This window comes from Heloderma suspectum, chromosome 2 (assembly GCF_057233095.1).
Source record: "Heloderma suspectum isolate Gila_16-S chromosome 2, 16-S_ref, whole genome shotgun sequence".
NCBI lineage: Eukaryota > Metazoa > Chordata > Lepidosauria > Squamata > Helodermatidae > Heloderma > Heloderma suspectum.
The window spans coordinates 398,917,285-398,989,373 of NC_139459.1; the positions used below are offsets into that span (position 1 = coordinate 398,917,285).

General features: G+C 47.3%; 1 protein-coding gene across 2 annotated transcripts; it reads left to right on the forward strand.

The window, feature by feature from the left end:
* The first annotated feature begins 25,623 nt into the window (after nucleotides 1-25,623).
* Nucleotides 25,624-29,836, forward strand: LOC146356607 (vomeronasal type-2 receptor 26-like). Of its 2 annotated transcripts, none has more exons than XM_084832639.1 (2): nucleotides 25,624-25,651; nucleotides 28,397-29,836. In XM_084832639.1, exon 2 carries the CDS (start codon nucleotides 28,811-28,813, stop codon nucleotides 29,813-29,815), a length of 1,005 nt encoding a protein of 334 aa, XP_084688765.1. In that variant the 5' UTR covers nucleotides 25,624-25,651; nucleotides 28,397-28,810; the 3' UTR covers nucleotides 29,816-29,836. The 2 variants fall into 2 exon arrangements, with proteins under 2 accessions (XP_084688765.1, XP_084688766.1); XM_084832640.1 differs by having other exon boundaries at nucleotides 25,630-25,651; nucleotides 28,911-29,836.
* Nucleotides 29,837-72,089: the final 42,253 nt, after the last annotated feature.

Sequence of the window (72,089 nt, forward strand, 5' to 3'; positions counted from 1 at the left end):
ACCCAATATATCCAAATTTTCAATTTTGTTTTTCAATATCTTGATTACAGTATATATGAGATAAGAGTAATCTTTTTATAGATAACTTTGGATCATGCATAAGAAACGTTTCATGTAGAAGTAAGTGTGAAACTGTATATACGTTAATAAGTGCTGTCTGGAGGGATCTTATTGACTGATGTATATAATACAAAGTGAGTGTTTGTACCATGTGTTCAGTGCCCGGAACAGATTAGGGATTCGGCTGGTGTACTGCCCACCCCGCTGCCCATCAGAAACCCTGCCTGAGCTGACGGAGGTGGTCCCGAACTTGGTGTTGTGGACCAGAAGGATGATGGTCCTGGGGGATCTCAACTTCTATGCCAAGGCCATGGTATCTGGGGCGGCTCAGGACTTCATGGCCACCATGACAACCATGGGACTGTCCCAACATGTTATCAGCCCAACGTATGTAAAAGGACACATGCTAGAACTGGTTTTCTCAACTGGGTGGGAGGATGGTGATCTGAAAGTGGAGGAATTAACATCTGTTCCCTTGTCATGGTCAGATCACTTCCTGCTGAGGTTTAGACTCTTGGCAGCCTTTCCCCTCTGTAAGAGTGGAGGACCTATTAAAATGGTCCACCCCTAAAGGCTGATGGATTCTGATGGATTCTAGAGGGCCCTGGAGGATTTTCCTGCTACTTGTGTGCTTGACCCTTGCCCTTCATGGCTTATTGCATCAAACAAGGAGGGGATGTCTGGCTAGGTCCAGCAGGTTGTAAATTCCTCCTTGATAGAGGGAGTGGTGCTGGCCTCTTGAAAAGAGGTAGTAATCAGACCACTCCTGAAAAGCCGGGCCTGGACCTGGAGGATGTTAACAATTACAGTCCAGTGGCCAACATCCCCTTCCTGGGCACGTTGCTTGAACGGGTGGCTGCAGGACAGCTCCAGGTACTCTTCAATGAAGCAGATTATCTAGATCTATTTCAGGCTTGGTTTTGGAATGGAATCTGCCTGGGTCGCCCTACGGAATGACCTCTGCCTAGGGATGTCAGAGATTTCCACCACGGATCCCAGGGAGGCCGAATTCCAGTGAATTTGGCCCTGTGGAATCTGTGGCAGAATGAAGCAACCCCCCCTGCCACGCCGCAAAATGGGCCCGGAACGGAGCCTACCTTGTGTCGGCTGTCCGGTGCTACGTGAAAGGTGGCTGCATCTGCGGCCGCCATTCGCATTTCATCGAATGGCTGTGATAGGCTACGTAGGTATTTACATAGCCTATCAAGGCTAATGCAGGGATGCCATTTGCATCTCTGAGGAGGCTGTGAATGTGATAGGCTACGTAAATATATATGTAGCCTATCACGGCAATAGGATGTTAAGGAGCCACACTGTGTATCTCTTTAACATCTACATTAAAAGCTGGGGGAGGTTATACGGAGGGCTGGGCTGAGATGCCATCAATATGCAGATGACACCCAGCTCGGCCTCTCATCAAACCCAGGTCAGGCCGTGGCTGTCCTGACTCAGTGCCTGGGCATAGTAACAGACTGGTTGAGGGCCAATAAACTGAAACTCAATACAGACAAGACAGAGGTACAGTTAGTGGGTGGTTCGTCTGCCTGGCTAGGTGATGTTCAACCTGTTCTGCAGGGGGTTGCACTCCCACTGAAGGGTCATGTTCGCAGCTTGGGGGGGCTGTTGGATGCAGAATGGTCACTTGAGGCTAGGGGTGGACGAAAGTCACTTACCTGTCCTCGAAGCTTTTCGCGGAGGGGGGGAGGCGCTTCGTTGCTCCCCCCACGAAGTTCAGGCTTCCTGCCTCGCCCGGCCGAAATTCAGGCCGGGGAGGAGGCGCCTCGCCTCGCCCGGCCGCGAACTAAACAGTTAAAAAAAAAAAACATGCCCGTGATAGGCTACGTGACGATTAACGTAGCCTATCATGGCTAGATCTGCAAAGTCAGCCGTGATAGGCTACGTAAATCGTCACGTAGCCTATCACGGGTGACTTTAAAAAAAGCGCGTACGCAAATGGCGGCCCCCATAGGGAGCCGCCATTCGCGTTCCTTATTTGGTCGCTGTAGTCTACGTAAATCTTTACGTAGACTACGGCGAAAATAAGGGCAACGCAAATAGCGTTGCCCTTATTTTCGCCGTAGTCTACGTAAAGATTTACGTAGACTACAGCGACCAAATAAGGAACGCGAATGGCGGCTCCCTATGGGGGCCGCCATTATCTGTACGTGGTTTTTTTTTTTTTTAAGTCACCCGTGATAGGCTACGTGACGATTTACGTAGCCTATCACGGCTGACTTTGCAGATCTAGCCGTGATAGGCTATGTTAATTGTCACGTACCCTATCACGGGGGTGTTTTTTTTCTTTGCTTTTATTGGAATGGCGGCGGCGGCAGCCGGTCGAAAGATCGGCTGCCGCCCCTGACGAAGACCCGACGAACCGCCGGCCGGACCCACCGCTGGGAGGGACATTCTGCAAAGGTAAGTCCCGTCCCCAGCGGGGTGCGGGGTGCGGGGGGGTGCGGAGAATTTCTCTCCGAAACTTGTTCGGGGGGCCGAACACGTTGGCGCTTGGCCCCCCGAAGTTTCGGGGAGAAATTCTCCGCCATCCCTACTTGAGGCACAGTTCAACTCAGTGGCCTGGAGCACTTTTTATCATCTTAGGCCAGTATACCAACTACACCCTTAACTGGACAGAGAGAGCCTAGCTACAGCTATCCATGCTCTGATAACCCCTCATCTGGATTACTCCAATGAGTTATACGTGGGGCTGCCTTTGAAAACGGTCTGGAAACTTCAGCTAGTCTGAAATAGGGCAGCAAGATTGTTAACAGGGACTGGCCAATGAGCTCATATTATGCCAGTACTTTTCCAGCTGCACTGGCTGCCAGACCATTTCTGGACCCAATTCAAAGTGCTTGTATTAACATTCAAAGCCCTTAACGGCTTGGGGCCAGGCTATCTGAAGGATCGCCTCCTCCCATGTGTGCCTGCCCAGACCTTCAGATCATCCTCAGCAGCCCTTCTCCATGAGACCCTGCCAAAGGACATGAGGCAGGTGGTTACTAGGGAGAGGGCCTTTTCTCCTGTGGCACCCTGGTTGTGGAATGAGCACCCTAGTGAGGTTCGCCTGCCACCTATTCTGTATTCCTTCTGGCACCAGGTGCAGACCTTTTCATTGTCCTAGTATTTTAGCATTTTTGTCGCCTTTTAGCTTTGGAGTTTTCAATCTGCATTTTAAATCTCTGCATTGCTGCTAGATTTCTTCTGCTTTTACTCCATTTGTATTGTTATATTGTAGTTCTAATGCGTTTAGATTTTATATTGTTTTACCCAGCATTTTTTGGTTTTAATTTTTGTGAACTGCCCAGAGAGCTCCGGCTATTGGGTGGTATAGAAATGACATCAATCAATCAATCAATCAATCAATTTATTGTCTAGCAAGTCAGAATAGGATTGAAGCCTTTATTTGGAATGCTCACCATACATTATGAATTGCAAGAGGGGTTCCAATGATCCCCCCAGTTGTACAACAGCATGAATGGACTAAAGCAAGGCTAGGGAGCTAATTTCCGGTGGGGGCCTTGACAACTTCCCACCCACCTATGTACACTCTGAATAGCATCGGGGAGGGGAAATAGCCCTGATGTAATTTGGTTCACAGTTCATGCTCTGAGAGGATCCACAAGGTACATTGGCCGGAACCCAGCTTCAGAGTGTCCAGTGCTTCTGCCTAGAGGAGAAAATGACAAGAGTAGGGATGTACGAAAGTCACGTACCTTTTCTCAGCTTGAATTCGTGGGGGGGTGAGGCGCTGCATCGCTCCCCCCGGAATCCTCCCAGGGCCGTCTGCAGCCGGACTTCCGGCTGCGGATGGGCTACTGCACATGCAAATGGCGGCCGCTGTAGCGGCTTCCATTTGCATCCTGCGAAGCTGCCATGATAGGCAAAAAAACAAAAAAAAACAGCATACGCAAATGGCGGTGGCTACAGCAGCCACTATTTGCATTCCCTTTTTTTCGCTGTTTTAGCCTACGTAAATATTTATGTAAGCTATTACAGCGAAAAAAAGGGGAACGCAAATAGCGTAGTGGGTCATACGGCTATGATGAAGAAGCACAGGGAGGCCGCCATTCACAAGTCAGTGCGGACGGCAGCAGGTAAGTGCTCCGTTTAGCGCCTTTTGTGTGGGGGGGCTTCGTTTGGCCACGGATTTCGGGAGGCTGAATGCACTGGCATTTGGCCTCACCAAGATCCGTGGCGGAATACTCTGACATCCCCAGGCAAGAGGTGAAACCATATCACTGTATGGTTTTATGCACAAAGTTCCCCAGAAGGGCATGCATGCCAGGCCAGCTCCGTTGAACTGTGACACACATTTTTCCTGAAGGGGATTTGCGGAAAATCTACACCTGAAGGACTTCACAGGCTGAATCCTGTGGTCAGCTGTTCTCCTTGTCTTTGCAGTGGAAGAGGGCCAAAGCATGGCTCAAATTTTGACACGCTGCAAGCCTGTTCCGATGTATTTCTGGCCAGGGCCATTCCGACGCAAAAGGGCGATACTAAAGGCTTGTTCCCCCCTGCAGACTGACACATACACATTGATATATTTACTTAAAAAATAAATGTATACGAGTTTGAATTTGGTTGTTTTTAACGTCCTCTATATTGCTTTGAGGCCTTTTGATATGGAGCAGTATATACACAATTTCATTTCCCCCCCCAAAAAAAGGTGTTATTCAAACCAATTAGAATATTTTAACTTGACACACATACGGTGTAACTAAGGTTGCTTAATTTCTTGGCATGAGCCTATTCCAAGCAGGGTCAGCCCTGGTTAGTACTTGGATGGGAGACCGCCTGGGAATCAGGCTTCCTGCACTGAGCAGGGGGTTGGACTCGATGGTCTCGTAGGCCCCTTCCGACCCTATGATTCTATGATTCTATGACTACGAGTCAGAGCATTGATTCAGCTCGCCCAGGACTGCTGACACTGCCTGGCAGCAGCTTCCAGGTTTTCAGGCTGGAGTTCTTCCTGCCTTACCTGGAGATGCTGGGGATGAAACCTGGGACCTTCCTTCTGCATGCACATAGTGTGCTCTACCATTTTGAGGAAGTCTGGATGGAGTTCATTTTTCCCTCCCAGACCAAATTATATCTATAATTCCAAGTTGGGGATTAGTTGGTCATCCCTTTTTGACTCCCTCCCCATTGACCGATTCTCATGAAAGACACTTCATTGGAAAACTCTTGACAGGCAGATTCCACCAATAATAATGGTTTCCACTATAATTCTAAGTTGTGAGTCCATTCTTCATAAACTTTTTTTTTTTTTTAGAATTAAGCTGTCCCCTATATCCATGTACTGTAAAGTTTTATTTTTAATATAAAAACGTCAAGTACAATTAAACAAATATAACTAACTGCACATTGGAGCAAAATCAAATATGATCACACCAAAGTGTTTATCCACCTGTATAAACAGAGGTGCAGGCCAAAGTGCCATGACAAGCCAGTAATATAAGGCCTGTAAACAAATCATGAAGGAATTTAGAGAGACTGAAGAATCTTTTGTGTCGGAGATGTTTGCTGTTCACTGAAATCTTGCTAAGTGGATTCTTGCAGCTATGAACATAACTCACCATCACCACTAGATCTCTGGGGATCCATTCTTTCCGATCACCCAGGAGTATAATTGTTGGGGTTAATTGTAGTCATCATAGCCTGCAATTTCTCAACTGCCTTGTGTTATCTTCCTCCAACATTCCTTAGCTAGATTACAAGACCACCAATCTGGGGAAAATTCTGCCTCCAGCACAGATCTGTTACTAGTGGAAATATCCTAGACATTCTGGCCTGTATAATACCACATGACTATCATTTTCGGAAGGTTTTCTTTAGTAAAGGTTTTCTTTAGTCACATCAAATACATGCCTACGAATATTTGAACACACCTTCTTCCATTGTTCCTCTGAAATTGTTATGTTAAACTCTCTTTACAACCTTTGTCTAATTGCCTCTGTTCCAGTATATGTTTATATACCCACAGAGAGAGAGAGAGAGAGAGAGAGAGAGAGAGAGAGAGAGAGAAATTAAAGGGGCCGGGGAGTACTCCTTTAGTTAAGGTGACAAACATAACCCAAACAGGAGCCTCAGGCCTAGCCAAAGCTCCTGCCCACAGCTCCACCACGCCACTCTGCGAGGGCTGCTTCTTAATGCAGCCAGGTTTCGAGCTGCCTCCAAAAGCACTCTTGTGAAAGTCCGTGTCCTAAATGGAGAAGCCTTTTGCTTCCGAGGATTAACCAGCCCACCTGTGGCAAGCTCCTTTGCCCCAGGCTCTAAAGCACATGTTTGCACATGCACTTAGCTCACAGCATATATAGAGCTAACCACCCTACACTTTCACTTAGCACACGCAGATTATAATCCGCCTAATAAGCAATGTTCCTTTGAATGAAAGTCTATTCTGAGTGAAAAAAGTAGGGATGTCAGAGAATTTCTCCAGTGCATTCGGCCCCCCAAAATTGGTGGAGAAACGGTCTGTCACCCCTCCCGCCCCCCCAGGATGGGACTTACCATGTCTGAATGTTCCTGGTGGTGACGGCTCTGGCGGCGGTTTGGCGGCAGTGCGGCGGCGGTGCAGCAGCGGCGGCGGCTGGTCTTCCGAACAGTTGCCGCCACCGCCATTTCCAAGTTAAAAAAAAACAAAAACGTGATTGGCTACATAAAGATTTACGTAGCCTACCATGGCTAGATTTTTAAAAAACACCATGATAGGCTACATTAATGTTTACGTAGCCTATCACGGCTGAGAGAAAAAAAGAAAAAACTACACCGCGCGTACACAAATGTACACCGCCATTTGTGTTCCTTATTTTGGCACATGTAGTCTACATAAACATTTACGTAGACTACGGCAAAAATAAGGGGAACGCAAATAGCGTTTTGTTTTGTTTTCCCACTCAGCCATGATAGGCTACGTAAACATTTACATAACCTATCACAGCTGACTGCAGGGACGCAAACGGCGGTGGCTATGGCCGCTGCCATTTGCGTCCCGGCAGGACAGGATTCGCGGTGCCTCCCCCCCCGGCCAGATGGAGATGGGGTGCCTCCCCCCCCCGGCCAGAATTTCAGGGGGAGGGATGGAGCGTCTCCCCCCCACCGCAAATCAACTTTTGGGTTCAGGTAAGTGACTTTCGTACATCCCTAGTGAAAGGCAGAGAATACTTCTGCATCGCTTTTTCAGGAGGACCCATGCAGGGACATGGGAGAGATGTGTAAACATGGAGGAATCCTCTTGATGTTTTTAACCAGGGTCGCATTCCACCTTATCGCTGCTTCTCAGGGAAGGTGTTGGGGGGATGGCACCTCGTCTGCTGACCTTCCGCTCATTCTGTGCTCGTACGTGCCATGGTGCTTTGCCAGAGATTACTCCAACATGCTCAAAACATCCTTTTGTGAGCCAGAATATCAGAGGATGTTTACACATTTGTGTCCAGCTAGACAGCCATGATAGGCTAAGTAAGAATTTATGTAGCCTATCACGTCTAATGTAAAAAAAAGAACAAACACGCAGAGTACGCAAATGGCGGCGGCTACGGTGGCCGCCATTTGAGTGGCCTATTTTTCGCTGACTTATCTTACATCAGTATTCTGCAGGGGGGTGGGGGCAGTAGGCCATTCGGCCATGGATTCCGGGGGGCCGGATTCTTTAGACTCATTGGACTCCGTGGCGGAATTCTCCGTCATCCCTATTCAAATCTGTTTTATTTCCTCCAGAGTAAGCCTCTCTTTGGATCAGGACCATGATGCTCCTGTATGCAGGTTTATCCACACTTTTTTGTCCTGAAGACATTTTTTTTTTCAGTTTTAGGGGAGACTTTTCCCCCCTTTATTTAAATACACCTCCCAGCAGTGAGTGTTGAATTTCAGGACCAAAATGGAAGGTTGGGAAGCTTGACCCTCCCCTCCCCAGAGCGCCATCATCCTGATCCAAATTGGGACTATGCATGCTTACTTGAGAATACATAAACCATAGCTGACCTATGCATGATTACTTTCTCAGAAGTAAAGCTAAGGATGTCGGAGAATTCCACCACAACCCCAATGAGGCCGAATTCTAAAGAATCTGGCCTTCAGAGTCCGTGGAGGAATGGCACAACTCATCTCCGCAACCCTCCAGAATCCTCCTCCGCCAGATCCTCCTCGCAGCAATCACATGGAGCTGCCGGCCAGCTCTGTAGCGCCAGCAATAAGGCCGCCATTGCCATGTCATATTGCTGGCTGAAGGGCTCACTCTGGATGCAAATGGTATCCAGGGATGTACAAAAGTCACTTACCTTTTTGAAGGGTGACATTCGTGGTGGGGGGGAGGGGCTCCGTCCCTCCTCCCAAAATTCTCTCTGGCTGGAAACGCTACATGGAGATTTTGCGGAGCCATATCCAGGGATGTACAAAAGTCACTTACCTTTTCGAAGGGTGACATTCGTGGTGGGGGGGAGGGGCTCTGTCCCTCCTCCCAAAATTATCTCTGGCTGGAAACGCTACATGGAGATTTTGCGGAGCCACCAGCCAGGGCCGCCCGCAGCCAGACCTCTGGCCTCTGGGCAGCCTGCAGGGACACAAATGGCGGCTGCCGTAGCCACCACCATTTGTGTCCCTGTATTTTGCCGTGATAGGCTACGTAAATATTTACGTAGCCTATCATGGCAAAAAAAAAACAGCGGATGCAAATGGTGGCAGCTATGGCGGCCACCATTTGCATTCCCTTTTTTTTTGCTGTTTTAAGTCAGACTCAGAATCCAGTTGCGACTTTCATTTGAAATCCAGAAACAACTCGAGAATGTTCCTTGTCATTATAATTGAGTGCATGTCTCAAGTCCCAGTTCCTTAGATGATGACTGGAGCACTTAGGTTGGTGAAGGCTGCATTCATCACTCTTTCCTGCCCCGTCTTTCTGTGCCATTTCTATCTGAAAAGCAACAACGTCCAGTCCCAAACAGGAGAGGCCATTTAGAAAGCCAAGAGCAGTGCCTGTGCTCATAGGGATGCCATGGGGACGGACTCCCTTCTCTCTCTCTCTCCCCCCCCACCAACTATTCCTTCAGAAAGCTGGAAGGGGGAGAGGCTGATGTCCCATGGGTGGAAAACAGGAAGCATGCAAATAAGTTAGAGAGGAAGCAATATAGCTCAGTGGGCAGAGCGACTTCATGATGATCGCCTACTGATGGCCACAGGTCAAGTCGCAGACACTGAAGAGACCAGAGGGGAGGCCACCATAGTCTGAATCCTCAGTGGTGCCACACAGGAATTTCTGCAAGGTGTGTATTCTTGAATCGATCAGAAACAGTGACCACGGTGGACTCAAATGTAGTTTATATTTAACTGGAAAAGAACAATAATTCATTCCACTAACGATTTATAATATACTTCGTTATTTTGCATTATTCAATGGACCAGAAAACCACTGAATATTTATACTGTTTCGGAAGCGTTTCTGTTTCCTATAATATCAGTTTTCATAGTATCTCTCTCACAAACAACACACACACACATGTGTGTGTGTGTATGTGTGTGTGTAAATAATTAAAAACAGTGGCCTATATCGCTTATGAGGAAGACTATTTTTAGTCAAAACAGTAACACATTGGGGTTCCATTGATTAACACTGATCAGTTTGTTGGGATGTACATTCAGTGGAAATACTCATTCCTCTGTAATGTGGGGTGCATAATCAATTGTGCCTGATTATTAGTGTGTGTGTGTGTGTGTGTGTGTGTAAATCATTGCAAATTGACTTCTTTCAGACTGTATATTGTTCAAGTCCAGTTCTGTATTTGAACAATATTCAACCAGTCCTTGCACATTTTAGTCGAGCTGTAATTGGGGATACTCTCTTTTATGTTTGGGGGTGGGAAATGGCCAACGCAGTCAAATTGGACTTCCAAACAGGAGTTGGTCAAAAGGAAGCTGAAAGCCAAAGGCAAGGCAGTTGAAATATGTAAATATGTCCAGACCCCAAACTCTAAACTACAGTCACCGAAGCTCAGCTGGAGTCATGCAGCAGGACAGGAAAGGCAGCACCAAGTCCAAGATGTATCCAGGATGGATTATTGCCATGCGATCCAAGTGGGGCAGCCTTTGAGGTTGTGCAAAAGAGCAACACTGTCTCAGCTGGTGTGGGGAGCAGTGTGTCACCAACATGTAGCAGCTCTGCTGAAAGAGTTGCACTGGCTGCCTATAAACTACCAGGCCAAGGGGGAGGGGTTGGTGCCCATGTACAAAGGCCTAAACACTTTAGGACCAGGTCATCTGAGGGACTGCCTCATCCATCACACTTCTGCCTAGTTCCTGGAGTAGAGAACGCTTTTTGCTGGTCCTGCTAGGGATGTGCAAGTCCTCCTGTGTCTGGTCTGGGGGATGCACATGGTGGGGAAATCCAGCCCTCACGTGCTTCTGGATATCATCCAAACGTTCCCTTTAAAAATGGCAAGACACATAAATTGTGTAAGCAGTTTGCAAATCTTGGGCAAATTACAGACATAATTAGCATATTTTCTGCAAATTGCGCCCGTGAAGTGCTTAATTCTGTGAAAATAGTTTGGTTTATGCATAACTAAGCACTTTGCGACTGCAACGTGTGTAAAATATGCTATGTACTGCTGTAATTTGCCAAGATACCCGAAGGCTTACATAGCTTATGTATCTTACCATTTTTAAAAGGACAATTGTAAATGAAATCCACAAGCAGAACACAACCCGCCCGCTAGCACCGGAAGGGAAAGTCAGTCCGCCGTGGATTTTGGAGGTCAGATGTTTAGGAATCCAAACTCATTTCAATCCATTGAAATCCAGCATCCCCCAAGTTCTGCACATTCCCTGAATTCTTTGAGTGGCCACTCGGAAAGGGCCTTTAAAGGCCTTTGGCAATTGGGAGATATAGAAATGTAATAGATAAGTAAATATAATCAAACTGTGTAGTTGCCCCTAACCTCTGGCATAGTCTGCCACTGCAAATAAGTCATACACCAGCATACCATTGTGAGAGTTAGAAGCATGCTAAATACTTTCTTTTTCACCCAAGCGTTCTCTGCTTAATTTTGTTGATTGAGCATGTTCCGGGTGACACTTTTAGATATGTATCTGTGAAAATTGACAGTTGATCCACTAGGTCTAAAGTGTATTCATTATCTGCACACATGCGCGCACACACACACACGGAAAATGATTTACGGGCTTGAATCCAGGACAGTTATTTTCCCTCCCACTGGAAACAATTGAGGTGAAAATGTGATTAAAAAGGAGAGAAATGAGAGAAGATTAAAAAAGAAAAAGACACACAGAGAGGAAAAGCCCCCTGCTCCACCACCATTCAGGCCTGGCTGAAATGAACGATGAAGGAAGGGAGTATGACATGATCGTTCCTCCAACATGGATGACCCCCCGTCCTAAGGACCTGAGCTTGCTCTGTCCATTAAATATTTTGGCAGCATCATAGCCTGTCCTGTCTCTAGCACTCAAGGGCTCGTTATTCTGCCTCCTGAAGATGGCAGTCGTAACCACCAAGGATGCCATGAGCTGAACCTCCAGAGACCTTTACTGAGCTACCAAACAAGGGAGGGGCACAATAAACAGCAACAGCTTTTGCTTGGCCACATTTCCTTGCTACACAGAGCCCCCTGCCTGTCCAAGTAAACAAAGTGTGCCACAGAGTAGAAACTATCTGAGACAGCAGATGGCGGCTTCAAGAATAACTACATCTAATAAAATATCACCTTGATCCAAACACTTGCATCGGTGAGTTCTCCCAAACATGTTTTTCTCCAGCCGTGTACCTGTGCATGGAAGTGAGCAGATGTTGCAAAAGTGATCAGACTTCTTCCCCTTATAATTATTAAAACCATAGTGATTTCTTCTTCTTCTTGCCAAAACTCATGGGATTTTGCCCAACACCAAAAGAAAATCACTTCTGGCTCCACTGACATAAACATGAGATTGACCAGCGACATGAGGTGACGTTTTCCATGCAGGCATGAAGGAGCAGGCCCATAAATGCCTCCTGCTCCAGTGAGGGCTTGGAGGAGGTTTAGGGCAGGTGAGGAGGACAGCGGTGCTGTGAGAGTTGCTTGCCCCCCTCCCCTGAAGATGTGAGCCTTGGCTGGCAGGACTCCCATCTCTGTGAGGAAAGTCACTGCAGACTCAGTTTTGCAAGGGGGCCTTGGTTTCGTCTAACCTTTCTTAAAAGTGGTTGAGAGGAGCAAGGCGGACGCTGTGCCAGGCAGCCCAAGCATGATTCTGCTACTGCTGCTCCTTCTGCTGCCCCAGGCAACCTGTCGGAGGCTCAAGGCCAAATGCCCTTTGACCCTGGAAAGGGATGAGCGTGACTCACTGAATCATCACAGGCCAGGAGACCACTTCATTAGCGCGGTCGTCTCTGCAGCACACGCTCAGTTTCTGCCGTACACTTTCTACAGGCCTCCCTTGAACAAACTTGCTGCGTAAGTCATTCTGCTTCTGAGGGAGTTACTGCAGCCCCACCAGCTACTGCTTTCATGAGCTCCAACCATCCCTAACTACCGTTTGCTGCCCCCGTTATCTGAAATCTGTGAAATCGCTCTCCTATGTTGCCATCAGCAGGATGTCAGTGTTCAATGCACAGCCTGCTGGTTCATGTTGAAAAGTGTATTACAATATTATAGGACGATTTGAGCGAGGGCTTTGATGACTATTAGCCCAGTGCACAGGCTCCCATCCAGGAGTTGAAATGGAAGCAGGCCAGGCTCTTTCTGAACTTGAAAGTATGTTGTTCCGTAACTGCCTATTAAGAGTGCAAAGGTTAGTCTGGAAACCACATCCTATCAGGCACCTATGAGGCTGAAAGAACTGTGTAAGTTCCGCCAGGAGAAGGGAAAATGAAGGGGAGACATGACAACGGTCTTCACAGATCTGAAAGGGAGTCATGCAGAAGATGGAGCGGACTTGCTCCGGAGGGATGGCTGGAGCTTATAAAACCCAAGAACTTAGTGCAGTACAGAACTCTCTAAGCAGAAAATTCGAAGGAGGGACAGAGGAAATTCATAGAGGAAGAGATGCAAGAGTCTGAAACTCAAACAAGGTTATGACAGCTCTCTCTCTCTCTCCCTCTCTCTCATTTTCTGACACACACAGACAAACACAGACATAGACACAAACAGGAAATATATGTTTCATCATTTAACTTATGGGCTGGCTGTTCTGTTTTACCCCACTGCATCCAGACACCCACACCTTCGTTGAAGCAGCAAATCAAACCAGAGCAACCAGTCTCCTTAGAACAGCCCTCCACAACCAGGTGCCTTTCAGATGCTTCGCACGTCAAGTCCCATCAGCCCCAGGTAGCATGGCCAATGGTGATGAATGCTGGGAGCTGTAGTTCAAAACACCTCGAGGGCACCTGTTTGGGGAAGTCAGCCTTAGAGCAATGCCCCATCATTTAAACAACTTCCCCAACCCATTTTCCTGTCGTTCTTCCTCCTTCCATTTGAAGGGTTCCGCATGCCGAATTCCATCGTCAGATGGATCAGCTGCAGTAGCTTCATTTTAAAACGGATCATGGCCATTTAGCCAGGAATGGCTCAGATCAGGCATTATGGGGGCATTGGCATTTGTGCTTCCAGCTTTGGCTGGGGATCAGGGTTGGCATGTGGAACGTTCTGGTAATGTAATACAGATATGTACATAGTCACCGAAGGCAACAGCTGAAGCAACAACTGAATATTTATGTTTTATTGAAGAGACAATAACAATGCACCACGTCTACACTGTTTTCCAGGGAAGGATCCACAGAGTACTGGAAGATCCTGTCATTCTTCTTTGCCATTCAGGAGATCAACCGGACTCCCAACCTGTTACCGAACATCAGCCTGGGCTACAACATCTATGACAACTATCGCAATGCCAGAGTGACTTCAGATGTTTTTCTAGGCCTGCTCTCTCCTGGGCAGGCAAATGTTCCAAACTACGGCTGTGGAAGGGGGAAGCACCCACTGGCTGTTCTTGAAGGGGCTGAATCTGAAAACACCATCCAGATTTCAACCATGTTGGGTATCTATAAAATCCCACAGGTATGGTGAGGTGGCATTTTCAGGCTGAGTCTCATTCCACTTGCAGTTCCAACCAAAAGAATTGCAATGTCTCTCCAATGAGAGTTTCTCTTCCCCATGAAAATAGGTGATTTGGACCCACAATGGGGTGCAACGTGTTAAAGCCCCCACCATCACTCATACAGGCATCCCATTCTGTACCGATGGGTCCATGCTGTCTATATGTGAAAGACGAATCCCGCACTTAAGGGCAAGTCATGTGATTAACTGCACGTGAAGTTTTGTCCTCATTCGTATGCCTATGGCTCAGAAAGGAAAGGGGCCCTCAGGGACAACAGACAAGGGGGTAGGTAAAATATGTTCTGCCTCCCCTAAAAATTAACATGCTCCTTCTGCTGGGAAAGTACCATGAGCTGCTGGTACCTTGGTTCCATGATGGAGACTCAGGGGATCCTCCATTGTTAAGTTTCCCTAGTGTATCTTCCTTTTTCAGGGTTGTGTAATTCTGAAGCTTGAACATTTCATCCATCATAAAATTCAGACAACTTGTTCCATTGGAATTAGGTTTCGCACACATAACTACCAGTGAACAGGCATTATCTTACAAGAAGAATTAAGGTTTGGTACTGAAACAAAGCAAACCATCCATGTCTTCCTTTCTTTGCCAGGTCACTTATGCTTTTGTTTCTCCAGTTCTAAGTGATAAAACTCGGTTTCCTTTTTTCTACCGCATGGTCCCGAAAGAAGAGGCCCTGTACCCAGGGATTGTCAAAATTCTGCTGCACTTCCGATGGACGATGGTTGGTCTCTTTGCTGTGGAAACTGACAAGGGAGAGTGGTTCATGAGGACCTTGATGCCTGAGCTGACCAGGAATGGTGTTTGTGTGGTTTTTTCAGAAACCCTGTCAGTATTGAACTCAAAGTATGTGGAACTCAGTAATGGCTCATTCCGAAACTGGCCACAAGTCAATGTCTTTGTGTATTGTGCAGAGACTAGTTCCTTGTTAAAAGGAATATACCTTTTACAAGGTCTAATACAATCATGGATGAAACCCAGTGTGGGGAAAGTCTGGATCACAACAGCTATGTGGGACTTCGCCTTGGAGTTAGGGTATTCAACTTTATCTTTCCAACACATCTATGGAATTTTTTCCTTCTCGCTCCAGAAAAAGAAAAGTGCAGACTATAATCATTTTGCACACTTTTACTTTGCCATGAAGCAATATCTGGAGAAAGCATTTCATTGTTCCTATGCAAAGCATGCGTTGTCTGTGAAAGGCTGGAAAAGATGCACAGAAAATGAGAAACTGGAGGCCCTGCCCCAAGAGGACATTGAGCAAATCCATGCTCTCGACACCTACATCATTTACAACGCTGTCCAGGCTGTGGCCCAGGCCTTAGATGCTGCTTCTTCTTCCAGAAGGAAAAGGATGGTTTTGGAGGGTGGACACCGGCAGGATGTTCAAACGCTTCAGCCATGGCAGGTACTCCCTTTTCCATCACAGATATTGCTGCTGAACATTAGAGATGGCGGAGAATTTCTCCACAAATCTTCAGGAGGCCAAGTGCCGACGCATTCGGCCCCCCGAAAGTGTTGGGGAAATTCTCCGCTGGCCCCCCACCCCCCCCGGGATGGGACTTACCTTCGGCGAATGTCCCTCTCGGCGGAGGGTCCCAGCGGTGTTTCGGCGGCATTTCGGCAGGGGCAGGGGCGGCAGCTGGTCTCCCGACTGGCTGCCACCGCCGCCATTACAAAATAACAAAGTACAGTAAAAAACACACACGCACACACCCGTGATAGGCTACGTGACAATTTACTAAATTTCCAAAGTCAGCCGTGATAGGCAACGTAAATCGTCATGTAGCCTATCACGGGTGACTTTGGGGAAAAAAAAAAGTGCATACGCAAATGGCGGCGCCCATGGGCGCCACCATTTGTGTTCCTTATTTGGACAGGGGTAGTCTACGTAAAGATTTACGTAGACTACGGAGAAAATAAGGGAACGCTATTTGCGTTGCCCTTATTTTCGCCGTAGTCTACGTAAATCTTTACGTAGACTAGATGTGCCAAAATAAGGAACGCAAATGGCGGCGCCCATGGGGCGCCGCCACTTACGTACGCGTTTTTTTCTATTTCTTTCCATAGTCACCCATGATAGGCTACGTGATGATTTATGTAGCCTATCACGGCTGACTTTAGAAATCTAGCCATGATAGGCTACGCAAATCGTTACGTAGCCTATCACGGGTGTGTGTGTTTTGTTTTGTTTTTACTTTTTTTTTCGCGGCCGGGGAGATGGGGTGCTCCTCCCCGGCCTGAATTTCACTGGCGAGGGATGGGGCGCCTCCCCCTCTGGCCTGAATTTCGGCCAGGTGAGGCAGGGCACCTCCCCCCCTCGTCTGAACTTCGGGGGGAGAACCGAAGCGCCTCCCCCCCACCGCGAAGCAAGCTGCGGGACAAGGTAAATCCCTCTTGTCCATCCCTACTGAACATGGCAATTGACTTTACACCTGTGTAATCACTGCCTTGGATTTATAACATGAGAAATCGAGGTGGAATGTTGCATATTTATAGGTCCAATGAAGCTGTGAAACTCCCTGTGCTGCTCTGTCTTTTTACCCCTGACATGTGAATGTCCTTAGTGAACAAGAAGAGACAAAGCCAGACAATTGAGTCTGGAACCAGCCCTGAGCCATGGGAGAGTCAAGCATGGAAAGGGTAGGACTGAGATATCCAATGTGGCTTCTGTTTTCGTCAATGCTGGTATTTCCTCTGCCATTCTAGATTCACCATTTCCTGAGAAACGCCCAGTTTTACAATAATTCAATGGACGGTGTGTATTTGGATGAGCACGGGGACCTGGCAGCCAACTTTGACATCGTCAACACAGTGAAGCTTCCCAATGCGAGTATTGATGGGGTTACATTTGGGAGCATAGAAAGACAGGCAGCAGGCCTCAAAGTCACCATTGACCAGGATGCCATTGTGTGGCCCAAATGGCTCAACCAGGTGAAGAAAATCATTCCTTTCATTTCACTAAGTTTATTTATTGACTCTGAGCTCTATGGCATTTAACAGATATATTTAATGAAGTTAATACATGTAATCAGGAAATAGTATGCAGATGCTTCAGTTGCATGGGCTTAGGTTCAGCTGCCTGATCAAGTTCAGTCCTATGTTACATGATGTGCTCCTCTTAGAGCCATATAGGAACTTGCACATGCTCTAGCGAGACCTGCACACCCGCAGATAAGGAAGGTTGATCCACTGGCAAATAGTGCATCTCTGGCTAAGAAGGTGATTCCCACCCAAGGAGGTCCACACTCAGACCCTGCTTTAGAGGATATCTCCACAATGGCAGATTCACTGCAGTTTGCAAGGGTTCAAATGCCCAAGTTGATTTGGGGGAAGTTAGATGAGCAAATGGACTGGTTAACACTTAGAGCAACTGGGGATGCTCCAGCCTTCATCGAGTTATGCCTTCACGGGGAAAATAGCTGCCTTCTTTGTGAAGCTGAACTAGGGATGTATGAAACACTTATCTGGTTTCATCCAGGGACATCCGTGGTGGGGGGAGGCGCTCCGTCCCTCCCCCCTGAAATCCTCCCTGACCGGCTCCGCTTTGCTGCGCCTCCACAAAGCCACCGGCTGGGGCCGCCTGCAGCTGGACATCCGGCCGCTGGGCTGTGCAGGGATGCAAATGGCAGCCACTGTAGTCACCGCCATTTGCATCCCTGTCTTTTGCCATGATAGGCTATGTATGTATTCACGTAGCCTATCACGGCCATTCGAAGAAATGCCAATGGCAGCCGCATCTGCAGCCACCATTCCTGGAACACCGTACGGCTGACACAAGGTAGGCTCCATTCCGGGCCCATTTCGCGGTGTGGCGGGGGGGGGGGGTTGTTTCGTTTTGCCACTGATTCCACGGGGCCAAATTCTCTGGAATTCGGCCTCCCTGGGATCCATGGCGGAATTCTCTGTCATCCCTAAGCTGAACTCTGGGCCTAATGGGAGTGTTTGAGGCTGCAGGAAGGAGTCTTCCCAAGGCCTGAAGTATACACACATGAGCACACGCACACTCACTCACACACACACACAAAGAGGGAAAAACAGGGGCTGAAGGCTATAATTTGTACTAAGAACCTCCAAGGTGATTAGTTTGTTATACCTTTCCCTGAGCTGAAGCCCTTTCATGCAGACAGGAACTTTGATCCATCAGCAGCACATGAAGCAAGAAAAGCAGAGTATACACAACCTAAAAACCCGCTTTCATGGGTCAAACAGCACCAGAAGCCTCCATCCTTCGAGGTTGGGTGGGCTGAGTCCGGCCAGGAGAATGGAACATCATCATTGGCATCGGTGTTTCTCAGCTAATGAGAGAGGCTTCCTCCCCACCCCTTGCAATGCTCCCCTGCTCAGGATGTGTAATGGAAGAGATTAACTACACCCCATAGTTTACTCCACACCTCTGCTCTCATATCCGCCAATGTGAAGTAGCAATATTGAAGGCCACCATTTGCGTCCGCAGCAGCCCGTCCGTGGCTGGAAGTCCAGCTGTGGACGGCCCTGGCCGGCTGCTCCACGGAGCCACCACGGAGCAGAGCCGGCTGGGCAGGATTCCGGGGAGGAGGACCGGATTGCCTCCCCCCCCCCCCGTCGAGGATTCCGGGTGGAGGGACGGAGAAAAGGTAAGTGAGTTTCGTACATCCCTAGCTGTAGTACAAAATAATAATAAACAGGAAAGGTCAGCAGCCAAATACTGCTACTGCATTATACCACTAATTGGGAAGAGAAGCCAGTGTCTGAAGTGGATATGGCCAAAGGGGGTGAGGAGAAAGGAATGGGAAAAAGGGCCAGCCCCACCCCTTGACCAGGTCATAGCCAAGTCACAGACACAACCCTAGGCCTGTCCTGTATGCAGGATTTAGTTCTGGGGAATGGGGCACACTGCAGCATACCATGCAGGAGCTGTGTTGAAGGTGAGAACACCTAAAAGAACTCTGGAAAAATGCATCAAAATGCATTTGAGAGGGAAGCTGTGTTGTTGCTGTGGAGTGATGACAACGGCATGAGCCACAAATGGCCCTGATGTGCTCTGGCTCCACAGTAAGTCACCTGTGTCGACTGATTTCAGCTGCACCGCCCAGCCCCACAAGCCCCACCATGCGAGCCTGGACGGCTCAACATGTTCCCAGCAAGCAGTTTGGGGCTCCCGCCCCTTAGCAAGCTGGCAATGGGAGGTGGCAGTGACAACAAGAGGCTGCCGGCAGTGAGCATCAAGCACCTATTGCTGTGGGCAAACCTCCCTTCTTCCTGCTGGGGCACAAGCAAGGAAGGAGGGAGACTTGCATACAATTGCAAGCCCTGGACTTGCAGGGAAGTCTCTCCTCTCCCTGGAAAAGGGCGGCTCGCTACGGAGTCGAGTGCTTGTGCACTACGCAGTGCTCAGTGACCGGGGTAGGCAATGGTGGAAGCCCAGCGAGCGGGTTCTGGGAGGCTGAGCAGGAGGGGGAGTCAGTTGGACTCCACCCTCCTCTCGGATGCCCGTGACATCCCTAGTCCTTCATACTATCTCCACTCAGTTAACAAACATGACCTCACATGCTGATGACTGTTTTCACAACCTGTGTCAAGGCTGGCCTCCAACAACAGGAACATATTGCAGGTCGCTGACCAGGTACCTTACCAGATATCACTCCTACTATCCAGCACATTCATGTTTCCCTCAGTTCTCACCCCCACCTTTGAATTTTGGGAAATGCATTTGACGAAGTCCATTAGAAACTGAATGGCTGGATCTAGTCTTCCCTGATGGTTCTCAAGCCTGTTTCTCTGCCTTGATACCACCTTTGCTGAAGACGGAGATAAACACTCCTGGCTTATTAGGTGTGTCTTCAAAATGGAGCAAGAGGCGATCGCTCAGAAGAGACTGAATTCCTAACACATAGAAGTTCTTGTGAGTCCTTTCCCTCTCTGCCTCTCCCTTCCACAGATGAATTAACCTTAACGCATCTCCCTTGGTGTTGGTTATCTTTCTCCTTAGCCCCTGCCTCCTTCCAGGTGTGTGGAGAGCTGTCGCCCTGGATTCGCCAAAGTGGCTTGGGAAGGGCAGCCAGCGTGCTGCTATGACTGTGCTCCCTGTCCAGAAGGGACCATCTCCACCCAGGAAGGTGAGTGACTCTGGAGGAAAACGCGGCCCATGGGGAGGAGGGCGAAAGCCCTCCAGAGATTTTCTGTGACGTTTTTCTTAGGGCACTTCTAAACTCAGATACTTCATTGCAATATCCACAATTTATCTTACAAAGCGAGTCACCAAAAGTAAACTTTGAGGATGGACATGGGGAGGGCGGTGGGGGAGCGGGTGTTTCCAGCTGTTTTCTGAGAAGGGTTGGTTTTTTTTTAAAGACATCTCTAATCTCAGATCTTGCCCATAATTTACTTCACGAAGCGAGTCGCAAGCAATAATGTTGGAGGATGGACCCCTCCTTGGTGTTGTGCGGCTGAGGCAGGACACGGGTCAGGGATATGCTCCACCAGCCTCCATGGGCCTTCTGCTCTTTTCATCGCATGCACACCCTCCATGGTTAATACTGTGATGTTAACCTAGGGATGTGCGAAACCCACTTACCTTTTCGCAGAATTTTTTGTGGTGGTGGGGAGGCGCTCTGTCCCTCCCCCTGGAATCCTCGATGGGGGGAAGGTGATCTGGTCCTCCCCCCAGGAATCCTGCCCAGCTGGCTCCGCTCCACGGCAGCTCCGCGGAGCAGCCAGCCAGGGCCGTCCACACCCGGAGTTCCGCTGAGGACAGGCTGCTGCAGATGCAAATGGCGGCTGCCGTAGCAGCTGCCATTTTTGTCCAGCCAGGCTGCCGTGCAAGCCCCCCCCAAAAAACAGCATATGCAAATGGCGGCGGCTATGGCGGCCACCATTTCTGTTCCTTTTTTTCGCTGTAATAGCTTACATAAATATTTACGTAGGCTAAAACGGCAAAAAAAGAGATGCAAATAGCACCCACTACGCTATTTGTGTTCTCCTTTTTTTTCACTGTAATAAAACGGTGAAAAATAGGGAATGCAAATGGCGGCCACCATAGCTGCCGCCATTTGCATACGCCATTTTTTGTTTTTTGTTTTGCTTGGCTTGCCGTGATAGGCTACGTAAATACTTACGTAGCCTATCACGGCAAAGACCAGGATGCAAATGGCGGCTGTGGCAGCCGGTCGAAAGACCAGCCGCCACCGCCAGAGCCTATGCCGGAGCCGCTGCCATCTGGAACATCCGCCCCAGGTAAGCTTCGTCCCAGGGTGAATCTGCAGGGGGGGGGGCAGGCCTTTCCACCATAGATTTCTGGGGGCTGAATACCAGTGCATTCAGCCTCACTGAAATCCGTGGCAGAATTCTCCACCATCCCTATGTTAACCCTAGGGGTGGACGAAAGTCCCTTACCTGTCCTCGAAGGACGTTCGCAGTGGGGGGGAGGCGCTTCGCTGCTCCCCCCACGAAGTTCCGGCTGGGGGGGGAGGCTTCCCGCCTCGGCCCGGCCGCGAACACGAAAGTTTAAAAAAAAAAAAAAACACCCCCTGATAGGCTACGTGACGATTCACGTAGCCTATCATGGCTAGATCTGCAAAGTAAGCCGTGATAGGCTACGTCAATCATCACGTAGCCTATCACGGGTGACTTTAAAAAAAAAAAAGTGCGTACGCTAATGGCGGCCTCCATAGGGAGCCGCCATTCGCGTTCCTTATTTAGTCGCTGTAGTCTACGTAAATGTTTACGTAGACTATGGCGAAAATAAGGGCAACGCAAATAGCATTGCCCTTATTTTCGCCGTAGTCTACGTAAATCTTTACGTAGACTACAGCGACCAAATAAGGAACGGGAATGGCGGCTCCCTATGGGGGCCGCCATTATCCGTACACACTTTTTTTTTTTTTAAGTCACCCGTGATAGGCTACGTGACGATTGACGTAGCCTATCACGGCTGACTTTGCAAATCTAGCCATGATAGGCTACATTAATCATTACGTAGCCTATCAGGGGGCTTTTTTTTTTAATTGCAATGGCGGCAGCGGCAGCCGGTTGAAAGACTGGCTGCTGCTCCCACCCCACTCGAACACCCGCCGAACCGCCAGCTGGACCCGCCGCCGGGAGGGACATTTGGCGAAGGTAAGTCCCGTCCCAGGGGGAGTGCGGGGGGCAGGGGGGTTCGGAGGATTTCTCCCCAAAAATGTGTTCGGGGGGCCAAACACATTGGCGCTCGGCCCCCCGATGTTTCGGGGAGAAATTCTCCGCCAACCCTAGTTAACCCCACTTCTCAGAACAGTGACAAATGCCAGGGATGGAGAGCTTGCCAAGGTTTGGTTCCTTGTGGAAGGAGGTCAGCGGAGGCTTAGTGGCATTTCGCAATATGTAAATTTATTCACTGATAATCATAAAAACACCTCCCCCCCAAAAAAACACACACCAGAGATATACTGGATCAGATAAAAGGTTTGTTTAGTCCAGCATTCTGTTCCCACAGGGGCTGACAGTTCCCAGACAGAGGGGCCAATGGGAAGCACATATGGAGGACATGAGTGCAATAGCACCCTCCCATTCACGTTGCCCAGTAAGGGGTGCACAGAGGCATCATCATCATCATGGCGATCACTCGTGACTGAGTAAGATTGTCTCCCAAAGACAGGGTCTGTATAGATAACTCTTCAAAAGGATTAGACAGATTCATAGAAGATAGGTCAATCAACACATTAATCTCTAGCAATGGGTCTGCAGGTGGCTGTGAAGGCCGATTCAGGATCCACACAGCCCCCACGGTGAGGACATAGGTTTCCAGGTGGAAGGCGGTCACGGTGAGAGTTTGCTTGACATGCCTTCCGCTGAGCTTGTTTCTCCCTTTCGCTCTGTACTTGTGCGTCTTCGAAGTCCGTAGCGCCTTTAATATAGGCTGACCTCCAGTTGGAGAACTCATGGGTTAGAGCTTCCCAGTTCCCAATGCTTATGTTACATTTTCTTAGTTTAGCTTTAAGAACATCTTTAAATCTCTTTTGCTGTCCACTAATATTCCGTTTCCCATTCATAAGCTGGGAACAGAGTAACTGCTTTGGAAGACGATAATCAGGCATTTGAACAACATGGCCAGTCCAGCGAAGGTGGTGTTGGAGAATCATTGTTTCAACACTGGTGGTCTTTGCTTCTTCCAGTATGATCACATTAGTCTTCCCAAGTAATTTGCAGAATTTTTCGGAGGCAGCGTTGGTGGAATTTTTCGAGAAGTTGGGAGTGATGTTTATATATGGTCCAAGTTTCACAGGCGTACAGCAAGGTTGGTAGTACAATGGCTTTGTAAGCAAGCATTTTGGTCTCCCTGCGAATGTCCTGATCCTCGAACACTCTGCGCTTAATTCCGGAGAATGCTACAGTCACAGAGCTCAGGCGATGCTGAATTTCAGCATCAATGTTGGCTTTTGTGGAGAGATGGCTGCCAAGATAAGAAAAGTGATCAACATTTTCCAGCGTCACACCATGAAGCTGGATTGATGGCGCTACAGAGGGATTGGTTTGTGCTTGCTGGTAAAGCACTTTTTTTTTATGTTAAGCGAGAGGCCAAGGTTTTCATATGCTTCTGCGAAGATGTTTAGGATAGTTTGGAGATCTTCCTCTGAGTGTGTGCAGGTTATGTTATCATCAGCATATTGAAGTTCTATGACAGAGGTTGTTATTACCTTACTTTTTGCTTTCAGCCTACTGAGATTAAAGTTTTCCATCTGTTTGATATATGTTTTCTACACCTGTGAGAAGTTTCCCTTCAACAAGGTGTAGATTCATAGCGATGAAGATAGCGAATAAGGTCGGCACAATGACGCATCCCTGTTTAACGCCTGATCCCACTTTGAATGGATCACTTTGAGAGCCATTGTTATCCAAGATTGTTGCCGTCATGTCATCATGGAGGAGCCGCAAGATGTTCACAAATTTATTAGGGCATCCGATTTTCAGAAGAATGGTCCAAAAAACAGCACGGTTTACAGGGTCAAAAGCCTTAGTCAGATCAATAAACGTCATGTACCGGGATTGGTTTTGCTCCCTGCATTTTTCTTGGAGCTGTCATGCGGTGAAGATCATATCCAATGTCCCCCTGGAAGGGCGGAAGCCATTTTGGGATTCAGGGAGGATGTCTTCTGAGATAGGTAGAAGGCAGTTTGGGAGGATCCTTGCCAGGATTTTGCCTGCCGTAGCTACAAGGGAGATGCCTCGATAGTTTCCACAATCTGTTCTATCACCCTTTTTAAAGAAAGTGATAATTCTGGTATCCCTGAAGTCTGCTAGGATCTCCTCCCTCATCCAGATTTTTTCGAGGAGCTTGTGAAGCTATTGTGTAGCTTCAGGCCCACCTTCTTTAAAGACTTCAACAGGGATCCCATCGGGTCCACTAGCTTTATTATTTTTCATTTGGTTAATGGCTTTACTGACTTCCTCCAAACTAGGGGATACTGCAAGCTCATATCTGGTTTGTTTTTGTGGGATTTGTGAGAAAACCTCATCAGCCACAATAGAGTTATGGTTAAGGAGGTTGTGATAATGCTCTTTCCAACACAGTGCAATAGACGCTTTGTCCTTTAGAAGTTCGGCACCATCTATTGAGCGAAAGGGGTTTGTACCATGGTTTGCTGGTCCATAGATGGCCTTTGTGGCATTAAAAAAGCCCCAAGTGTCATGGGCACTGCAAAATGCTGGATTTCATAGAATAGTCATAGGATGGTAGGGTTGGAAGGGGCCTACAAGGCTATCGAGTCCAACCCCCTGGATTTCTTGAGCTTTCTTTCTTCACCAGGTGTTCTGAAGTTCTCTAGTTCTTCTTTGGACCTCAGCCTTTGCACTGGCATAGATTTTTTTCTTAGCAGCTAGGGATGTACGAAAGTCACTTACCTTTTCGCAGCTTGGCTTCACGGTGGGGTGTAGGCGCTTTGCTTTCCCCCCCGAAGTTCAGGCAAAGGGGGGGAGGCTTCCCGCCTCGCCCGGCCGAAATTCAGGCCAGGGAGAAGCGCCCCATCTCCCCGGCCGCGAAACAAAAAGTAAAAAAAAAAAAAAGACCCCGTGATACTACGTGACGATTTACGTAGCCTATCATGGCTAGATTTCCAAAGTCAGCCGTGATAGTCTATGTAAATCGTCACGTAGCCTATCATGGGTGACTTTGAAAAAAAAAAAGCACATATGCAAATGGTGGCGGCCCATGGGTGCCACCATTTGTGTTCCTTATTTTGGCACGTCTAGTCTACGTAAAGATTTACGTGGACTATGGCAAAAATAAGGGCAATGCAAATATTGGTTGCCCATGGGCTGCTGCCATTTGCGTACACTGTTATGTTTTTTTAGCTTGCCGTGATAGGCTACGTAAATAGTTACGTAGCCTATCACAGCCTCCGCAGGGACACAAATGCCGTCCCTGTGTTAGCCGTGATAGGCTACATAAGTATTTACGTAGCCTATCACGGCTATGATCAGGAAGTGAATAGTGGCTGCAGGGCGGCCGCCATTCGCAAGTCAGCGCAGATGGCAGCAGGTAAGTGCTCCATTTTGCGCACCTTTCGTGGGTTGGGGGGGAGGGGGCTTCGTTCTGCCATGGATTTCAGGGCCCCAATGCACTGGCATTCAGCCTCACTGAGATCCATGGTGGAATTCTCTGACATCCCTACACTCGTCATGCCTCTAGTGAGCACTACATCGCAGCGATCTCTGGCACAGACAATTACATAATCTAGAAGATGCCAGTGCTTCGACCGAGGGTGCTTCCATGATGTTTTACATTTATTTTTCTGGTGAAAAAGTGTGTTGGTAATGACAAGATTATGCTCTGCACATTTAGTCAGAATTGGAATTCCATTCTGGTTGCTATTGCCGAATCCTTCTTTCCCAGTGGTCCATGGCCACAAATAACATTACGCCCAACTCTGGCATTGAAATCACCCAGGAGGATGGTTTTATCCTCCTTAGGTATCCCTGATAAGATGTTGTCCAGTTGGGAGTAAAATGTTTCTTTGATGTCTTCATCAGCATCTAATGTTGGTGCATAGGCACTTCGAATATTTGCCTGCTGGTTTTTGGTGAGTTTTATTTGGAGGGTTGAGAGTCGTTTGTTAATGCCAGTAGGAACTTCTGACAAGAGCTTCATAAGATCATTTTTAATAGCAAAGCCTACTCCATGTATTTGTCGTTCTTGTTCAGACAGTCCTTTCCAGAAGAAGGTGTAACCTCCGTTTTCTTCTTCCAGTTGTCCCTCTCCTGCTCTTCAAGTTTCTTGGAGTGCTGCTATGTCAATGTTAAAAGGTCTCAGCTCCCTTGCAATGATGGCAGTCCTGCATTCAGGGCGTTCACTATCTGTATTGTCCAGCAGTGTCTGTATATTCCATGTTCCAAAGTTCATTTGTTTTTTGCATAGGGATGTACAAAAGTCACTTACTGTTTCTATTCATGGCATCCACGGTAGCGGGGAGGTGCTCTGCACCTTCCCCCGAAATCCTACCAAAGCTGGCTCCTCTCTGCAGCGACTCCATGGAGCTGCCAGCTGGGTGCATTCGCATTCGCAAATGGCAGCTGGTGTAGCGGCCGCCATTTCGATCCTTTCGCTGTGCCGTGATAGGCTACGTAAATATTTACGTAGTCTATCATGTCAAAACAAGTGGGTACGCAAATGGCAGCTGACGTAGCTGCCATCGTTTGCATCCCTGTGTTTTGCTGTGATAGGCTATGTAAATATTTACGTAGCCTATCATGGCAAAAAGCAGGGACGCAAATGGTGGCCGCTACGCCGGCCGCCATTTGCATACCTGCTTTTTTTGCCACAAATGGCATCCCTGCATTACCCGTGATAGGCTACGTAAATACTTACGTAGCCTCTTATGGCAAAAATGGAGAGGCGAATGGCGGCCGCAGATGCAGCCAACATTTGCAAAGCACCGCGAACGGCACCAGATAAGTGTCCTTTATGACCACCTTTAGCTGGGTGGTGGGGTGGGGGGCTTCGCTCCACCATGGATTTCAGGAGGGGGGGACATTCACTGGAAATCAGTCTCCTCAGGATCCGTGGCGAAATTCTCTGACATCCCTACTTTTGCGACTGCTAAATGGTGACCCCACTGGATGTGGTAATCCAGCCATGGAGAAGATGAGGCAGACTATATTTGGGGCACCTTTTCTAGCCCCCACCTCATTCAGGGTGAGCAGAGCAGATCCTGAATAGGATTGCTCAGTCATTGATACAGCTGCCGAACCACTCGGCATGGGGATCCTTCACAGGTCAAATTTGGCCTACAGGCAAGAAATTCCCCATTTCTAGGTTAAAGTCATGGTTAATTTTGGATTCAAAACACATGAATCATTAGGAGAGCAATCCTATGGCTGCTAGACACTGTCTAGAGGGCCATAGGATATGCTTATTTCCAGGAACTGACCACAGAGCCCAGTCTCCGGGGTCGGTTCCTGGAAAACTGACTGCCCCCCTTGTCCACGCTGCCTCGGAGGGAGCGTAGAGAAGCCCCATCCTCCGTGCTCACAAGAGGAGCATGGAGCAACTAAAAAGGAGCAGAGCTGGGGGGCATTCCAGGGTGGGGAGAGCGGAGCTGCATGTACAACACATCCTATGTGTCGTACGGCAGCTTCCTCTCCCAGTTCCCCCCCCTCGGCACGGCTAGACAGCCGAAAATGACTGTCTAGCAAAAAAGAACAAGGGAGGAGAGGTGTGGAGGGAATGATCCCCCCATGCCTCTCCTGCCTTGCTTTGGATAGGCGGTTACCTCCACAGTCAGAGGCGACCGCCTATCTAGTTGAAATTGCACCCTACATGAGGGTTGTTGACATGGGAGAATGATGAAGCCCAGCTATCCTGACTGTGCCATGCCCTGAAGTGTCAAAACAGGCACTTTAATGGATGCCTGTATGTGCATTGTCATATTGGGCATCTTTGTACTTCTATTTATGCATATATATATTTTAAACGTTCTCTGTCTTTGTTTTCCCCTCTTTATTTCATACGTTTGCAAAATTAATTTTGCCTTCTGTACAATAAATTGCACATTGAATATTGCTTGGTACAATACTTGGGTTTGTGCATTTTGAAAATTTGGTCCTGTTTCTTTGCTTGTTTCCCCCTCTTATATCGTATATGGGCTTGTTAGCTCTGCAGGATTGGGTTCATCTTTTGTGCAATAAATCACAAATCTAATATTGCTTATTGCAACCACTGGGTTTTGTTAGAAGTGTTTTTTTGTGATATTCTGCAACTTTTTGTTTCATGGGCTCCACCTCCCAGCTGGACAATGGACTCTTCACAGCTTCATGGTATAATCCCCAACTAGGAGGCACCACAGAGGCAAGCCCCCAGGACTGCACATGTCATACATCACCCTATCGGAAAGGTGCATGGCATGCAAAACAGCCAATGTTGTGAGGTGCTGGACAAGTCACCTGCTCCCCATATCCCCTGCAGTAATCTCCAACCACAGATTGGAAGTAACAGTAGGGATTTTTCCTGAAAAAGAAGGCTAAACCCTGCCTGCTCGAATAATCCATGAAGGCCTTCCACAAGGCAAATTAGAAAATCCCCATCTCTAGGTTAAAGTCACGTTTAAATCTGGATTCTAACCATATGAATCACCAAATGTGGGTTGTTGACATGGGAGAATGATGAAGCCCAGAAAGCCTGACTGTGCCCTGCATGAAATGAATGGGTGCTGCCCATCACACGGGAAAAATATCTTTGATGGGATGTCAAAGAACAGAGATTGTCCAGGATGCCAGGGAGATGTTACTCTTGTTCTTTCCAGATGCAGACCATTGCACCAAGTGTCCAGATGATCAGCATCCAAACAAGGAACGAGATCAATGCATCCCAAGGATTATAACTTTCCTGTCCTATGAAGAATTATTGGGGTTCATCCTAGCTTCCTTTGCCCTATTCCTGTCTTTAATCACAGCATTTGTGTTAGGAATCTTCATTAAATTCCATGAAACTCCAATAGTCAGAGCCAACAACCAGGACCTCTCCTATATTCTCCTTGTTTCCCTCCTGCTTTCCTTCTTGTCCTCCTTACTGTTTGTTGGCCGGCCAAGGAAAGTGACCTGCCTCCTCCAGCAGCCAGCCTTCAGCATCATCTTCTCGGTTGCCATCTCTTCTCTCTTGGCCAAAACAATGACTGTGGTGCTGGCCTTCCTGGCCACAAAGCCAGGGAACAGGGTGAGGAATTTGATGGGAAAGAGTTTGGCCAACTCTGTTGTCATTTCCTGTTCCAATGTCCAAATTGTCATTTCCACCATCTGGCTGAGCTCCTCTCCACCCTTCCCAGACTCTGACATACACTCCCAGCCTGGAGAGATCATCCTGAAATGCGAAGAACGGTCTGTCACCATGTTCTATAGTGCCCTTGGCTACATGGGCTTCCTGGCTGCCATCTGCTTCATGGTGGCTTTCCTAGCCAGGAAGCTGCCTGGGGCCTTCAATGAAGCCAAACTGATCACCTTCAGCATGCTGGTCTTCTGCAGTGTCTGGGTGACCTTTGTGCCCACCTACCTGAGCACCAAGGGGAAATACATGGTAGCCGTGCAGGTCTTCTCTATCCTGGCCTCCAGTGCTGGGTTACTTGGCTGCATCTTTCTTCCCAAGTGTTACATTATTATCCGAAGGCCTGACCTGAATACAAAGGAGCATCTCATGGTGAAAACCAAAGAATAAATCTGATTTATATTTTTTACCAAACACTCTGAGGTGGTGTTTGTTTGTTGGTTTGTTTGTTTTTTGAGCAGCATTCTGAACAGGATAACTAGGCTTCTTCCCAATTTTGGAAAAGCAAAAGCACAAACATTTTTTTTTCCATTTTAACCTTGATAGCTATTGTTTTTTTATTATTTATTTCTCCACCATCCCTACCTAAGCCCTTGAGGGAAATAGTTGCTGGTCCATACCCACAAGAGCTGGGGTATTCTGATTCTGAGGAAGAGGCTGAGTGACCCCCTAGCCCTGAATAGGGGTGGACAAAAGTCACTTACCTGTCCTCAAAGGACGTTCGTGGTGGGGGGGAGGCGCTTCACTGGTCCCCCCGCGAAGTTCAGGCCGGGGGGGGAGGCTTCCCGCCTCGGCCCGGCCGAAATTCAGGCCGGGGGGGAGGCTTCCCGCCTCGCCCGGCCGAAATTCAGGACGGGGAGGAGGCTTCCCGCCTCGCCCGGCCACAAACGCGAAAGTTTTTTTTTTAAAAAAAAAAACGCCCCCTGATAGGCTACGTGACGATTCACGTAGCCTATCACGGCTAGATCTGCAAAGTCAGCCGTGATAGGCTACGTCAATCGTCACGTAGCCTATCACGGGTGACTTAAAAAAAAAAAAAAAAAGCGCGTACGCTAATGGCGGCCCCCATAGGGAACCGCCATTCGCGTTCCTTATTTAGTCGCTGTAGTCTATGTAAATGTTTACGTAGACTACGGCGAAAATAAGGGCAACGTAAATAGCGTTGCCCTTATTTTCGCCGTAGTCTACGTAAATCTTTACGTAGACTACAGCGACCAAATAAGGAATGGGAATGGCGGCTCCCTATGGGGGCCGCCATTATCCGTACACACTTTTTTTTTTTCTTTAAAGTCACCCATGATAGGCTACGTGACGATTGACGTAGCCTATCATGGCTGACTTTGCAAATCTAGCCGTGATAGGCTACGTGAATCGTCACGTAGCCTATCAGGGTGCATGTTTTTTTTTCTTTAATTGCAATGGCGGCGGCAGCCGGTCGAAAGACCGGCTGCCGCTCCTGCCCCGCTCGAACACCTGCCGAACCGCCAGCCAGACCCGCCACCGGGAGGGACATTCGGTGAAGGTAAGTCCTGTCCCGGGGGGGCGCGGGGGGCGGGGGGGCGGAGGATTTCTCCCCGAAACTTGTTCGGGGGGCCGAACACGTTGGCGCTCGGCCCCCCAAAGTTTCGGGGAGAAATTCTCCGCCAACCCTAGCCCTGAAGTGTATTGTTGCCTCAAGAGGCAGGCCAAAGAAACATCTGTGAGGAGGACTGTCCATTTATAGAGGATGGCTTCTCATGAGTAAATGACTCCACATGAGCTAGGCTCTCCTCATGAGTAGGAGTTTTTCCAGAGGGTCTGCGAGAAGTTGCAGCTGACCTCTGGAAACTCTGGTTTATCACCTCTCAGTCAGACCTAGGGATGGATCTACTCACCCACGTCTCCCTTCTTTGGGCTCTCCCCCAGCTACAATGCCTGCTCATCCCCCACCTTGACCTGCCTCTGCACTTGCCTGGACACACTCACTGAGCAGCCCGGTGCACAGCGAGTGGGTCCTGAGCTGCTCTTGAGAGCGGTCTCTTGAGAAAGGGATCCCTACATGGAGCTGGGAAAGCATCCCATTCCTTCTGAGGAACCCAGGATGCCTGCCACGGGCAGCCTCCACATGCCGGGCACCCTCACTTCCTCAGAAGAATCAGGCTGCAGCAATTTTTTTAATGTCTTTGTTCCATTCTTGTGCAAGAACACAACGAAGACAGTTTAAAAATACAGAAAGCGGGGGGCATGGGGGAATGGGCATGAGTGACACTGGAAGGGGTCCCCGCCACTAGGGCATCTCTCCCCTCCCCCACCATGCACCACCTTCCCCACCCCAAAGGCATTTCCCCATAGCTGGTGTGGAGGATACTTCCAGCTACTTGCTTTGAAAACGCAAGCAGTGAGCGGCATCTTTTAGCTGGGCAAGGGGAAAATGCCTTTTCCGAGACAAAATCCATCCCCCTCCCACCTAAGACTGGCTTGCCCCCCAGTGTTTGGTGGTGGGTTGGATTTCACAGACACCCATTTTTGTGACGAGCACTCTGAAAATCTAAGCTAAGTGAATGGGCAAGGCGCTCCGTTCACTTACATTAGAATTTCAACGTGATCCTCCTGAAAATCAGGGGTTGGGGGAATTGCCCTTGCTGTGGGTCCTGTTGCGCAAGAGTCCATGGGATTCCTACCCCCACCCCTGATTTTTGCAAGGAGCACTTTGAAACATCAATGGAAGTGAGTGGAGCAAGGCACTCCATTCATTTGCACTTGATTTGCACGGTGCTCCTTGAGAAAATTGGGGTGGGGGTGAAATCCAGCCCCCTCACCAAGGAGATGGGAGCAGGAGCTGGGGTGGAAGGAGGAATCCCTTCCTCCTCACCCTACTGACCTGCAGCTGCCTGGAATTTTGTGCAGCTGGGGTCTTTACAGCCCCTATGTGTGCAATATTAAATTACGGAAGTCCCCGAGGTGCCATTTTTTCCCACAAAATGCCAACTGTGGGAACCACAGGTGCTGGCTGACAGCTCATGGTAGGTGAGGGCGGCTTGGTGAGCGTGGCAGGGGAGCACGAGTGCGGGAGCAGCTCGGCTGGCAGCCCAGAGTCACGAGCAGGGGGGAGTCCATTGGACTCCGGGACTGAGCCAGGCACCTGAGCCATCCCTATTTGGAACCTCAGAGCTGTTGTAGACAACATATGTCTACAATGATTTTGCTCCCTGTCATATTTAATATCGACATGAAACTGGTGAGTGGGGTCATCAGGAGATCTGGTGTGCATTGCCACCACTATGCTGATGAAATGCCGCTCTGTTTCTCCTTTTCCTCTTCATCCAGTGAAGCTGTGGATGTGCTGAATCAGTGCCCAGCTGCAACAATGGCCAGCATGAAGATGATACACCGAAGCTCAATCCAGGCAAGAGAGGGATGCTCTTAGTGGGTGGTTCTCCTGACCAGATGGTTGGCTCTCAACCTGTTCTGGATGGAGTCCCACCCCCCGTCTTTGTCCCTGGAGGCTCCGGTGGCCTCAGTGGCATAGAGTGCCCTTTACCGCTTGGCTAGTGGCCCACCTATGCCCCAGTGTGGATGTGTATAACCTAGCTTTGGTACTCTGTGCTGTGGTACCTCCAACGTGTTCTAGGTGGGGCTGCCTTTGAAGACGGTTCGGAAGTTGCAACTTATGCACAATGTGGCATCCGGGTAGATAGCGGTGCCCACTCTGAGGGAGGCTTGGAGGGCGGCAACGGGTTTGAGGGCCTTCTTGGTGGCACTTCCTAAGTGTTGAACGCTCTGCCCAGTGAGATCTGCCTGGTGCTAACATCATCTTTTTCTCACCAGGTTAAGACTTCCCTTTACCCCGAGGTAGTAGGTAACATTCGAACAGTTTTTAACCATTCCTGGGAGTTCTATTGTTGACTGATTTCATGTTTTTGTATGTAAAGGGTTTTTCTTTTATGTTTCCTATTGCATTTTTAAAGTTTTAATCTTCTGTCAACTGCTCCAGAGAGCTTTGGCTAAAGGGCAGTATAGAAATGTAGAGATGTAAAAACTAAATAAAATAAATACATAAATCAAAGTGTGCCTGTGACACAGACTCATCATTCCCCTCTCTGACAGGCCGATTGTGCTCGTTTCTTCATCCCTCCAGTTCTCTCTCTCACACAGACGTGCACGCACACAGACACACAGTCCTTGGACAAGGCAGGGCCATTGCACAATAAAAGCCTCACCTGCAAGCATATTTTGTGGATTACATTCTTGGTTTGTGGATTGACTTGTTGCCATTCTTTCCTCTGGCCCTTGGTGAGGTGGAGGAATAATCCAAGGGGGGTGTCTCCAGAACAACAGAATGGGAAGCCCATGGTGGCTTACTCGGATTTATAGTGAGCCAGTTTTGGTCTGTGCAGGGCTCCATGAATGAGCGCAGCACACCATTCTCAATCCCTTCACAGGAAGATACATCTGGGTGGGGTGAGGGGATTGGAGTGAACGTCAGCAGACTGGCAGGGCCTGATCAGCCAATGCGAGAGGCTCCCCTGCCCCAATGCGAGAGGCTTCCCCCATCCTTCCTTGCAGCTGACAAAGCTTCTTCCTGGTGCCCGATGTTATGGAAGTCCTTGACAGCTGGCACAGGAAGGAAGGGCCTTGGCGGCACCGTCAGTGCTGGAGAGGAAACCCGGGGGGTGTCTCCATGACAACAGAAAGAGAAGCCAGTGGCAGCTAGAGATGTATGAAAGTCCCCTTACCTGGCTCCGCCGGGTTCCGCTGGGGGGGGGAGGTGCTCCATCCCTCCCCCCGGAATCCTGGCCGGCCGGCTGCGCTCCGCAGGGATTCGGCGGAACCGCCGGCCGGCTCTGCCAGCAGCTGGACATCCGGCCGCTGGCTAGCAGGGATGCAAATGGCGGTGGCCATAGCTGCCACTGTTTGCGTCACTGTAGTCAGCCGTGGTAGGCTACATAAAGACTTACGTAGCCTATCACGTCTGGCTTAAAACAAAAACGCGCGTACGCAAATGGCGGCGGCTATGGCCACCGCCATTTGCGTTCCTTATTTTTGGCCGTCTTAGTCTATGTATATATTTACGTCGACTAAGACGGCCAAAAATAAGGAATGCAAATGGCAGCGGCCATAGCCGCCATCATTTGCGTACATGTTTTTTTTTTTTTAAACCTGACGTGATAGCCTACCTAAGTCTTTACGTAGCCTATCACGTCTTGTAAAAAAAAAAAAGCAACAAGACTGCAAATGGTGGCGGTGACAGCCGGTCGGAAGACCAGCCGCCGCAGCCGCCACAACCGCCACAGCCGTGGCAGCCGCCGCCAGAGCTGCCACTGCCCGGAATATCCGCCCGAGCTAAGTCTCATCCTGGGGGGATCCACGGGTAGGTGGGGGGGCGGGCCATTCCGCCACAGATTTGAGTGGGTGAGTGGGGGTGGTCCGCTGCGGACTACGCAGGTCAGATCCCTGAGAATCCGGCCTGATCGGAATCCGCAGCGGATTGCTCCGCCACTCCTACTTTTGCACCCAAGCATTCTCCGCTCAGTTTTGTTGATCGACTATGCTGGCGGTTGTGCTTTGGGATATGTACATGCGGAAATCAACTGTTTAGCAGCTGGATCTAAAGCCTGTTCGTTACCTGGATACACAGACACACATGGAAGAAACTATGTCAGCCTTGGGTCTACTGCAGTTATTTTCTCTCCCACTGGAAACAATTCATGGGGGTTGGGGGATTTAAAAAAGAAAAGAAATGGTGAGGAGAGGGGGAGAAGGAGAGAGAGAGAGAGGGGGAGAGAGAAGCCACCTGGCTGACCTGGACCTGGCAGGGATTATGAAGTGAGAGTACCTCCATCATGGACTCTCCACCCTCCCAAGCTCTGCCCATTCAATATTTTGACATAACTGTAGCCTGTCCTACAATTTCTTTTCGTCAGGTGTGTTTGTGTGTGTGTGTGAGTGTGTGTGTGTGTGTGCTGATGTGTGATTGCAGCATACACAAGCAAGCACTTTGTGGCCAAAGCACCACACACATCAAAATATACAGCCCTACACATATAGTACTATTATGAAACATAGGGGTCCCATTACCCATGGTGCTGCTGTCAGACAGGCAGAGGTGGGCATGGGTGAGGAAGCTAAGCAGGGTCAGCCCTGGTTAGTCCTTGGACGGGAGACCGCCTGGGAATCAGGCTTCCTGTACTGAAAAGGAGGCTGGACTCGATGGTCTTGTAGGCCCCTTCCGACCCAGTGATTCTATGATGTCGAGCAAAGGGCTGGATGTGCCCAATGGCATCTGATCTTGGAAGCTAAGCAGGGTCAGCCCTGGTTAGTCCTTGGACGGGAGACCGCCTGGGAATCAGGCTTCCTGCACTGAGCAGGGGGTCGGACTTGTGGTCTTGTAGGCCCCTTCCGATCTTGTGAGTCTATGTCTATGTCAGGTCCAGGGGGACCAGCAGCGCTAGTAGCCAGGCCGGCTCTCCCTCGGTCCGGGTAGTGTGTCCTGCTCTTTGGCAGGAGCAGCCGGAGTCAGAGCAGTGCCTGGCGGGAGGTGTTGGTAGAAGCAGCAGTCTGGCAGGAGGAGCATCTCCTCCTTCTTCTCCAGGAATAGGCTTAGGCAGAGACCTCGCAACCGTGGATACCCCGCATGCGTGTTATGTTGAAATATTGTGATTGGTTTGAATGACTTCAGTGAATGACTACATCCAAACTTTGCTGGATGACAAAATGAATTCTATGTGAATTCTATGTGAATTCATAGACGGAAGATGGTAAGCAAGCGAGAACTAAACAGCCATCAACGATACTCCTGTGCAGATTACTCAGAAGTAAGCCCTACTGATAGGGCTAGACAGGTTTCCAGAGCTATCACCCACCCTGTACTTCATTGTTATAATTAGCAAATATAGTTACCTGCATTTATTGTTCGAGATCGACACCTATAAATATTAGAGCACCTTGAAATGAAATCAAGATTTCTATTACTCAAGCATTTATAATCCCACGTGTCATTCATGCTGACTTGCAAGACATCGGATTCAAATATATCTGGGAGAAATTTCCTTGTCAAAAACCAGGGAATTTACTGAACACACACACACAAACCCTGTCAGTTTAGGAGCAGTTAAGGCTATCTCATGTTGGCAACAGTGCCACGAAGTCAGGAAATCGGAAGATACGTCAGATGCCTTCACAGATGTCCCTTTTGATCAGTAGTGATGTTGTGCAGTGGCACGTATTGTGCTTTCTTACAATTTACCTTCTATGAACTCACACATTCTCTTGGTCTTTCAGGCCAAAATCCAGAGGTCGGTTCCCAGAGAACTGGCCTCCCCCCCATTGGAGCAGTGATCCAAGTGCAGAACTGCCCCACGCTCGGAAGCAGAGTGCAGAGCAGCTGAAACGGGGCATTCCGGGGGGGGGGCTTTCTGGGGCAGGGAAGGCGGAAATGCTGGTTTGACACAAGAAGAGGATCTCAAGAGCTTCTTGTTGAGGGTTAAAGAGGAGTGTGCAAAAGCTGCTTTGAAACTCAACATTAAAAAACTAAGATCATGGCATCTGGCCCCATCACTTCCTGGCATATGGAAGGGGAAGAAATGGAAGCAGTGACAGATTTTATTTTCTTGGGCTCCAAGATCACTGCAGACGGTGACTGTAGCCATGAAATTAAAAGACGCTTGCTCCTTGGGAGGAAAGCTATGGCAAACCTAGACAGCATTGTAACAAGCAGAGACATCGCCTTGCCAACAAAAGTCCGTCTAATCAAAGCTATGGTTTTCCCATTAGTAACGTATGGCTGTGAGAGCTGGACTATAAGGAAGGCTGATCGCCGAAGAATCGATGCTTTCGAACTGTGGTGCTGGAGAAGACTCTTACGAGTCCCTTGGACTGCAAGGAGGTCAAATCAGTCAATCCTAAAGGAAATCAACCCTGAGTGCTCCTTGGAAGGACAGATACTGAAGCTGAAGCTCCAATATTCTGGCCACCTAATGCGAAGAGAAAAGTCACTGGAAAAGACCCTGATGCTGGGAAAGACTGAAGGCAAAAGGAGAAGGGGACAGCAGAGGATGGGATGGCTAGATAGCATCACTGATGCAATGAATATGGACTTGAGCACGCTCCGGGAGAGAGTGGAGGACAGGAAGGCCTGACGTGCTATGGTCCATGGTGTCATGAAGAGTCAGACACGACTGAACGACTGAACAACAACATGCATTGGAAATGCTCACTTCCTCTGTAATCTGGGATGCATAATCAGTCGTGCCTTCTTTCTTGATACGTACGTTTATGAAACACTGTAAATTCACTTCTTTGATCCTATATATTGTTCAAGTGCAGTTCTGTAAGTTGCTAATTCCTGCCCAGTATTGTCTACTTTGACAGACATGAGCATCTCTTTAGGCCCAGCAAAAACTACTGCTGTTTATTTTGCTCCTCCCATTTTTTGGTAGCTCACCAAAGGTCTCTGCAGGTTCAACTCCTGGCATTTCTGATGAATATGACTGCCATCTTCACAGTGCAGAATAATGAGCCCTAGGGAAAGGACAGGCTATGATTCGGTCAAAATATTTAATGGGCAGAGCAACCTAAGCAGCTTGGGAGGGGTGATCGTCCATGATGGAGGAATTATCCCTTTGTAGTCCCTGCCAGGTCCGTGTCAGTCAACTCTCAAAGGTGGTGCATTGGGTGGGGTGGGGGGTTATTGCTCCTTGTCTCTCTCCCTTTTCTTTTCTTCTCACCCATATTTTTCTGTTTAAAAATGTTTTCCCCTCAATTGTTTCCAATGGGAGAGAAAATAACTGCCCTGGATCCAAGCCTGGCAAAAAATGTTCCCTGTGTGTGTGTCCGTGTGTGTCCAGGTAATGAAAATGCTTTGGGTCTAGTGGATAAACTGTCAGTTTTAGCATATACGTATGTAAAAGTATATCCATCAGCTACTCTGTCAACAAAATTAAGCGGAGAATGCTTGAGTGAAAAGGAATGTTTTTAGCATGCATCTAACACTGACAATTGTTGGCGCATGCCTTATTTTCACAGTCAGAGTATTCCAGAAGGCAGGGGCAATTACAATATTTTCATTCATTCATTCATTCATTCATTCATTCATTCATTTATGACATTTGTATACCACCCCATAGCCAAAGGTCTTTAAAAGCCCCTTTCTGAGTGGCCACCGTTGAATCCAGGGAGTGTGCAGACCCAAGGGAGTGGGATCTGTAAAGGATGAGGCAATCTCTCAAACAACCTGGTCCTAAGATGTGGTATGCGAGTACTAATGCCTTCACGTTGGCCTGGTAGCATATAGGCAGCCAGTGCAAGGGCTCCTTCACACCGGGCTTGTATCCTGCAATGGTGATGGCTCCTTCACAGAAGTTTCCGGGCACTTGACATGACGCTGTGACCCTGCCATGACCCTCCAGCACTGAACACCCTTTGTTCCATTTTTAAATGGATCTCAGTTCATGAGCTATCCAATTACCCCGTGGAGTCCTGCTTCAGTTACCTCTGTGAAAAGCATTAAACCTGCAGGAAGAGGCGCGAGATCAATGACAGATTATGGAAGACTCAGATAAGGGGCGGGGGGAGGAAGAGCGTGTAAAGGGAGTCAGTTGTGATCCTGCATTTAAAACAGAAGCAGAAAGCTCCGTATTCAATGCAGGATTTTGGGCTGGTGTAGAAATGCCCCAACACTTTCATCAGAGCTGTTATATGTTGGCAATACATCGCTCCACACAACAGCTGAGACACTGCGGCTGGGTTGCTTCAGCAGATGGCACCTTCGAGACTAACTACATCTAATCCTAGACCATCTGGATCCTGGTTCACATGAAGGAGCTACATCCGTGAGTTCTCCCAAACATGTTTTTCTCCAGCCTAGCATCTGAGCATGGAACTGAGGAGAGAGTTCAGGAAGTCACAGAGGTGATCCAACTTGGTCCACTTATAATTATTGAAATCATAGTGATTTCTTCTTCGTCTTCTTGCCCGTGGGATTCCGCCCTAAAAAAAAATCACTTCTGAGTCCACTGACATAAACATCAGATTCAAGAGCAGCATGAAGTTACGACTTGCACCCAGATGCCAAAGGACTGGCTCAGAAAAGCCTCCCGTGCCATTGAGAGCTTGGGGTGAGGTTTAGGGCAGGTGAGAAGGAGGCTTATTTCCTGTCATCCCCTGCAGACATGAAGCCTTGGCTGGCAGGGCTCTGTCAGTATTAGGAAAGTCACTGAAGCCTCAGTCTTCCAAGGGGGCTTTGGCTTCTTCCAATCATCTTTGCACTTGGCTGAGAGGAGCAAGCTGGAGGCTGTGCCAGGCAGACCGAGCATGATTCTGCTCTTGCTGTTACTTTTGCTCCCCCAGGAGACCTGTGGGATGCTCAAGGCCAAATGCCCTGTGACTTTGGGAAGGGATGAACTGGACCCAGTGAACCATTACAGGCCAGGAGACCTCTTCCTTGGTGCCATCATCCCTGTACAACATGTTCAGTTCCTACCACACACCTTCTACGGTCCTCCCTCGAACAGACTTGCCTGGTAAGTCATTCTGAGTGTGATGGAGTTCCTGCTGCTCCCCTTGCCACTGATTCCATGACCTGCAATCATCCCTTATTGACAGTAAGGGTGCACTCCTATGCGTGTCTAGACAGAAAAAAAAGGCCTACAACTCCCAGCATGGCTGGCTGGGGAATGCTGGGAATTGTAGGCCTTTTCTCTGTCTAAACATGCATAAGTTTGCACTCTACCTGTCCCTGTTATCTGGAACCTGGTGAATCACTCTCGAATTTTGCATCTGACAGTGGTGGTTCATTTTTGAAAGTGTAGTAACATATCATAGGAAAATTCAATCTAGGAACATTATGACTATTAGCGTAGCGCACAGCCTGCCATTCCCGTAGCTGAAACCGCAGTTGACCAGGCTCTTTTTAAACATGAATGCAAGTTGAAGAATAACCTGCCATCTTGTTGATATGCAGAAGAAACACTGGTTTTAATCTTAAACCATGTGAGCAAACACAAGCCGTGGCTAAGGTGGCAGAACGCAGTTCCCTCCTCTGTCCCCTCTTCCGTAACTGCCTATTCAGACTCCAGATATTAGTCTGGAAACCAAGTGCTATGAGGAACCTACGAGGTTGAAAGAAAAGTGTATGTTTAGCCTGGAGAAGAGAAGAGGAAGGGGAAACATGACAGCGGTCTTCAAATATCTGAAAGGGAGTCATGCAGAGGATGGAGCAGATTTGCTCCAGAGGGTGGGCTAGAACTTATAAAACCCAAGAATGTAGTGCAGTACAGAACTCTCAGAACAGAAATTTCAAAGTAGTTACAGAGGAAATTCGTAGAGGAAGAGTTGCAATAGTCTGAAACTCAAATGAGGTTATGACAACTCTCTCTCTCTCTCTCTCTCTCTCTCTCTCTCTCTCTCTCTTTCTCTCTCTCTCTCTCTCTCTCTCTCTCACACACACACACACACACAATAGATGTTACTCTCTAATGTATAGGCTGCTTGTTCTGTTTTCCCACCAGTGCATCCAGATACCCACTCCTTCATTTCAGTAGCAAATACAACCAAGGCATCCACTCTCCTTAGAACCATCTTCCCCAAGCTGGTGCCTTTCAGATGCTTTGGACTTCAAGTCCCATCAGCCCCAGCTAGCATGGCCAATGGTGAGGAATGCTGGGAGTTGTAGTCTAGAACAACGGGAGGGCACCCAGTTTGGGAAGGCTGCCTTAGAGCAAAGCCCAGTCATTTAATGAATGTCCCTAATCCATTGTCCTGTCACTCTTTCTCCCTCTATGTGAAGGGCTCCACATACTTGATTCCATCACTGGGATGAGCAGCTGTACTGGCGTTGTTTTAAAATGTGCTTCTGCTTTTGGCTGGGGATCAGTGTCATACGTGGGAAGTTCTAGAAACATAATACCAGTACGTTCATGGCCTCCAAAGGCAACAGCTGAAGCAACGAGCAACATATTCCATGCAGAATAAGGAGCAGATCTCCGGTGCTCCAGTGGGAGGGCTAGAACTTACAAAAACCATGTAATGCAGCCCACGTCCCAGAGGAAGAGGTGCAAGAGACTGAAGCTCAAGTGAGGTCATGACAGCTCCCTCTACCCTTTCTCTCTCTCTCTCTCTCTCTCTCACACACACACACACACACACACAGAGAAAGAGAGAGAGAGAGAGAGAGAGAGAGAGAGAGAGAGAAGATTTGTTCAGTTATTTACTTCCTAATTTAGAGGTTGTTTGTTCCATTTTACCAGAAGTGCATCGAGGCCCTCCACCTTCATTTAAGTAGCGACCACTCCCGTTAGCACAGAACCTTCCCCAAGCTGGTGCCCTTCAGATGTTCTGGACTTCAGTTCCCATCAGACCCAGCCAGCATGGCCAATGGACAGGAATGCTTGGGATTGCAGACACAAACAACCGTAGGGCACCAAGTTGGGCAACGGTGCCTCAGGGCAACACCCCATAGTTTAATGAACCTCCCTAATCTATTGTCCTGTCATTTTTTTCTCCTCACTTTCAAAGGTTTCACATGACACTCTCCGATGGCTACTGGACAATGTGTTTCCTTGTTTTGAATTAATGCTTAAGTTTTTCAAGAATCTTGTATCACTTCTTTTTTGATGTGGCTGTATCTAACATATGTTGTTGTTCATTCGTTAAGTCATGTCCGACTCTTCGTGACCCATGGACCATAGCACTCCAGGCCTTCCTGTCCTGCGCTTTCTCCTGGAGCATGCTCAAGTTCATATTCATTGCATCGGTGATTCTATCCAGCCATCTCATCCTGTGCTGTCCCCTTCTCCTTTGCCCTTCAATCTTTCCCAGCATCAGGGTGTTTTCCAGGGAGTTTTCTCTTCCCATTGTTGTTCGGTCATTCAGTCATGTCCAACTCTTCGTGACCTGATGAACCATAGCACGCCAGGCCTTCCTGTCCTGCGCTCTCTCCCGGAGTGTGCTCAAGTCCATATTCATTGCATCAGTGATGCTATCTAGCCATCTCATCCTCTGCCGTCCCCTTCTCCCTTTGCCTTCAGTCTTTCCCAGCATCAGGGTCTTTCCCAGAGAGTTTTCTTTTCTCATTAGGTGATCAAACTATTTGAGCTTCAGCTTCAGGATCTGTCCTTCCAATGAACACTCAGTTGATTTCCTTTAGGATGGACTGATTTGACATCCTTGCAGTCCAGAGGACTCTCCTGCAGTCCAGGAGACTCTCTCCTCTTTCACCCTCAACAAGAGGCTCTTTAGATCCTTTTCGCTTTCTGCCATTAGGGTGGTATCATCTGCATAACTGAGGTTGTTGATAATTCTCCCAGCAATCTTAATTCTGACCTGTGATTCATCCAACCCAGCATTTCTCATGATGTATTCTGCATATAAGTTAAATAAGCAGAGTGACAATATGCAGCCTTGTCGTACTCCTTTCCCAATTTTGAACCAATCAGTTGTTCCATCTGGTTCTTACTGTTGCTTCTTGACCCTCGTACAGGTTTCTCAGGAGACAGGTAAGGTGGTCTGGTACTTGCATCAGTTTAAGAAATTGCCACAGTTTGTTGTGATCCACACAATCAAAGGCTTTAGCATAGTCAATGAAGCAGAAATAGACGTTTTTCTGGAATTCTTTTGTTTTCTCCATGATCCAGCGAATGTTGGTGATCTGATCTCTAGTTCCTCTGCCTCTTCGAAACCCAGCTTGTACTTCCGGTAGTTCTCAGTTCACTTACTGCTGAAGCCTAGTTTGTAGGATTTTGACCATCACCTTGCTGGCATGTGAAATGAGCGCAACTATATGGTAGTTTGAACACTCTTTGGTGTTGCCCTTCTTTGGAATTGGAATGTAAACTGAACTTTTCCAGTCTTGGAGCCACTGTTGAGTGTTCAAAATTTGTTGGGATATTGAGTGCAGCACTTTAGTAGCATCATCTTTTAGGATTTTAAAAAGCTCAGCTGGAATACTGTCATCTCCTCTAGCTTTGTTGTTCGTAATACTTCCTAAAGCCCACTTGACTTCACTCTCAAGGATGTCCGGCTCAAGTTCAGTGAGCGCACTATCATGGCTATCAGGGACATTCAGATCTTTCCTGTATAGTCCTTCTGTGTATTCTTTCCACCTCTTCTTAATCTCCTCTGCTTCTGTTAGGCCCCTGCCTTCTTTGTCCTTTGTTGTTGTTCAGTCGTTCAGTCGTGTCCGACTCTTCGTGACCCCATGGACCATAGCATGCCAGGCCTTCCTGTCCTGCGCTCTCTCCCGGAGCGTGCTCAAGTTCATATTCATTGCATCGGTGATGCTATCTAGCCATCTCATCCTCTGCCGTCCCCTTCTCCTTTTGCCTTCAGTCTTTCCCAGCATCAGGGTCTTTTCCAGAGAGTTTTCTCTTCGCATTAGGTGGCCAAAATATTTGAGCTTCAGCTTCAGTATCTGTCCTTCCAGTGAGCACTCAAGGTTGATTTCCTTTAGGATTGACTGATTTGACCTCCTTGCTGTCCAGGGGACTCGTAACAGTCTTCTCCAGCACCACAGTTCGAAAGCATCAATTCTTCGGCGCTCAGCCTTCCTTATAGTCCAGCTCTCACAGCCATACATTACTACTGGGAAAACCATAGCTTTGATTAGACGGACCTTTGTCGGCAAGGTGATGTCTCTGCTTGTTACTATGCTGTCTAGGTTGGCCATAGCTTTCCTCCCAAGGAGCAAGGGTCTTTTAATTTCATGGCTACAGTCACCGTCTGCGGTGATCTTGGAGCCCAAGAAAGTAAAATCTGTCACTGCTTCCAATTCTTCCCCTTCTATATGCCAGGAAGTGATAGGGCAAGATGCCATGATCTTAGTTTTTTTAATGTTGAGTTTCTAACCAGCTTTTGTACTCTCCTCTTTCACCCTCAACAAGAGGCTCTTGAGATCCTCTTCGCTTTCTGCCATTAGGGTGGTATCATCTGCATATCTGAGGTTGTTGATAATTCTCCCAGCAATCTTAATTCTGACCTGTGATTCATCCAACCCGGCATTTCTCATGATGTATTCTGCATATAAGTTAAATAAGCAGGGTGACAATATGCAGCCTTGTCGTACTCCTTTCCCAATTTTGAACCACTCGGTTGTTCCATGTCTGGTTATTACTGTTGCTTCTTGACCCTCGTACAGGTTTCTCAGGAGACAGGTAAGGTGGTCTGGTACACCCATCACTTTCAGAATTTGCCACAGTTTGTTGTGATCCACACAATCCAAGGCTTTAGCGTAGTCAATGAAGCAGAAATGGATGTTTTTCTGGAATTCTCTTCCTTTCTCCATGATGCAGCTAATGTTGGTGATTTGATCTCTAGTTCCTCTGCCTCTTCGAAATCCAGCTTGTACTTCCGGTAGTTCTCGGTCCGCATACTGCTGAAGCCTAGCTTGTAGGATTTTGAGCATCACCTTGCTGGCATGTGAAATGAGTGCAATTGTGCAGTAGTTTGAACACTCTTTGGCGTTGCCCTTCTTTGGAATTGGAATGTGAACTGACCTTTTCCAGTCTTGTGGCCATTGTTGAGTGTTCCAAATTTGTTGGCATATTGAATGCAGCACTTTAACAGCATCATCTTTTAGGATTTTAAATAGCTCAGCTGGAATACTGTCATCTCCGCTAGCTTTGTTGTTACTAATGCTTCCTAAGGCCCACTTGACTTCACTCTCTAGGATGTCCGGCTCAAGTTCAGTGACCGCACTATCATGTCTATCAGGGACATTCAGATCTTTCCTGTATAGTTCTTCTTTGTATTCTTGCCACCTCTTCTTAATCTCATCTGCTTCTGTTAGGTCCCTGCCTTCTTTGTCCTTTATCATGCCCGTCTTTGCACAAAACGTTCCCTTGAGATCTCCGATTTTCTTGAAGAGATCTCTAGTCTTTCCCATTCTGTTGTTTTCCTCGATTTCTTTGCATTGTTCATTTAAGAAGGCCTTCTTGTCTCTCCTTGCTATTCTCTGGAACTCTGCATTCAGTTGGATATATCTTCCCCTTTCTCCCTTGCTTTTCGCTTCCCTTCTTTCCTCAGCTACTTGTAAAGCCTCATCAGACAGCCACTTTGCTTTCTTGCATTTCTTTTTCTTTGGGATGGATTTCGTTGCTGCCTCCTGAACCATGTTACGGACCTCCGTCCATAGTTCCTCAGGCACTCTGTCTATCAGGTCTAATCCATGAAATCTATTTCTCACCTCCACTGTATATTTGTAAGGGATATGATTTAGGTCTTACCTGAATGGTTTAGTGGTTTTCCCTACGTTCTTCAATTCAAGCCGAAATTTTGCAACAACAAGCTCATGATCTGAACCACAGTCAGCTCCAGGTCTTGTTTTTACTGACTGTATAGAGCTTCTCCATCTTTGGCTGCAAAGGACATCATCAATCTGATTTCGATATTGACCATCTGGTGTTGTCCATGTGTAGAGTCACCTCTTGTGCTGTTTGAAAAGAGTGTTTGCTATGATCAGCGTGTTCTCTTGGCAAAACTCTATTAGCCTTTGTCCTGCTTCATTTTGTACAACAAGGCCATGCCTGCCTGTTATCCCGGTGATTTCTTGACTTCCTACTTTAGCATTCCAATCCCCTATGATGAAGAGGACATTTTTTTTTGGTATTAGTTTTAGAAGGTGTTGTAGGTCTTCATAGAACCGATCAACCTCAGCTTCATCGGCCTTAGTGGTTGGGGCATAGACTTGAATTACTGTGATGTTGAATGGTTTCCCTTTGATTCCTACTGAGATCATCCTATCATTTTTGAGATTGTACCCCAGTACTGCTTTTCCCACCCTTTTGTTGACTATGAGTGCTACTCCATTTCTTCTAAGGGATTCTTGCCCACAGTAGTAGATCTAATGGTCACCTGAATTAAATTCACCCATGCTTGTCCATTTTAGTTCACTGATTCCCAAGATGTCGATGTTCAATCTTGCCATCTCATGTTTGACCACCTCCAGCTTACCTTGATTCATTGATCTGACATTCCAGGTTCCTAAACAAGATTGTTCTTTACAGCATCGGATTTTCTTTTCACCACCAGACACATCCACAGCTGAGTGTCCTTCCGGCTTTGACCCAGCCGCTTCACTCTTTCTGGCGCTACTTGGAAATACCCTCTGCTCTTCCCCAGTAGTATATTGGACACCTTCCGACCTGAGGGGCTCATCTTCCAGTGTCATATCTTTTAGCCTTGTGATACGTTCCATGGGGTTTTCTCGGCAAGAATCCTGGAGTGGGAGGCCGTTTCCTTCTCCAGTGGACCACATTTTGTCAGAACTCTCTGCCATGACCTGTCCATCTTGGGTGGCCCTGCATGGCATAGCTTATGGCTTCACTGAGTTATGCAAGCCCCTTCGCCACAAGAGGCTATGATCCCTGAAGGGGTAAAATATAATAATACAATCAGAATAAAACCTAATGCCATGCAGAGATTTAAAAAACAGATTTAAAACAGCAAAGCTAAAAGCCTAGAAAGCTAAAATGCTGAAATGCCTGGAAAATAAAAAAAAAAGTCTTCACCTGGCATCGGAAAGAATGCAATGTAGGAGCGAGCTGAACCTCACTAGGGAGCTAATCCCACATCTGGGGTGCCACAGCAGAAAAGGCCCTCTTCCTAGTAACCACCTGCCTCACTTTCTTTGGCAGGGGCTCATGGAGAAGAACCACTTAGGATGATCTTACGGTCCAGGCAGGCACATATGGAAGGAGGTGATCCTTCAGGTAACATGGCCCAAAGCCAATAAGGGCTCTGAATGTTAATACCAGCACTTTGAATCAGGCCTGGAAATGGACTGGCAGCCAGTGCAGCTGGAAAAGTACTGGCATAATATGAGTTCTTTGGCCAGTCCCCATTCACAATCTTGCTGCCCTATTTGGGACTAGCAGAAGTTTCCAGACCATTTTCAAAGGCAGCCCCACATATAACGCATTGCAGTAAATCAGGCGAGAAGTTATCAGAGCATGGATAACTGTAGCTAGGCTCTCTCTGTCCAGATAAGGGCACGATACTCTCCAGATATAGGTGATACAGACTTCTAGTTCTTAGGAAACACTCTCTCAGACATGATTTTGTCTTCTTTATCTTTTAAAAAGGTAAAGGTGTCCCCAACCAGTCGTGTCCAACTCTAGGGTGCGGTGCTCATCCCCGTTTCTAAGCCGAAGAGCCAGCGCTGTCCGAAGACGCTTCTGTGGTCATGTGGCCGGCATGACTAAACACCAAGGTGCAGGGAATGCGGTTACCTTTCCCGCCGAGGCGGTACCTATTTATCTACTTGCAATTTCTTGCTTTCGAACTGCTAGGTTGGCAGGAGCTGGGACTGAAGACGGAAGCTCACTCCATCACGCAGCACTCGGGTCTCGAACTGCTGTCCTGCCGACCTTCTGGTCTGCAGTTCAGTGTCTTAACCACTAAGCCACCGCGGCCCCTCTTTATCTTTTACTCCAATGTATTAGCATAACAGTTTTAAATCCAAGTGCATATGCATATGTCTATTCAAACACATGAAAATATCTGATATCATTCTTAAACAAGGCTTCTAAGCAGAGTCAAGTACATTTGCTAGTTCTCAACAACGATCAATATTGTGCTTACCAGGCTGATTCAACACGCAACACGTTGGGGAAAGCTGATCCCAAAGAACAGCTTCCACTGTTGCGTGTTCTGAGTCTCCTTTATATACTCTTTGGATTCTATAATATATGTCTAAGCTCTTTTTACTACGGCTGATGTTCCTTATCCAAGAATTCCAAAGATAACCTTTCTACTCTAAATCTTCATATGCCTAAATAAAAGTATTGAAGTTTGGAGTTTCTTATCTAGAATAATGTGCATACCAGCAGACTTATCCAAACATCTTTACTTTCCTTGACATGTTAGAGTTATGTTCTTGACACAAACCTATTCACTTGATATCATCCTGTCTTGGGGGCTTGTTTTTCTTACATATTTACGGTCTCCAGTGAGGCCTCTTGGTCACTTATCTGATGGCCCATCTGACCTAATGACTTTATGAGACCTTAGTAATTGAAAGTCATAAACCTAAATCTAACATGGACACCTCTTTATCTGGATTCCTTTCTAAGCAATAAAAGGATCTATTTCTAATTGCCTGGTACATCCAGGAAACCTCAGAGCTAAAAGGTTTTTATTCCCCTTGGGTCAGAAGCCCAAACTGGGTGATATTAGGCATTGGGATCCAATTTTTAATTCCAGAATTCTCCTGGAGTCATTTGGTTATAGAATTTCCTAATCGAGCAGCAGGGGCAAGATCGTGCAAATGTGAAAGACTTGCTTGATCTGCCACACATCTTGTTATATGGATTTTACACCCACACACCCCAAAAGAAGAAACGATCAGCCATTAAGTTAGAATTGTGTTTCTGGCTTTGGCTTGGGATCAGTACTGCAAGAAAATGCAAGAAACATAATGCAGATATATACATTGCCTCAGAGGCAAGAGCTGATGCAGCAACCAGATGTGTTAGTTTCCCTGAAGACCAGCGAATGGACCCAGCTCTACACCGGTGGGAATAGCCCTTATGGTGATACACTGAAGCCTCCAAGCAAACGTGCATAACCTCCTGACTGTTAGAGCAATACAACAATGGAACCAATTACCTAGGAAGGTGGTGGGCTCTCCCACACTGGAGGCATTCAAGACGAGGCTGGACAGCCATCTGTCAGGGATGCTCTGACTTGGGATTCTGCATTGAGCAGGCGGTTGGACTTGATGGCCTTGTAGGCCCCTTTTGGCCGTACTATTCTATGAATCTATGATTCTATAATTCAGTTGGCCAGCATTTTGTGTCAAGATGGCAGAACAAATTTTCACTATGCCCAAAACCATCCGAGGTATGGGTAGAACAAGTCCTGAACGTTTCATAACAACCGGATATATGGATTTCTACCCAATCGAGGACATACAGACAAACATATCTATCTATCTATCTATCTATCTATCTATCTATCTATCTATCTATCTATCTATCTCAGAAACTTGAAATGACAATATGACACATTTATAGCATTTTTTTTCCCAGGAAGGGACCCACAGATTACTGGAAGATACTCTACGTCACCTTTGCCATTCAGGATATCAACCGGAATCCCAGCCTGTTACCCAACATCACCCTGGGCTACACCATCTATGACAACTATCGCAATGCCAGAGTGACTTCAGATGTCTTTGTAGACCTGCTCTCTTCTGGGCAGGCAAATGTTCCCAACTATGGCTGTGGAAAGGGGAAGCACCCATTGGCTGTTCTTGAGGGGGCTGACTCTGAAAACTCCATCCAGATGACAACAATGCTGGGCATCTACAAAATCCCACAGGTGTGGTGAGGTGGCATGTGCAGTCTGAGTCTAATTCCACTTGTGGTCCTCTCGTGAGAAATCACAGTGTGCTCCAGAGAACTCTAATGGGAACTCTGCTTCCCTATGAAAATTGGTGATCTGGATTCACAATGGGGTGTAAAGGGTTTAAGCCCTGTATCACTCATGCCAGGATCCCATGGTGGGCCCATGCTGTCAATTTGTGAAAGAAAAATCCTGCACAAGGGCAAATCATGGTGTAATGTTTTGTCTTCATTCGTATGCATATAGCTTAGAAAGGAAAGGGGGCAATCAGGGACACCAGAAAGCTGGGTTGGTAATATATGTTAGGCCACCCATAAGAATCAAACATGCTCCTACTGCTGGGAAAGTTGGATGAGCTGCTGGGACCTTGCTTCCATTATGGAGATTCAGGAGATGCTCCATAGTTTAAGCCCTTTAGGGCATCTTCATTTCTCAGTGTTCTGTAATTGTGAAGCCTGAACATTTTCTTCACCATAAAATGAGGACGATTTGTTCCACTGGAATCAGGTTTCACACAGTCAATTACAACTTAAAGGGCATAATCTCACCAGATGAAGATCTGAAGTTTGGTTCTGAAACAAAATAAACCACCAGTCTCTCCTTTTCCTTTCCAGGTCACGTATGCTTTTGTTTCTCAGGTTCTGAGTGATAAAACTCAGTTCCCTTTTTTCTACCGCATGGTCCCCAAAGAAGGAAGCCAGTACCCGGGGATTGTCAAAATCCTGCTGCATTTCAGATGGACGATGATTGGTCTCTTTGCTGTTGACACTGACAATGGAAATAGGTTTATAAAGACTTTGACACCTGAGCTCATCAGGAATGGGGTTTGTGTGGTTTTTTCAGAAAGCCTGCCAGAACTGAAAGCAAACTCTGTCCAAATTCCTCATAGTTCACTTCAAAAGTGGCAACAAGTCAACGTCTTTGTTTATTGTGCAGAGACTAGTTCTTTTTTCAGTGGAATATACCATGTGCAATATAAAGTTGAAACCTTGATGAAGCCCAGTGTGGGGAAAGTCTGGATCACTACAGCTATGTGGGACTTCACCTTGGAGTTAACGTTTAGTAATCTCTCTTTCCAACGTATCTATGGTTTTTTTTCCTTCTTTCTCCAGAGAAAGAAACAGGCAGAAATTGGGAGTTTTGTACCCTTTTACAATGCTATCAAAAATTTTGTGGAGAAAGCATTTAGTTGTTCCTATTCAAAGCATCCAATGTCTGTGAAAGGCTGGAAAAGATGCACAGAAAAGGAGAAACTGGAGGCCCTGCCCCAAACGGTCATTGATAGAATCCTGTCTCTAGACACCTACATCACTTACAATGCTGTCCAGGCTGTGGCCCATGCCTTGGATGCTGCTTATTCATCCAGACCCAAGAGGAGGAGGGTGGAGGGTGGAGAAAGGGTGGCAGTTCCAAAGCTTCAGCCATGGCAGGTATTCCCTTTTCCATCACAGATATCCCTGCTGAACATGACAATCAATTGTACAATTCCAGAACCATTGCCTTGGATATAGTAAATGAGAAATTGAGGTGAAATGTTGCATAGTTATGGGGCAACCCCAGTTGTGAATCTTCCTGTGTTGTTCCTTCTTTTTATCCCTTCCACTGGATTCAGAGGATGCAGTCGTTCTGGTAATGCCCCCCGCCTCCCATAACTGGTTCAAGCCATCCTGCAGGGGGGAATCTGAAAGTCTTTGCTTAAATTTATCTAGCTCCTCCTTTGTCCATGGGACTTCACATGAACCTCTGGACCACATCTAGGTGTTTGGGCTGATGGGATTATTTAGCACTGATGTCTCCTGTTGGAATGGCAATTTGCAGAGAAAAACAACATGGAAAAACAGAATGAGTGTTCACCATTCCCACATGCACACTGGCAATCTAAAGATGATAAAGGAAACCACACCGTTCTTCAGTGAGGAAAAGAAAGTAGTTTTACTCCCAAATATTTTTGCATGTACAATGCAGTTAAAGCATAGATGTTCAAAACGGTTTTTTCAGTCCATTTTGTGTTCTGTTACACTGGCAGGAGCATTGATGGAGGTGAGTGAGAGAGGGAGGGAGGAAGGGGCGGAGCAAAAAGAAGCTTTTTTGCTTGACAGGAAACCACAATGTAGGCTGTAGCGATCCTAATGCTAATTTGGACCTAATTTGGATCCTAATTTGGACCTAATGGTCCAAATCCCCATGAACTGCAACCCTGCTTCCTTCTGGCAACTTGCAGATGCTGCTGCATTATACCCAACATGGACAGGCTCATGTGCTGATAGCGTTTGATAGTTTTGTACATTTGCAGTTTTTAGACTATTGTGCCTAGGGGTGGCGCAGATGCCTGACTGGGTCCAAGAATCCATCACGCTCCCCCCCCACCTGCCTGTGCCCATGGACCAGGCCTGCTGAGACTCTGGCCTCGCTTGCCCATGCTCGCGCCCTCCTGGACATGCCCCACACTCACCCGGACCAATCCGCAAGCGCCCATCATTTTGCCAAGGCTGGATTTACAGGGGAAAAGGAAGCCATTAAAAATGCACATATTTAAATATGCATGAATTGGGACTGGGAAATGGCCCATTTACAACTCTAAAATTACAGAAATCCAGCTTTCCCAGCCCATATTTGTGAGTATTTAAATACGTGTATTTTCAATGACCCCCTTTTTTTGTAAAAATACACTTTGCAAAATGGCAGGCATTTGCCGACGGGATGCAGGGTGAGTGAGGGTGGCTCGGCGACCTCATGGGGTCGAGTGCAAGTCCGGGGGTTGGGGCTTGAGCAGGGGCAGGGCTTCAGAGGGTGCCCACTGATACCGGATGGGGCTGGGTTTGTCCATCCCTAATTTTGTGCCAGGCTGTACTTTCTCTCATTATCTTGTATTAAAGTTCTTGTAGTAAATTTTTATATTCAACTTATCTTTCATCTCAAACTGAGAATAGATTTTGTGCTGAAAGCAAATTTTAATCAAGTTGTGCAATGAGATCCCTGAGGCATTAAATTCAGGTTCTCACCCAAGCATATATTAAACTTATATGATGCAATCCTCTGTGTGAGCCTACTCCGAACTAAATCATATGGAGCGCCATTGAATTAACTCCCAGGTAAGTGTGTGTATGACTGCGGCCTCAATTACATAACTGACATTTTGCTGCTTTTTAATGATTCCTGAAAGGTGCTCCATGAAGTGGCATCTCTTGTGACTTCTCTGTGCCAGAGGCTAAGACCTGGCCCAGGGCTGAGAACAAGGGTATATGTCTCATGGATTCAGCTTCCCGAGCTCCTAAAGCAGACAAGGGCATCCAGGAATGAAATCAGGTCCGTTGTGAATGTGAAGAGAGAGAGAGATGCACCCAGACATCTGAGTCTGGCACCAGCCCTGAGACATGGGAGCTTCAAGCATGGAAAGGGCAGAACTGAGATATCAAATGTGGCTTCTTCATTCCTCAATGCTGGTGTTTTCTCTGCTGTTCTAGCTTCACCCTTTCCTGAGAAACCCCCAGTTTTACAATACGTCTGTGGATGCAATGCATTTGGATAAAAATGGAGACCTGACAGCCAACTTTGACATTATTAACTGGGTGAAGTTGCCCAATAGGACTGTCATTGGACTGAAACTTGGGAGAATGGAAAGACGGGGATTCCCAAGCCTCAAGGTCACCATTGACCTGGATGCCACTGTGTGGCCCAAATGGCTCAACCAGGTGAAGAAAATCATTCCTTGCATTTCACTGTATCTATTGAATCATATCATTTCACTCTCCCACACTGGAGGCCTTTAAGACGAGGCTGGACAGCCATTTGTCGGGGATGCTCTGACTTGGATTCCTGCATTGAGCAGGGGGTTGGACTCGATGGCCTTGTAGGCCCCTTCCAACCCTACTATTCTATGATTCTATGATTCTATTGACCATCCCTTCACCTCTATTATTGTTGACTGGTATATTTAAGAAAGGTAATAAATATAATCTGTATGGAACATGCAATTGCTTCAGTTTTTCAGGCTTAAGCTTAGTTACGGGATCAAATTAAACCCTGGAATTCTCTTGGGCTCTTTCCAATTCTCTCTCTCCCTTCCACAGATGAATTTCCCCTAACACATTGTCCTTGCTGTTCCTGATCTTTCTGCTTAGACCCTGCCTCATGCCAGGTGTGTGGAAAGCTGCCTCCCGGGATTCATGAAGGTGGCTCAGGAAGGAAAGCTGGCGTGCTGCTACGACTGTGTTCCATGTCCTGGAGGGACCATCTCCACCCAGGAAGGTGGGTGCCTCTGGAGGAAGATGTGGCCCCTGGGGAGGAGGGCAAAGACCCATACAGATGTTTTCTGTGAAGTTTTTCTTAAGGGGATTTCTAAACTTGTGTCCTTTATTGCAATATCTGCAATTTATTTGAACAATATGAGTCACAGAAAATAATCTGGGAGGCTGGACAGTAGGGGAGGGGAGGGTGACTCCAGACATTTTCTGTGATGTTTTCTTTTCTTTTCACCACTTGTCTAAACTTGGATCCTTTCTTACAATATCCATATTTCCTCTCGGAAAGTGATTCTTAAGCAGTAATGTTGGAGGATGGACCCCTCCATGGTTGAGGCAGTGCATAGCGCTGGGATATGCTCCACCAGCCTAGATGTGTCTTATGCACTTTACACTGCACACAAACCCTCCATGGTTAATATTGTGATGTTCACTCCACTTCTCTGAGCAGTGACAAATGCCAGGGATGGAGTGCTGGCCAAGGTTAGTTTTCTTTTGGAAGGAGATCAGCGGAGGCTTAGTGGCATTTGGCATTATATGTATCCACAAATGTACATGAAAACATAAGAAGAGAAATGTTGGATTAGACCAATTTTTTATTAGTCCGACATTCTGTTCTCATAGTGGCCAACAGTTCCCAGAGTGGCCAATGGGAAGCATGTAAGGAGGACATGAGCACAATACACCCTCCCGTTCATGTTGCCCAGTAAGGGGTATGCAGAGCCATGCTGCTTCTGACACCTGAATTAATATGTAGCCATCATGACTAGCCCGTTCATGGATCACTGCCTTGTTGTGACGAAGGGGCTTGAGTAACTCAGTGAAGCCATAAGCTATGCCATGCAGGGCCACCCAAGATGGACAGGTCATGGCAGAGAGTTGTGACAAAATGTGGTCCACTGGAGAAGGAAATGGCAACCCACTCCAGTATTCTTGCCATGAAAACCCCAGGGAACGTATCACAAGGCTAAAGGAGATGATGCCAGAAGATGAGTCCCTCAGGTCGGAAGGTGTCCAATATACTACTGGGGAAGAGCAGAGGGTATTTCCAGGTAGCACCAGAAAGAGTGAAGCGCCTGGGCCAAGCCGAAAGGACACTCAGCTGTGGATGTGTCTGGTGGTGAAAATTAAATCTGATGCCATCTTGTTGGTCACCGCTACACCTTGCACATTTATTTATTTATTTCTATACCGCCCAATAGCCAAAGCTCTCTGGGTGGTTCACAAAACTTAAAACCAAAGAGCACACAATAAAACAATATAAAATATATAAAACATTAAAACCACAGTATAAACAACACAACCAGAATAAAACCTAGCAGCAATGCAGGGATTTAAAATTCAGATTCAAAACAGCAAAGCTAAAAGTCTAGAAAGCTGAAATGCTAAAATGCCTGAGACAATATAAAGGTCTTCATCTGGCCCTGGAAAGAATACAATGTAGGTGGCAGGCGAACCTCACTAGGGAGCTCATTCCACAACTGGGGTGCCACAGCAGAAAAGGCCCTCTTCCTGGTAGCTGCCCGCCTCACTTCCTTGCTCACGGAGGAGGGCCATTGAGGATGATCTTAAGGTCTGGGCAGGCACATATGGCAGGAGGCGATCCTTGAGCTAACCTGGCCCCAAGCCATTAAAGGCTTTGAATGTTAATACCAGCACTGTGAATCAGGCCCGGAAATGGACTGGCAACCAGTGCAGCTGGAAAAGTACTGGTGTAATATGAGCTCGCTGGCCAGTCCCTGTTACCAAACTTGCTGCCCTATTTTGGACCAGCTGAAGTTTCTGGACCATTTTCAAAGGCAGCCCCATATATAACACATTGCAGTAATCCAGACGAGAAATTATCAGAGCATGGATAACTGTAGATAGGCTATCTCTGTCCAGATGAGGCTGTAGTTGGTATACCAGCCTAAGCTGATAAAAAGTGCTCTGTGCCACTGAGCTCACCTGTGTCTCAGTGACAGTTCTGGATCCAAGAGCACCCCCAAACCATGAACATGATCCTTTAGGGGGAGAGCAACCCCCTCCAGGACAGGTTGAGTATCACCTAGCTGGGCAGACGAACCACCCACTAACAGTACCTCCGTCTTGTCTGGATTGAGCTTCAGTTTAGTGGCCCTCATCCAGTCCATTACCGTGCCCAGGCACTGATTCAGAACAGCCACTGCCTCATCTGGTTTTGATGAGAAAGAGAGGTAGAGCTGGGTGCCATCTGCATATTGATGGCACCTCAGCCCACCCCTCCGGATAACCTCCCCCAGTGGTTTCATGTACATGTTCAACAGCATGGGGGATAAAATAGAGCCCTGTGGAACTCCATGGCACAATTGCCATGGCACATAGCAACAATCCCCCAGCACCACCTTCTGGAGTCGGCCATCCAAGTAGGAGCGGGACCACTGCAGTACGGAGCCTTCAACTCCCAACCCAGACAACCTAACCAGAAGGATACCATGGTTGATGGTATCAAAAGCCACTGAGAGGTCCAGGAGAATCCACAGGGTTGCACTCCCCCTGTCTCTCTCCCGGTGTTAGCGAATTCCATACTTTAACTATACATGTATGAAGAAGGACTTCAATTACTCTGCCCTGAATCTTCCACCATTCAGGGCTTCGTCACACAAGGCTAAAAATCCCACAGTTTAACGGGGGTTCTGCTTCTGGAATCTTTGTGGGATTAGATCGAATCCTTTCCACGTGGCTTCTCAAAAAAACTAAACTTCTCAAGACGTTCTATGTGTTTCATTACAACGCCACTAGGTGGCACAGTTGTATTACTTGCAATAAAGCAACTTTGATCAGTATACCACGGTTTACTGCGACTCCATGGTGGGAGGAGGGAAAATGCCGGACTTTCGTTGTCATGGAAAACAATGCAATAGAGCTCACAAAGAGCGGGAGGTGCCCTGATGGAGGACAGCATCATGTACAAAAGAGGACCTGCAAATATCTGTGAGTAACCAATCTCAGTAGCAGGATAAAAGCCCATGTGAAGGAGCCCTCAGAGGCACAGTTGTCTGACCAGACATCAGGCTGCAGTGAAAAAAAGCAAAAGAATGAGTGAGAATGAGAGAGAGAGAGAGAGAGAGAGAGAGAGACAGAGAGAGAGGCAGGCAGGCAGGCAGGCAGGCAGGCAGGCAGGCAGGCAGAGGGACAGGTGGACAGAGACAGAGGCCGACAAAGGAGATACAACATCTCACCACATCTGGCTTTGTTAAATTCTGAACTGTGGCTTAAACGGAGGTCTATCTCTTATCACTTCTGATGGACTGTCAAAATACGCACTTTACTGGACACCTGTCTGTACATGCTGACATATCGCATGCACCTCCATTTGTGTGTTTTGAAAATTGTGCCCTGTTTCTTTGTTATCCCATCTTCTTTTGTACGTGGGCTTTGTAGTTTTGCACCATCAGTTTTACCATTTGTACCATAATTCACACCTTTAACGTTTATAACTACAGTTGGGTCTTGTTAGCATTGATTTTGTGGTATTCTGCAACTGTTCCTCTCCCTTTTTGTTTCAAGTGCTCCAGCTCGGCCAGGGACTCGTCACAGTTTCATCCGGATGGTTTACTCCCCAATTGGGAGGCACCAAAGAGGCTAGTCCCTGGGACTCCACATGCCATACATCACCCCATAGGGAAGGAGCATATCATGCAAAACAACCAATGCTGTGCAGCACTGGCAATGTCCCCTGCTGCCCACATCCCCTGCTGTGATCTCCAATCACACAGCGGAGATAGCAGTGGGGATTCTTTAAAAGACAGAAGGCTAAAACCCACCTGTTAGAATAATCCATGGAAGGCCAAATAAAGCCTGCAGGACAGAAATTCCCAATTTCTTGGTTAAAGACATGGTTAAATGTGCATCCTAAACACATGAATCACCAAAATTTGGGTGGTTGACATGGGAGAATGTTGAAGCCCAGAAAGCCAGATTGTGCCCTGCATGAAATTACTATGTGATTCCCATCACATGGGAGAAATATCTTTGATGGAATGTAAAAGAAAAGATATTGCCAAGGATGTAAGGGACATGTTATTCTTTTCTTTCCAGATGCAGACCATTGCACCAAGTGTCCTGATGACCAGCATCCAAATAAGAGCAGAGATCAATGTATCCACAAGACTATAACCTTCCTGTCAAATGAAGAAACTTTGGGGATCATTCTTGCTTCCTTTGCCCTATTCCTGTCCTTAATCACAGGCTTTGTGTTAGGAATCTTCATTAAATTCCATGAAACTCCGATAGTCAAAGCCAACAACCGGGACCTTTCCTACATTCTCCTTGTCTTCCTCATTCTCTCCTTCTTGTCCTCCTTACTGTTCATTGGCCAGCCAGGGATAGCCAGCTGCCTTCTCCGACAAACAGCCTTCAGCATCATCTTCTCGGTTGCTATCTCTTCTCTCTTGGCCAAAACAATCACTGTGGTGCTGGCCTTCCTGGCCACAAAGCCAGGGAACAGGGTGAGGAATTTGCTGGGAAAGAGTTTGGCCAACTCCACTGTCATTTCCTGTTCCAGTATTCAAGCTGGCATTTGTGCCACCTGGCTGGGTGCCTCACCACCCTTCCCAGACTCAGACATGCACTCCCAGCATGGACAGATCATCCTGCAATGCAATGAAGGGTCTGCCACTCTGTTTTATAGTGCCCTTGGCTACATGGGCTTCCTGGCTGCCATCTGCTTCACAGTGGCTTTCCTAGCCAGGAAGCTGCCCGGGGTCTTCAATGAAGCCAAGCTGATCACCTTCAGCATGCTGGTCTTTTGCAGCGTCTGGGTGACCTTTGTGCCCACCTACCTGAGCACCAAAGGGAAATACATGGTTGCTGTGCAGGTCTTCTCTATTTTGGCTTCCAGTGCTGGGTTACTGAGCTGCATCTTTTTCCCCAAGTGCTATATCATTATTCTGAAGCCTCATCTGAATACAAAGGAGCATCTCATGATGAAAACCAAAGAATAAATCTGGTTCATATTTTTAGCAAACATCCTGATACTCTATTTTTATGCAATAGGTTGCATTTGGAAAACCTGGCTTCATCCCAACTTCAGATAAGCAAACAAGGAAACATTTGCCTTTTTAATGTTGCTCACTATGGCTTTTATTTTTACTGTATTGCTCTGGGTTTAAATGCTCCCTGCTTTTAACTTTTGTTGAGATTGTATCAATGTACATCTCCAGAATAATTTATGTTACCGTCAGTTTTTAAGAATAAAATGTAACTGCTGAAGAAGTCAAGATTTTGTCAAAGAATCATGGTTATTAGCACAACATTTTCAAGAAGGAGGATACTCCATCAGCGTGGTAAAATCAGGTATGAACAGAGTGAATGCCTAGAAATGAGATACTTTATTAGGTCTCCCAAAAAGAATGGTAAAAAAACAACAGAGAGAACAGTGAGCAACGTGTATTCTTCATTTTAACTCAGTCACAAAAAGATTACAAACACATGTATTATTCCCCCCCCCCAACTGGAGTCTTATTCAGGATTTGCTAGGTTTAACTACAAGACCCAGAGTAATGTTCAAGAGAACAGAAAACCTCAAGGACTGGTTAATGCACACGGAACACACGCAGAGCACAAATAAGATTGTGCAACCAACGGTGTTTAATACACTAAGGCCAAAAGGACATCATCCATGTGGCTTTTGCACATACTGCAAGTTCACCAAAAAGGAAACATCTTTTGCCAGTCCAAGCACTGGAAACCTTTTTCAAATCTCTGATTTCCTAACCTGTAACTCCTCAGGAGTAATCTATGCCATTACGTTTAGGATAATGGGCAAAGGGAAAGGGTGTGAAGTCTGACCTCACCTTCAATTTGGGGTCGACTTTTTCCAAGGTCAAGGTGAGAGGAGAGCCTTGAGGGAAGTATCCCTTTTGCTGGCAACATATGTGTGTACTTAGGCCATCGCATGCCCCTGCAAAAAGATATATATTGGTAAGAACTTGAGACCTTTAAAGCTTAGAATAGGGGCGCGTTTGTGTAATTTACGGCATCAAAGGGCAGGAGCACCAGACTTGCAGCAATGTGATTGGGTTAAAGCAAGGCCGGGGAGCTAAATTAGGGTGGGCCTTGACAAACTCCCACCCACCTATCCACAGTCTGAATGGCATCAGGGGAGGGGCCATGTCCCTGACATCATTTGGTTCTCAGTTGATGCTGGGTCATTTTGGACTCCCAGCTGTCCACGGAGGCTCAAGTGTCAGCTGTGAGCCGGACAGCGCTGTATCAACTCCATCTGATACAGCGGCTGCGCCCCTTCCTTCCCGACCATCTGCTCCCATCGGTAGTACATGCCCTGGTCTCCTCTCGTTTAGACTACTGTAATGCGCTCTACGTGGGGTTACCCTTGAAGACGGTTCGGAAGCTGCAGCTGGTACAGAACGCGGCGGCTCGCCTGATTAAAGGCAGCCGCCGGCGAGATCACATCACTCCGGTGCTGAAGGAGTTGCACTGGTTACCAGTTGTTTTCTGGGCCAAATTCAAGGTGTTGGTTTTGACCTTTAAAACCCTATATGGTTCCGGCCCAGCCTATCTTAAGGAGCGCCTCCAGCAGCACCAGACAGGCCGCGTAACAAGATCAGCCTCGGATGGCCTTCTCTCTGTCCCATCAGCCAGGACAGCTAGACTGGTGGGCACGAGGGAGAGGGCCTTCTCTGTGGTGGCCCCCACTCTGTGGAACTCCCTCCCTAGGGAACTCCATCATGACCCCTCTTTAATGAGCTTCCGTCGTGCATTAAAAACGTGGTTGTTCAGGCAGGCATTTGGGGTGGGTTAGGGTATTTTAAAAAAAAAATTATGGTAAAATTTTATTGTTTTAAATTGTTTTATGGTGGGTTGTACATCGCCCAGAGTGGCTGGGTGACCAGTCAGATGGGCGATTAATAAATTTAATAAATAAATAAATAATAATAATAATAATGCTCTGAGTCTATCCACAAGACCCATCAGCTGGAACCCAGCTTTACAGTGGACGGTGCTCTTGCCCAGAAGACAATATTGCAACAGGTGAAGCCACATCGCTGTGTCTGTGTGTGGTTTAATGAACTAAGTTCCCCAGAAGGGAATGCCAGCTCTGTTGAACTGTGACGTACGTTTTTCGTGAAGGAGATTTGGGGCAATATCTACACGTGCAGGGCTTCACATAGGGGTGGCGGAGAAATCCGCCATGGGCTCCAATGAGACTCCACGGACGCCGGCTCTGCTCTGTGGTGAGTCCGCAGAGCCACCAGCCGGGCCTGTCTGCAGCCAGACTTCCATCCGCTGCCGGGCTGTGGACGCAAATGGTGTCCACTATGCCAGACACCATTTGCGTCTGCAGACCAGGGCAGTCGACGGCAGTGGACAGATCCAGACCAGCTGGTGGCAGGTAGGGTCCGTCCATGGTGAATTTCATGGGGGGGGCGAGTAGTCCGTTCCGTCACTGACTCCGGGGGGCCAGATTCAAAAGAATCCGCCCCCCCCAGAGTCCATGGCGGAACGGACTACTCCCCCCCTGCCGTGAAATTCTCCTTGGACAGACCCTACCTGCCACCAGCCGGTCCGGATCTGTCCACTGCCATCCACTGCCCCGGTCTGCGGATGCAAATGGTGTCCGGCATAGCGGACACCACTTGCGTCCACAGCCCGGCAGCGGATGGAAGTCCGGCTGCAGACAGGCCCAGCTGGTGGTTCCGCGGACTCTCTGCAGAGCAGAGCCGGCTGGGGAGGATTCCGGGGGGAAGGGTGGATCTCCCCCCCATGGACCACCAGGTGGAACAGTGAGAGGGGTTCATACACCCCTAGCTTCACTGCTGTTCCCCTTGTGTTTGCAATGGAAGAGGGCCAAATCATGGTTTAAATTTGGACAAGCTGCCAAGCCTGTTTTCTGATGTATTTCTGGCCAGGGCCATTCCATGGCAGAATGGCTATACTAAATGCTTCTTTCCCCTGTACACAAACACATACACATTGATATATTCACTTTTTTAAAAAAGTGTTCATATTTCGTTGTTTTTAATGTGTTCTATGCCACTCCGAGATCTTTTGATGTGAAGCAGTATATACACTTTTTTATTTTATTTTGCTTTCCAATGCAGTCATTCAAACCAATCACAATATTTCAACTTAACACACAATATAGCATATCTAAGGTTGCTTGATCATTTGACCTAAGCCCCTTCCAATGATTGATGAAGGATATACATTTTTTTTAAAAAACTGGATGGAGTTCATTCTTCCCTCCCTTAGTAACTTATCCCCCTCCAAAAAAAACATGCCATCAACCTGATATAAAACAGGAGCATGCACACTTACTCTAGAGTAAATAAATCATAGCTGAACTATGTGCAATTGCATTACCATTTAGTTTCACCCTCAGAAGTAAGTGCCTCTGGAAATGAGGCTGGGAGGCTGGAAATGCAACAGATATAGACTATACTACTGTGCAGCTTACTCAGAAGTAAGCCATACTGATAGGGCTAGGCATGCTCCATCCCATTTTTTCCTATTCAGATGTAAGTAGAATTTTGTTTAATGGGACATACTGTCTAGTAAGTCAGAACAGAATCGCAGCCTTCGTTTGGGATCCACACCCTTCATTACAAATTGCATGAGGGGATTCCAATACACAGCTCTAGAATGAATTTTTTTATTATAGTTAAGCACAAAGTGGGGTTCTGGATTTTCAACACCTGGCTCTCTAGATTATGATTTCTTGTTATTCCAAATAAAAAGATTACCTCCAAATATGCTTTTGATTTGTTCTAATTTGCAAACAATGTACCTGCATTTACTCTCTGAGATGTACATCTAAAAAAATAAGTGCACCTTGAAATTAAGTCATGATTACCATTAGTTAAGTGTTTAGAATCCCATGTATCGATACCATATCAAAGTAGGGTACCATCTATTCCCCAGTGTTGTGTAACAATTCTGAAGCCTCCGGGAATGGTCACTAGGGGATTTGGAGCTAAATGCTATCAGTATGCTGATGGCATACAGCTCTATCTCCCTGTGACACCTGAATCAGGAGAGGCTGTGCAAGACCTGGATCAGTGCCTAGACTCAGTAATGGGCTGGATGACGGCCAGTAACCTGAAGCTGACTCCTGGCAAGATGGAAGCCCTGTGGGTGAGTGGTACCAGGGTCCGAGCGATAGGCTCATTGTAGGGATGTACAAAACACCTACCTGGCTCCGCGCTGGGCAATGCGCAGTGGGGGGGAGGTGCTCCATCCCTCCCGCCGGAATCCTCGATGGGGGGGAGGTGATCCGGTCCTCCCCCCCAGAATCCTGCCCAGCTGGCTCTGCTCTGCGGTACAGTTCGTCTTCTTAGCCATGATAGACTATGTAAATACTGAAGTAGCCTATCACGGCTAGCACAGGGACATAATTCATAACATAAACCATAACCATAATTCGCGAAAGGTAAGTACCTTTCGTACATCCCTAGTTCCAGATCTGATTCACCTTGGGTTATCTAACTATTGGTGCACATTAGTTCAAATGAGTAAAGCCAGGCTCCCTGCGGAATGCCTGATGGTGGCTAAAACCTTAGAAAAATCTTGGCTGTATAATTCCTCAAAATTGTTATTAATTTACGGTTTTAGCATGGAGGCTCTAAGTGTTTCTAGTTGTAATATTAGAAAAAAGTATTATCAGATACTAGAGTGCAGATGGACATATCTGCTCTGTCGGACACAAGGTTTATGAAATGGTTAGTGAGGGCTAAAATCTAGGGATGGGCGAAAGTCCCTTACCTGTCCTCGAAGCTCGCTTCATGGTGGGGGGGAGGCGCTTCGGTTCTCCCCCCAAAGTTCAGGTGAGGGGGGGGAGGGGCCCTGCCTCGCCCGGCCGAATTTGATGCCGGGGGGGAGGCATCCCATCCTTCGCTGGCGAAATTCAGGCCGGGTAGAAGCGCCCCGTCTACCTGGCCGAGAAAAAAAAGTAAAACAAAAACAAAAACACCCCTGTGATAGGCTACGTAAAGATTTACATAGCCTATCACGGCTAGATTTCCAAAGTCAGCCGTGATAGGCTACGTAAATTGTCATGTAGCCTATCACAGGTGACTTTGGAAAAAAAAAAAGCTCGTACGCAAATGCGTCCCTTATTTGGTCCCTGTAGTCTATGTAAAGATTTACGTAGACTACAGGGACCAAATAAGGAACGCAAATGGCGGCACCCTATGGGCGCCGCCATTTGCATACGTGCTTTTTTTTTTTCAAAGTCACCCGTGATAGGCTACGTAACGATTAACGTAGCCTATCATGGCTGACTTTGGAGATCTAGCCGTGATAGGCTACGTTAATCGTTACGTAGCCTATCACGGGTTTTTTTTTTTTTTTACTGCACTTCTAATGGTGGCGGCGGCAACCGGTCAAAAGACCGGCTGCCGCCCCCGCCCCTGACGAAAACCCGCCAAACCACCGCCGGGACCCGCCGCTGGGAGGGACATTCGTCAAAGGTAAGTCCCATCCCAGGGGGGGGGGGCGGAGAATTTCACCGCCGATTTCGGGGGGCCGAATGCGTTGGCACTCGGCCCCCCCAAAGTTTCGGGGAGAAATTCTCCCCCATCCCTACGAAAAATCCCATTTCAAGAAGAAAAATATCTCTTCTTCCCAATGGAAAGGGGTCAGCGCATGGACTTCACCTGACTTCGATAAGATGAAATGGACATGATGATGAACAAGGAAGATTTCAGGGCACTCCAGTGCAGGAGAGATTTTGGTGTTTACTGGCATGCCGGTTATATTCCATTTGCCAGGAACATTATAGATCTCCATTTCTTGGCTGTATGAGAAACTGGGCAGTTGAGGACAAACATTCTTCTCATCCATGTGGGAACAAATGATACCGCCAAGCAGAGCTACGAAGAGATCACGTCAGACTTTGAAGCTTTGGGAAGGAAACTCAAGAACTTTGGGGCCCAGATAGTTTTCTCATCCATCCTTCCAATAGTTAGAAGAGGGATAGAAAGGGAACAAAAAATACTCCGGGTGAATGACTGGCTATGAAGGTGGTGCCAATGAGAGAGATTTGGATTCTGGGACTATGGGCTATACTTCCTGGAAGATGGGCTGTTGGCTAGGGATGGGTTGCACCTCACAAAGGATGGGAAGAATGTGTTTGGCCACAGCATGAAGAACTTCATCAGGAGGGCTTTAAACTGAATCCTACGGGGAAGGGAGATGTAATGTTGGGGGTAACAATGGACATAGGCGCATGCACTGCAATGGAGAGAACAGCTCTGATAGCGCCCAATAATAGTCTTCAGACACATGTAGGAAGAAAGCCAGACTATGCAGCACATGGTCTTCGATGTCTATATACTAATGCCCAGGGTATGGGAAACAAACAGAATGAACTTGAACTCTTAATACAAGAGGGAAATTATGACCTGATAGGTATAACTGAGACTTGGTGGGATGACTCTCATGACTGGAATACAGCAATTGAAGGATAGAACTTGTTCAAAAAGAACTAGGAGGAACAGAACAAGCCAGACTATGCAGCACATGGTCTTCGATGTCTATATACTAATGCCCAGGGTATGGGTAGGGGTGAACGAAAGTCACTTACCTTTTCTCGCAGCTTTTTCGCGGTGGGGGGGAGCGCTTCGCTGCTCCCCCCGCGAAGTTCAGGCCGGGGGGGGGAGGCTTCCCGCCTCGCCCAGCCGAAATTCAGGCCGGGGGGGGGAGGCTTCCCGCCTCGCCCGGCCGAAATTCAGGCCGGGGAGGAGGCTTCCCGCCTCGCCCGGCCGCGAACACGAAAGTAAAAAATAGCGTTGCCCTTATTTTCGCCGTAGTCTGCGTAAACATTGACGTAGACTACAGCGACCAAATAAGGAACGCGAATGGCGGCTCCCTATGGGGGCCGCCATTATCCGTACACACTTTTTTTTTTTTTTTTAAAGTCACCCGTGATAGGCTACGTGACGATTCACGTAGCCTATCACGGCTGACTTTGCAAATCTTGCCGTGATAGGCTACGTGAATCGTCACGTAGCCTATCAGGGGACTTTTTTTTTTTTCTTTCATTGCAATGGCGGGGGTAATTGCAATTACCTCCCGCCCCGCTCGAACACCGGACGAACCGCCAGCCGGACCCGCCGCCGGGAGGGACATTCAGGGAAGGTAAGTCCCGTCCCGGGGGGGGGCGGGGGGCGGGGGGGCGGAGGATTTCTCCCCGAAACTTGTTCGGGGGGCCGAACACGTTGGCGCTCGGCCCCCCGAAGTTTCGGGGAGAAATTCTCCGCCATCCCTAGGTATGGGAAACAAACAGAATGAACTTGAACTCTTAATACAAGAGGGAAATTATGACCTGATAGGTATAACTGAGACTTGGTGGGATGACTCTCATGACTGGAATACAGCAATTGAAGGATAGAACTTGTTCAAAAAGAACAGGAGGAACAGAAAGGGAGGTGGGCTTGCACTGTATGTGAAAAAGACATATCTCTGCACAGAAATACAGGAGGAGGAGCTTGGTAGCCCCATCGAGAGCATCTGGGTTGAAATAAATGGAGCAAAGAATAAAAGGAACCTGGTGGTCGGAGTCTACTACCGGCAACCCAATCAAGGAGAAGACAAGGATGAAACTTTGGAAAAGCAAATAGCCAATGTTTCAGGGAAGCATGATGTAGTAGTAATGGGGGACTTCAATTTCCCCAATATTTGTTGGGAGACAAATTCTGCAAAACATGGCCCCTCCAGGAAATTCCTGACTTGTGTGGCGGATAACTTCCTCCTACAGAAAGTAGAGGAAGGAACTAGAGGATCGGCTATCCTTGACTTGATCCTAAGCAACAGAGATGACTTAGTGGAGAAAGTAGCAGTTACAGGAACTCTGGGGGAAAGCGACCATGTTGTACTTGAGTCCTTGGTTCTAAGGGAAGCAAAAGCCGAGTGTAGTCAAACGCGTACCCTGGATTTTAGGAAAGCTGATTTTCATAAACTCAGAACAATGATCAGTAAGGTCCCATGGCAAGCGATGCTAGCGAGAAAAGGAGTCCAAGATGGGTGGGAGCTTTTAAAAAAGGAAATTCTCAAGGCACAATCACAAGCAATTCCAACAAGAAGAAAAGGTGGAAGACAACAGAAGAAGCCAATGTGGCTTCACAAAAAGCTTAGGGATGACCTGAAAACAAAAAAGGACACATATAGGAAGTGGAAAGAAGGCCAAGTAACAAAGGAAGAGTACAGGCAGATAGCACAGAATTGCAGGGATGGCATCAGGAAGGCTAAAGCTGAGAATGAGCTGAAGTTAGCAAGGGATGTTAAAAACAACAAAAAGGCTTTCTTCAGCTACGTGCATAGTAAAAGGCAGAGGAAAGAAATGGTGGTTCAGCTATTAAATAAGGATGGCAAAATGATAACAGATGACAAAGAAAAGGCAGAGGTGCTCAATTCCTACTTTGGAGCAGTCTTCTCCCAAAAGGAGGTCTAGGACCCCGCTGGCAAAGGCGAAGTACAGGCTGAAGAGTCAGGATTGCAGCTTGAGATCGACAGGCATATGGTCAAGGAACACCTCATTACTTTGAATGAGTTCAAATCTCCAGGGCCAGATGAACTGCATCCTAGAGTCATCAAGGAACTGGCAGAAGAACTCTCAGAGCCGCTGTCTATTCTCTTTGAGAAATCATGGAGGACGGGGGAAGTGCCAGATGACTGGAGGAGGGCTAACGTTGTCCCTATCTTCAAAAAGGGTAAAAAGGAGGAACCTGGGAACTACAGACCAGTCAGTCTGACATCAATCCCTGGGAAAATTCTGGAGCAGATCATAAAGCAATCCATCTGGAAGCACCTTGACAACAATGCCGTGATTACTCGAAGCCAACATGGATTTGTCAAAAACAAGTCCTGCCAGACAAATCTGATCTCATTTTTTGATCAAGTCACCTCCCTTGTAGACCGTGGGAATGCTGTAGACATCATATACCTCGACTTCAGCAAAGCTTGCGACAAAGTGCCCCATGATATCCTGATGAGCAAACTAGCTCAAATTGGGCTAGATGAAACAACGATCCGGTGGATCCACAGTTGGCTACAGAATCGGACTCAAAGAGTGCTTATCAATGGGACCTTCTCCAACTGGGGAGAGGTATCGAGTGGGGTACCGCAGGGCTCAGTCCTGGGCCCAGTGCTCTTCAACATTTTTATGAATGACTTGGAGGAGGAGGTGCAGGGAATGCTGATCAAATTTGCAGATGACACAAAATTGGGAGGGGTAGCTAATACTTTGGAAGACAGAAACAAAATTCAAAGTGATCTGGATAGACTGGAGCGCTGGGCAGAAAACAACAGAATGACATTTAATAGGGACAAATGCCAAGTTCTGCACCTAGGAAAAAGAAAGCAAATGCACAGTTACAAGATGGGGGATACGTGGCTCAACCACACTACAAGCGAGAGGGATCTTGGAATTGTTGTTGATCACAAGCTGAATATGAGCCAACAATGTGATGTGGCTGCAAAAGAGGCAAATGGTCTTTTGGGCTGCATTCATAGAAGCATTGCTTCCAAATCCCGGGAAGTACTAGTTCCCCTCTACTCAGCACTGGTTAGGCCTCATCTGGAGTACTGTGTCCAGTTCTGGGCACCACACTTTAAGAAGGATGCAGACAAACAGGAGAGGGTTCAGAGGAAGGCAACAAAGATGATCAGGGGACTGGAAACAAAGCCCTATGAAGAGAGACTGAAAGAACTGGGCATGTTTAGCCTTGAGAAGAGAAGACTGAGGGGAGATATGATAGCACTCTTCAAGTACTTGAAAGGTTGTCACAGAGAAGAAGGCCAGGATCTCTTCTTGATCATCCCAGAGTGCAGGACACGGAATAATGGGCTCAAGTGACAGGAAGCCAGATTCCGGCTGAACATCAGGAAAAACTTCCTGACTGTCAGAGCAATACGACAATGGAACCCATGACCTAGGGAGGTGGTGGGCTCTCCCACACTGGAGGCCTTCAAGACGAGGCTGGACAGCCATTTGTCAGGGATGCTCTGACTTGGATTCCTGCATTGAGCAGGGGGTTGGACTCGATGGCCTTGTAGGCCCCTTCCAACCCTACTATTCTATGATTCTATGAATTTTCTCATAGGAGGTTTCAACCAATTTGTGACTCAGAGGGTAGCCCTCTTTGTGGTTAAGGTGGCCAGGTTGAGGAAAAAGGAAAGAGAAAAAAAATTGCCTGATTCATTGAGCCATGTAAAAGGCTTTTTTCAATCATGTGGGGTCACAATGGGTTTATAAAACCTCATTCTATTAAAATGTGTGTGTGTATTCTTTCATGTTCATTTTATGTTTTTAACTTTCTTTCTTCATTTTAAGGTGTGCTTATTATGCTGGAAATGGACGGAAGACTTATTTAATAAAATTTGATTTGATTTGATTTGATTTGAATAGACAAATCTCCTTTGGTGAGTGTTATTTATTCATTTGTGTATTTCTTTTATTACATTTATATCCTGCCTTTTTTTGTCTTACAAGGAACCCAAGGCGGCTTACATTATCCTCCTCCTCTCCATTTTATCCTCACAACAACAGCCCTGTGAGGTGGGTTGGGCTGAGAGTCTGTGACTGGCCCAAAGTCACCCAGTGAGCTTCCATGGCCGAGTGGGGACTAGAACCCGGATCTCCCAGCTCCCAGTCCAACACTCTTGCCACTACATCACACTGGTTTTATTAACCCTTTCCACCCTATTCTGGATCCAGATCACCCATTTTCATGGGGAGGGGAAGTTCCCATTGGAGTTCTCTGGAGAACATTTCAATTTGTCTGGAGACAACTGCAGGTGGTATTAGACTCAGCCTGCAAATGCCACCTCACCACACCTGTGAGTTTTTTGGATGCCCAACATGGTTGAAATCTGGATGGAGTTTTCAGAGTCGGCCCCTTCAAGAACAGCCAATGGCTGCTTCCCCCTTCCACAGCTGTAGTTGGGAACATTTGCCTGCCCAGGCGAGAGCAGGTCCACCAAAATATCAGAAGGCAGTCTGGCATTGCGATAGTTGTCATAGATGCTGTAGCCCAGGGTGATGCTCGGTAACAGGCTGGGATTCTGGTTGATCTCTTGAATGGCAAAGAAGAGGGACAGAAACTTCCAGTTCTCTGTGTGTCCTTTCCTGGAAGAAAAGACATTTGAATATGTCACATTGTCATCCAGTCCTCAATGACAGTGAAATATTCAGGTGTTGCTTCAGCTGTTGACTTTGGACTTCTCCACAAGGAGCTTTTATCCTGGGATTGAGATTGGTTACTCACGGAAGTTTGTGGGACCTTTAAATGATGTCATCAACCTCCAGGTGCCTCTGGTGCTAAATGACCTTTATTCCATGTTTTAGAAGATCAGACATAATGAACTATCAAATCTCAGCGCTTGAGTTCTGCTTGAGCTCCCTTGTGAAAAGAAGAAAACCCACAATAGGAGGAGCTAGATCACAGCACCATCTATTGGCTTTATCATCAAACCTATAGAAGTCTCAGATAAGGGGGGAAGGGGGGAAGGGAAGCGTGTGTAAAGCAAGTCTGTTGTCATCCTGCATTTTAAATGGAAGCAGAATGGCCCATTTTAAATGCGGGATTTTAGGCTGGTGTAGAAATGTTCTGTGAGATACTGCACATATCTGCATTATGTTTCCAGAACTGTCCACATGCCAACACTGATCGCAAGCCAAACCCGGAAGCTTAACTGCCAATTGTTACTTAATGGCTGATGGGGTGTTCTTTTTGGGTTGGGAGAAATGTAGTCTTGTTCCAGTCTGAATCTCCATGATCGATGGTCCATTGATGGCCCTCAGATTGAGTACTGCCAGGAATTTAAATATCTTGGCATTCATTTTGCAGAAAATCTTTCCTGGAAAGTTCATGCAGAAGCAACTAAAGTAACGACATTAAGAACTACTGGAACCATACTTCAGTTTTATTGTACTGCGGCAGGTGGTTTAGTTGACACAGCTCTGAAACTTTTTCAGAGTAAGGTAATTCCCAAATTGTTTTGTATATGTGAATGGCCTATGGCTCACTCCTAAATAAATGGAAGCTCTATGATCTGTTTTGAAACAAAGCCAGTACAGATGTTCATTACATGGCTGGAATCAGGCATTGTCTGGGATTTTAGGAAATAGCTGATCTTGTTCTATAGGACTTGGTGGAAAAAATGCTAATCCACTTCTCTTAAAACAATACGTCTTATTATGAAATCCAGATGCGAAATGGTTAACGATAAACAACTAAGATTTTGAAAATGTAAAAAAGAGAGAGAGAGAGAGAGAGAGAGAGAGTAAAAACTAGTAATAGCATGATAGGGAAGATGCAGGTTCACAAGTAGGTTCACAATGAATTCTGGGTAACTGGCATAAAAATTAATGTTCAAGTTGACCTGGATAGTATCCAAAGAGAAAATGCTGAGTTAAAGCCCTGTCACTTGGGCCAAAAACTTATTTGAGTAACGTACAGGTGTGAGATTGCATTATTCCAGGTCAAGAGTGTATTCAAAATGCCACTTAACAATTAATAACAAAAAATATTGTGTCAGGTATACACACCAAACAGCATGATCTACAGATGTCTAGACAAATTTAAAGACTTAAGTTTACAAATTTTGAGTCAGGAGTTATCTTCTCAAAGGTTTAATTCAAAATTGTTCTTATTTGGCATTAATATATATATGTGTGTGTGTGTGTGTGTGTGTGTGTGTGTGTGTATATATATATATATATATATATATACACACACATACACACACACACACACATTCAAGTCTTTTTTGCGTGTTCTAATTTTGTTGTTGTTGTTCAGTCATGTCCGACTCTTTGTGACCCCATGGACCATAGCACGCCAGGCCTTCCTGTCCTCCGCTCTCTCCCGGAGCGTGCTCAAGTCCATGTTCATTGCATCGGTGATGCTATCTAGCCATCTCATCCTCTGCCGTGCCCTTCTCCTTTTGCCTTCAGTCTTTCCCAGCATCAGGGTCTTTTCCAGAGAGTTTTCTCTTCGCATTAGGTGGCCAAAATATTTGAGCTTCAGCTTCAGTATCTGTCCTTCCAATGAGCAGTCAGGGTTGATTTCCTTTAGGATGGACTGATTTTTATTTATTTATTTATTATTAAATTTATTAATCAC

Excerpts from the sequence above, each read along its gene's own strand:
- LOC146356607 (XM_084832639.1), top strand. The coding sequence starts at position 28,811 with ATGGGTGCTGCCCATCACACGGGAAAAATATCTTTGATGGGATGTCAA.